Below are 72,089 nucleotides of genomic sequence, written 5' to 3' on the forward strand. Positions count from 1 at the left end.
TGACTCCTTGCTGTCCCCAGTCCGCCTGGCCTTGCTGCTATTCCAGTTTCAACTGTTCTGCCTGCGGTTACGGAACCCCTACCTGTCCCAGACCTGCTGTTTTCAACTCTTAATGATCGGCTATGAAAAGCCAACTGACATTTATTCCTGATTATTATTTGACCATGCTTGTCATTTATGAACATTTTGAAAATCTTGGCTCTCTCTAATTTTCTCCTTCTCTCTTTCTTTCTCTCTCTCGGAGGACCTGAGCCCTAGGACCATACGTCAGGACTACCGGGCATGTTGACTCCTTGCTGTCCCCAGTCCACCTGGCCTTGCTGCTATTCCAGTTTCAACTGTTCTGCCTGCGGTTATGGAACCGCCACCTGTCCCAGACCTGCTGTTTTCAACTCTTAATGATCGGCTATGAAAAGCCAACTGAAAATTATTCATGATTATTATTTGACCATGCTTGTCACTTATGAACATTTTGAACATCTTGGCATAGTTCTGTTATAATCTCCACCCGGCACAGCCAGAAGAGGACTGGCCACCCCTCATAGCCTGGTTCCTCTCTAGGTTTCTTCCTAGGTTTTGGCCTTTCTAGGGAGTTTTTCCTAGCCACCGTGCTTCTACACCTGCATTGCTTGCTGTTTGGGGTTTTAGGCTGGGTTTCTGTACAGCACTTCGAGATATTAACTGATGTACGAAGGGCTATATAAAATAAACTTGATTGATTGATTGATTGTAGTTGTAGTGGGGTCAGGACCAAACATGCTGGGGCGAGGGTGGATCACCATGTTGGATGTGGACTGGCATACCATGAATAAGATGCCTGACAGCAAAGAGGCTCTACAGGAAGTGTTCAAGAAAAACGAGGAAGTGTTCAAGGATGAGTTGGGCACGTTGAAAGGATTCACAGCAAAGATACACGTATCAAGTGATGCCACACCCCGTTTCTTCAAACCAAGGTCAGCAGCGTTTGCAATGAAAACTAAGATAGAGGCTGAGTTAGATCGTTGCCAGGACAACAAAATCATGGAACCAGTGAAGTTCCCAGACTGGGCAGCACCCACAGTTACAGAACTGAAATCGTATCTGGGCCTATTAAACTACTATAAGAGTGTCCTACCGAATCTGTCGACACTATTGGCTCCTATGCACAAGCTGCTGAGGAAGGACAAGCCATTGTGTTGGGGATCAGAACAACAAAAGGCCTTCAAACTGTCAAAAGAACTGTAGCAGTCGAGCAGAGTGTTAGTGCATTATGATGAAGGAAAAGAACTGATACTTTCCTGTGATGCCTCGCCCTACGGGGTAGGGGCGGTGTTGTCTCATCGCATGCCAGATGGGGGAGAGAAGCCAATAGGGTTTGTATCACACACTCTCTCACCTGCAGAGAATAACTATTCACAACTTGATAAGGAGGGGTGAGCTATCATATTTGGCGTGCAGAAGTTTCATAAGTATCTATATGGGAGAAAGTTTGAAATCTGTACAGACCATAAGCAGTGCCACAGATGGCTTCTCCTAGAATATTGAGATGAGCAGCAACACTACGAGCATATGAGTATGTTTTTACTTACAGAGCAGGCAAGGACAATGGTATTGCAGATGCTCTCAGCTGCCTCCCTCTCCCAGAGTGTCCAAGCAGTCTGCCACCGGAGGAACGAGTGCTGATGTTGGACCAGGAGAACAGCCCACTGATGACCTCCCAGCAAATCCAGAGCTGGACAGCGAAAGATCCAGTCCTGTCGAGGGTCTGTGAGTACACACTGAGGAGGTGGCCAGATCAGATCTGAGTTTGCGTCATACAAACAGAGACAGCACAAGCTCAGTGTCCAGGACGGCTGTGTGCTGTGGGGAGCCCATGTCATTGTTCCAGACAGAGGACACAGCGATGATGGAGCAGCTACATCAGAGTCATCCCGGCATGACGAGAATGAAAGGTTTGGTCAGGAGCTACATGTGGTGGCCTAATATGGACATTGAAAGGAAGGTAAAGTCATGCACCACATGTCAAGAGCAAAGGAAAGCACCTGCTAGTGCACCACTACATCCATGGGAGTGGCCCAGTAAGCCCTGGAGAAGGCTACACATAGACTATGCAGTTCCTTTCACGGGGAAGATGTTTTTGGTGATTGTAGACGCTCACTCAAAATGGCTGGGTGTATATCCAGTGAGCTCAGCTACATCTGCTGCTACCATGGAGTGCCTCAGGAACAGTTTCAGTCTTCATGGCATTCCAGAGATGATTGTTTCAGACAACTCTCAGTGTTTTGTGTGTGAGAACAGTAAGGAGTTCAAGGCAAAGATTGGAATCACACGTCACTGCGGCACCACACCACCCTCCCTCGAATGGTTTGGTAGAGAGAGCCATTCAGACGATCAAAGAGCTAATGAAAAACAGTGCAGGCGACTCGTTGGAGACAAGTGAGTAGAGCGTTATTTAGCTATCGTGTCACGCCACAGTCAACCACCGGACTTTCACCGGCTGAGATGATGATGGGGAGGAAGTTGAGGTGCACGTTAGACTTGATACATCCAGACCTAAAGAGTAAGGTGCAGGCTAAGCAAGCAGGACAGAAAACTTACCATGACAAACATGCAAAAGCTCACAGTTTTGTAGTTGGAGACTCAGTGTATACCAAGCAGAGGTGGGACCAGGTCATTGTTTTACAAGTCACAAGTAAGTCTCAAGTCTTAGCACTCAAGTCCCAAGTCATGTCCCAAGTCAAGACAGTGTTATAGAATTTTGTAATCAAATGTTCATAAATTTCAATTATCTTAATCCGTCTGCAACCCAGAGGTTGTAAAGTTCTGGTTTTAAATGAAAGGGGTCTTTGGCCTGGTTTGCTAACTACCTCTCTCAAAGAGTGCAGTGTATAAAGTCAGAACATCTGCTGTCTCAGCCACTGCCTGGCACCAAGGGAGTACCCCAAGGCTCGATCCTAGGCCCCACGCTCTTCTCAATTTACATCAACATCATAGCTCAGGCAGTAGGAAGCTCTCTCATCCATTTATATGCAGATGATACAGTCTTATACTCAGCTGGCCCCTCCCCAGATCACTGTACTCTATACTCCTCTGTAAACTGGTCATCTCTGTATACCCGTCACAAGACCCACTGGTTGATGCTTATTTATAAAACCCTCTTAGGCCTCACTCCCCCCTATCTGAGATATCTACTGCAGCCCTCATCCTCCACATACAACACCCGTTCTGCCAGTCACATTCTGTTAAAGGTCCCCAAAGCACACCTTCCTGGGTCGCTCGTCTTTTCAGTTCACTGCAGCTAGCGACTGGAACGAGCTGCAACAAACACTCAAATTGGACAGTTTTATCTCAATGTCTTAATTCAAAGACTCAATCATGGACACTTACTGACAGTTGTGGCTGCTTTGCATGATGTATTGTTGTCTCTACCTTCTTGCCCTTTGTGCTGTTGTCGGTACATTTTTGTAAGGGTATGCCATACCTGTCAGGTGGATGGATTATCTTGGGAAAGGAGAAATTCCCACTAACAGGGTTCTGCTTTTGTGTGTATGGAAAATTGGTCTCAAACACTGAGCGGAAGCATTCATATATAAAATATCTCATCTAGTATAGGCATAAATGTAGCTGAAACTAGCCTCCTTCTGGCTTCAAAATACATTTTCAACAATTTACCAAAAAATTAAGCTGAAGTTGGGATTTTGTTTTAGGAATAAGGTCTGTTTCTCTTCTCTACCGCCATAAGAGCGAGATGAATAAAACCACTGATCTAGGAGGATGAGAACAGCGAGAGAGAGTCAGTTCACTCTGGCAGAGCGGCGAGCCTCTGTGACACAAAGACATTCAAGAATTCAAGCCAATTACCTTCACTTTGTTGTATGCATTTCTTGTATTCATAATGGAGGATTGACTGTGCTGCATTGGAAAGACAAGAACACTGATGTGTCACAATATGTTCCATCACACTGATCTCTTTACTTGTTTTCAATCGTGGTAGAATGAAGACCAGCCATGGAATGTCAGTTTGGCAGAATGTATGTGTCAGCGTGTTTGTCTGTGTATGTGTGTGTGTGTGTGTGTGTGTTCATTTGTGCACACAAACGCAGGGACGTGTTTTAGTTTGTTTTTAAATTCGCCAACAGGCATGTAGATGGGTTAGCTGACAACGTCACAAAAATGATGCACATTCTTCAATGGGGCAGATGTCCGTGTGTTGTTGTGATTCTGGATGGCCAGATAGCTAGCAATAATGACAAGAAACTGCCACGTGGGGAATCATAAGTGGCTCGTTTCAGCTAGTTTTATATTGTTCTTGATACAGTACCATGTCTTATTTGAGCTTTTGGCTGATTTCATGTTAATGCTAATATGGCTAAAATTTGCTGGCTAGCTAACCAAACTGTAACGATGTATTTGAGACAACAAGTGCTCATTGTCCAAATGTATTTATGTTTTCAATGAACATTGGAGATGAAATATAGTTTATATGTAGTCAACAATCTAAGCCAACCCCGTCTGTTTTACCCCATAGTTGCACACGTGTTGGTTTTGTTGCTAAACAACCAACCCTTTCTATGGGCTAGTGATTATAAGGGCGGTACTGAATTGGTCTTCTATATGAAAAAACTCCAAGAACCAAGTTATAGCTTACACGAATCAATCCACCCACACTGCTGCTATTAAAAGTTTGACACTTCTGGAGATGGAAGGAAGGATTCGGGTTGATAAAGAAAGGGTGGTTTATGCATATGTTGCTCTGCATTTCCATGACAACAAGCATAGGGGTCATAACCCCGGTCTCCAACTTGGTGCAATAGGCCTCCCTCACACACATAGGAGCAACATTCTGCAGTTACATGTTTGAGCTAATGTGAGACACACAGTCTTGCAATAAATTAATTATGCACACACACTGTACCCTGACAGTCAATCATCATAAACACTCACTTATGCAAGCAAGCACACAAGCACGCTCTCATGCACACACTCACTCACACACACACACACACACACACACACACACACACACACACACACACACACACACACACACACACACACACACACACACACACACACACACACACACACACACACACACACACACACACACACACACACACACACACACAGACACACACCTATACACACGCAGAAAGAGCTGTGAGATTCCTCAGAGCCTGCTGAGTTCGTTGGGGTAGAGGCCAAGGCTGTTCAGTCTGTGTACGGTGTACAGGATAGGCTACCCCACATGGTAAACAACACATTACTGTAACATTATATTTCGAATTGACAACATTTGAGACCAAGACACATTACTGTTAACCTTTTAGAAGAGCTCATGCCTAGTGGTGAAGATGGAATGTCTTCATATTATCTTGATATTATCTTTAACCAATAATGCAAAACAGGTATTGGGTGAACAATAGGTAAGTAAAGAAATAAAAACAACAGTAAAAAGACAGTGGAAAACAGTAGCGAGGCAATATACAGACACCAGACACCATCAGAACCCAAAATATAAGCTTGTTTTACTCCAACACTTTGTAAACAAAGAAAATGTTAACAAACACTATAAAGCATTTAAAACATGGTTAAAACTATCGTTTTGATATCATGGATGGCCAGTCCTTGCATCCATAGCTTTGTCTATGAATTTGAGAGAGTTTACATTTCTCCAGCCGCATCCCTCAGCTTTGTACTGAACCAGGGGCAGGGAAACGCTTTGTTATTGTTTCTACTGCTGAGTGCCGCTTTAAAGATACTGTAAGATGATAAGATGGAAATAGTTATAACTCATTCTTTATTGTGCTGATTAAAATCAGTAAGATTGACTTTCAGGTTCTCTCTACCAGTGACAGAGTGCTGTCAAACTTGTTTTTCCTGTGGACACCACCCATTGTCTTGGATGAGGGATCTGCATATTGTTAGTGTCTAGGCATGTGTTACAGTGATAAAAGTATTTACCAAACTAGGTAACACTTTACTTGACACCCAGTGCCTTAACACATTATGACATGTTCATAACCATGTCATAATATGTCATAACAGCTGACATAACGTGTCATAACGTGTCATAACACTGTCGTGACCCATATATTAAAACCTGTTGTGACATATATTCCGTTACTTTATGGCTGGTTATGACCTACATGAGTTTGAGTTCGTTTTTTTCCCTGCCAAGAAGTTCCCTTTCGTTTGAAAGTTTGTTTCTCACATCCTTTGTCATAAAGTGTACTTTCTACAAGTTATTTAAACTATGATGAAAACAAATGACTGTAAAGAATTCATTACAACTACAACACTGTCATGAAGCATTATGACCATCCTGTGTCACTTTACTTGAACTAAGAAAATACACTTTATGACACTGTCAAGAAGCATTATGACCATCATAATCATATATGCCAGATAGGCCTATTATGTACCCTTATATCAGTCATCAGCCACAAAGAGGGTGTCTTGTCCTGCTCCTGAAATCTGCTCCTGCACTCATCCCAGTCACCAGCAACAGAGCATTGGGGTAGGTGCATGTCTGACATCAATGTGTGCACAATTACAAGGACAATTAATAATATATATATATTTTTTTAAACATAAACATACTGTTGACATGTAGGCTATGGTGTAATGGAATGTTTTGCCTTGTGTGGTAGGTTTTGTGCGTTTTGACACTCTTGTGTAGGTGTCATAACCAGCCATAAATAACTACCGTAGTAGGTTTTGTGGGTTTTAACACTCTTATGTAGGTGTCATAACCAGCCATAAAATAACGCAATATATGTCACACAGGTCTAAATATGTGTCATGACAGTGTTATGACTATATTATAACAGGTTATGACAAGTTATGTCAGTTGTTACGACATAGTTATATCTGTGTCATAACATGTTATGATGCTGGGTATCAAGTAAAGTGTTACCAAAAACTATTATTATGAAAACTGTTCTGAATGAGGTTGCGATGAATGTTGTAATGAATATCTCATTAGAGATGAACTGTCACAATTGTCTGCAACATACATAACTGTTTTTTTAAAGATGACCAATATTGGATTGCCTTCGATATGTTTATTAGCCAGGGGGCCTTTCCTTTTCTGATAGTCTCTTACTCCATTAATTTCATCAATAGTGATCTGTTGGAAAGAAACAGTAAACATTTCAGTGTCAAGACTTCTTCAGTTTGACCTTCAACAACAGACTGAAACACTGAGAGATAATTAGCCTACCCTCCCACAGAAAACACAGGCATGTACGCACACACACACACACACACACGTTTTGTTCTTCTATCCTCGTGGGGACATTCAAAATCGTATTTCCCTAACCCCTAAACCTAACCCTTACCCTAACCTTAACTCTAACCCTAACCCATAAAACCCCTTACCCTAACCCTAATGCTAACCCTAACCCTAATTGTAACCCTAACCCATAAACTTAAAATATCCTTTGTCCTCATTGTCCCCACAAGGTAGATTTTTCCTTGTTTTTACTATCCTTGTGGGGACTTTGGGGGATTTTAGGTGCCCACAAGGATAGAAGAACCAAACCAAACACACACACCACTTCTCCACCTAGGCTACGAAACGTACATATCATACTAAATGGAGGACGACAGATTTACGTTTACTATGATACATCTACCCCTGAGTACAGGTTGAGATAGAGGAGGGCTGGGGACGTGGAAAGGAAAAAACGTTAAATTAAAATATTTTTCTAGGCAAGTAGGTTGATGAAAGGTGTGGTCTGTTTTGTTTTGCCAAAAATGATACTTTTCCGTGTTGCAGATCAAGTCGGTGCAGCCTAGGGACGCTGCTCCGCAGACAGGTGCAGGAGGGCTCACCAACCGCTTCACACAGTCCCCTCTGACAGCTTTTGCAGACAGGATTACAAACTCTTCATCCACCATTTTTCTCCAGCGGAGTTTTATAACTTTTTGGATCCAGAGATGAGTCTATACGGGTCCCAGAGGGGGTTTCATGTCAGCCGCAGTATCGGGTCCAGGTCCGACCTGAGCGTCGGAACTGGACAATATGCCCAGACCGAAGTGCACGGTGGTAATAGATACGGACAGGAGTACATGGACGATAATAATTACAGCTACTCAAATACTTCCATGCGAGGTGGTGGAGGAGAACAGGGGTAAGACATTTTTTTTCTTCTTCAAAAGGCCCCTATTCTGCTGTAGGGTACTGTGTCACACAATTGCGTTCACTTGCCCGTATACATTTTAACTAGGCTACAACTCCATTGCCACTGAAGATAAATACAATGCACTATATAACCGTGTCATCTAACACATTATTTCAATCTAGTTCATTCTTTTTTAATGTCAAGGTCTTGGTTTTGTCGGGGGGATAATTATAGGCCTATGTGTCGTTGTCGTATATATATAGCCTAGGCTATGGCAGGGGCGAATATTATCTATCTGTGAGTGCCGACCCAGTTAATAATTTATTAGGCATCATTGAGAGGTCTTTGTTTCCAAGAATAACGACCTGCTGTCTTAAACCTTGTGACAACTCCCCCCCCACAGGCAAAATCCTGGAGGAAAACTTGGTTGTCTGCTTTCCAACAGACAGTGGGAGACAAATTCACATTTTAGCAGGGCAATAACCTTAAACTCAAGGCCAAATAAACACTGAGTTGCTTACCAAGACAACACTGAATGTTCCTGAGTGGCCTAGTTACAGTTTTGACTTAAATCGGCTTAAATCTATGGCAAGATCTGAAAATGTCTGTCTAGCAATGATAAACTATCAACTTGACAGAGCTTGAAGAATTTAAAAAAGAACGAAGTGCAAATATTGTACAATCCAGGTGTACAAAGCTCTTAGAGACTTACCAGAAAGACTCACAGCTGTAATCGCTGCAAGGTGATTCTAACATGTATTGACTCGGGGGTGTGAATACTTACAGTACCAGTCAAAAGTTTGGACACCTACTCATTCTAGGGTTTTTCTTTATTTTCACTATTTTCTACATTGTAGAATAATAGTGAAGAAGTCAAAACTATGAAATAAAAAACTATGGAATCATGTAGTAACCAAAAAAGTTTAATATATTTTATATTTGAGATTCTTCAAAGAAGCCACCCTTTGCCCTGATGACAGCTTTGCACACTCTTGGCATTCTCTTAACCAGCTTCATGAGGTAGTCACCTGGAATGCATTTAAAGGAACATGTTGCCTTGTAAAATGTACATTTCTGGAATTTCTTTCCTTTTTAATGCGTTTGAGCCAATCAGTTGTGTTGTGACAAGGTAGGGGTGTTATACAGCAGATAGCCCTATTTGGTAAAAGACCAAGTCCATATTATGGCAAGAACAGCTCAAATAAGCAAAGAGCTACAACAGTCCATCATTACGCTAAGACATGAGGGTCAGTCAATACAGACATTTCAAAAACGTTGAATGTTTCTTCAAGTGCGGTCGCAAAAACCATCAAGCGCTATGATGAAACTGGCTCTCATGAGGACCGCCACAGGAAAGGAAGACCCAGAGTTACCTCTGCTGCAGAGGATAAGTTCATTAGAGTTACCAGCCTCAGAATATTGCAGCCCAAATAAATGCTTCACAGAGTTCAAGTAACAGACACATCTCAACATCAACTGTTCAGAGGAGACTGCGTGAATCAGGCCTTCATGGTCGAATTGCTGCAAAGAAACCTCTACTAAAGGACACCAATAAGAAGAAGAGACTTGTTTTGGCCAAGATACACGCGCAATGGACATTAGACCCGGTGGAAATCTGTCCTTTGGTTTGATGAGTCCAAATTAGAGATTTTTGGTTCCAACCACCATGTCTTTGTGAGATGCAGAGTAGGGTTCCCACCGTGAAGCATGGAGGAGGAGATGTGATTGTGTGGGGGTGCTTTGCTGGTAACACTGTCGGTGATGTATTTAGAATTCAAGGCACACTTAAGAAGCATGGCTACCACAACATTTTGCAGCGATACGCCATCCCATCTAGTTTGGGCTTAGTGGGACTATCATTTGTTTTTCAACAGGACAATGACCCAACGCACCTCCAACGCACCTCCTTACCAAGAAGGAGAGTGATGGAGTGATGCATCAGATGACCTGGCCTCCACAATCACCTGACCACCCAATTGAGATGGTTTGGGAAGAGTTGGACCGCAGAGTGAAGGAAAAGCAGCCAACAAGTGCTCAGCATGTGGGAACTCCTTCAAGACTGTTGGAAATGCATTCCAGGTGAAGCTGGTTGGGAGAATGTGAGCAGTGTCCAAAGCTGTCATCAAGGCAATGGGTGGCTGCTTTAAAGAATCTCAAATATAAAACATATTTTGATTTGTTCAACACTTTTTTGGTTACTAATTGATTCCATATGTGTTATTTCATAATTGTGATGTCTTAGTAAAAACAAAGAAAAACCCATGAACGAGTAGGTGTGTCTAAACTTTTGACTGCTACTGTATGTAAATTAGATACCTCTGTACTTCATTTTGAATAAATGAGCAAACATTTCTAAAAACATGTTTTCACTTTGTCATTATGGGGCACTGTGTGAAAGATGGGTGAGACAAAAATACATTTATTCAATTTTTTTATTCAGGCTGTAACACAACAAAATGTGGTCTGTATCTCTTGACAAGGTCACTTGTGTTGGATTAAGGACATTACAATAATGTTTACGAGTCTTTAGTGCCACATGCTCTTATATAAGCATGTACAAAGACTTCAGAACTGGTAGCAGACATGCTCAAACTTTCATTAACATAACCAAAGAGCACTTCAACTGCTACAACACTTCCACTCACATGTGGCCAAAAACAATGAATTGAAAGCCACATCCCCACCAAGCCACGGCTCCAATATAATTTCCCCGGTGTGCCTTGCCTTTTCGAGTGAATTGTTGAGTTACCACCCATGACTGTATTTGTTAGTGACAGAGACATGCTTGTTGAATTCATACATTTTCAGTCCTATGGACTGAATTTTCGCCCATGAAAGAAATATACATGTCATATAATGTTAGAACTAATGCATAAATATTGCATGTTAAATTGGCCAACAAGCTAATAACAGGTCAGGTCAATATGGCTAGTTAACGGGCTATGATCATAAACAGCTTGCAGTTACTAGCTAAATGTGGAATAATCGGTTATGTGTTTCTGACTATGCTCTTCAAGAGGTGATGATATTAAAACCAAGTAGTTGTCAATGGTTTTAGTGGACCTGGGGGTCGTCTCCTTGCTCCCCCAGCAGCCAAATTGAACCCTCTGCATCGTATTGTGACGCTTAATTGATATCAACCTATACAATTCTATAGAGTCTACAGTATGGAGGTCAGGGTTACAGTTGAATATGTTTGTGATTACACAGGCAGCCCAATTCTGATGTTTTTTCCACACTAATTGGTCTTTTTGACAATCACATCAGCTCTTTTCACATCAGATCTTTTTCAGAGCTGATCTGATTGGTCAAAAGACCAATTACTGGGGGAAAAAATATCAGAATTGGGCTCCCTGTGTAAATGCAGCCTCTGTGTTGTTGTGTTGCAAATGGCATAGGGAAAATGTGACAGTTCTCTTGACTCACATTTCCCCTTTGTCTATCCCTGCACTCATGCTCAATTCAACTAGGGCATAGTGGAATCATCCTCGGATAACTAAAGACTAGCTAATTGCTACACTAAGATAATAACTCATTACAGTAAACCTTTGGGATCATTGATGTACAATAGCAGAAAGTGTAATTGATGATGGGGATATTGATGATGGTGCTGATTACAAAGTTGTTGTTTGATGATGATTATGATAATGATGTTTATATTATCGATGATGTTGACATATATACTGATAACAATAATGATAATCATGAAACTACTTTAAATGCCAAGATAACAAGTAACAGTTAACAAAGTTTTTGTTTTAAAAACACTTAAGTGGACCAGTATCTTGAGAATGCAACAGAAACGGCCATACTTGATATGCGTCTACCTCTGACTTAAACTGCTCCAGGCGAACCCCTGTTCCATGCAGGTCCTAGGCCTCAGGTAGCCTATAGCGCAACGCAACCACGCAACTTGTTTGCAAAATATTCTTCGATAGATTTTGGTGGAAGCCTGTTGAATGTGAACTCTGCATGGACTGGTACCCTAACATTGACCGGTTGGATTACGGTAAGATGTTGATTATAACCCTCCCCTCCATGTCTCCTACAGACAGTTCCCCCTCAGTGGCCTCCACCAGAAGGCCTACATCCTGCAGGGCCAGTGTCAGGACTACCTGAGGAACGCAGAACACTACCTACAGGTTGTAAGTCACTACCTTACCGTAGATATGTAACAACAGTGTTCTATTTAATTCTGTGCTACCTACAGTCTGTGAGTCACTTCATGTCCTGTCTGCTTTGAGATACTGGCTTTGGTCATGATGTTAGTCTAAGTACAGTCTGTCTCATGTCTGGCAACAGTACATGTAATCAGACACTCTGACTAAGACATGTACTGCACCTGTAGACTGCGGTATGAAAGCTGAGATTACAATACCAATCCTGCAACCAAGCCCCCCTGACTTGCTTTAGTGGAATTGTGGTGTGTTAGTACAAGTAGGCCTATGCATTTAATCAGCAGAGGAACATGACTGTTAGGTTTCTTAAAGGGATACTGCGAGATTTTCACCTGAGGCATTTACCTGGTTACCCAGAATCAGATGAACTCAAGGATGTCATTTGCATGTCTCTACATGCAGTATGAAAGAAGTTACAGGTTGTTTTGTGAGCTAAAGCTAACCGGAGTTAGCAAGATGACTGGAAGTCTACCAGTACAGTGAGTATGACCAAAGTCTCGCACTATCCCTTTAAATGTCAGGTCTATTATATTATAATAATGAGATGATCCATAACAGGTCATTAGACTGGACACACTCACTCTGATGATGAGTCTTCACAACTGTGTGTCTGTGGTTGGCTGAGGCATTTGTGAAATATGCTCTGTCAGGTGTGACTCCGCCCTTCCGCTTCATGTGCGCAAAAGATCTTAAAACAGCTTTTAAATACTTTCAGCCTGTCAAGCCACGTCTTATCAGAATCATGTCAGATTATATTTCTCATCTGTCTCTGCCATATTTGGCATGTTCAGCATGTTCGTACAGGCATTGTCGACTCAACATGTGTGTGCGTTTTGGTCACGCATGAAGTGAAAATAAGAAGTGCGTCTCAGCGTGTGTCTGGACACACAGTCCGCAGTAAACCCAGGGATTATCTTTAAACACACGCCAACAATGAAAACAAACCCAGGGAAAGTGTTCATTTGGCCGTGACCTGTCACAGAATGTACTCTTTTAACTATTAAAGTACACTACTGTGCCATCAGTCAGTTAGCCTACAGATAGACGCTATCTGGACAGAAAGATTATGCATTGCGTCCTCATGATCTATACATCATGGTCCTATCTTTAACTGGGTCTTGAACTGAAGGATTTACCTGACTGAATATAGTCTACCGTATTCTCGTTTGAGAAACCCAGAACGGCAAGTTGAGCCTAGACCGAACGTAACGTACAAAGCCATAATGTGTGTCTGACATTTCCCCGTGTGTCCTGCAGGGCGGCGATTCTGGGCGCGGCACAGTGGAGGCAGATCACTACATGGCCATGGCCAGAGAGACCATAGAGCAGCTGAAGGCATGTGCTCTGGACCTCAGACAGATGGGACAACCGTATGACAGCGTGGTCCGAAGGTTAGACACGCTATGAGACGACCGCCACTACCGCATACAGATAAACCAATATCCATTCTCCTTGTTTCTCTCTCTATTCCCCGTTCCCTCTCACTGTTTGAGGTCAGATACGCCAACAGATGACTAATATTGCTCAGCACAATATACCTTTCCTTTACTTATTTTTCTTTCCCTTTTTCCTCTACACTGTTAGGGTTACGCAGGTGTTCATGTGTTTCTTTTATTATTTACGTCATCTTATTCTACCAGGTAAGTTGACTGAGGACCAATTATATTTTACAGCAACGGCTTGGGGAAGAGTTTCAGGAAGAGTTTAACATTGACATTCGCTACCGCTCCCCCTTCTCTCCCCGCTCCCCCCCCCCCCCCCCTCCATAGTGTGGAGATGTGTAGGGACCAGTTGACGGGGGTCCACATGGCCATAAAAGGAACCATGCAGAGGCGGAGCTGGGGGAGCAGAGGGAGTAGCGCTTGGGAGGAAGCTGGGTGGAGCTTCAACGAGGCCATGGCCTGGATTGGACACCAGAAGGTAAGGAGAACCACACCCGACAGGACAGATGTGTAATGCCCGTGTAGGAAGGCATATGCTACAGGATTGCATAATATTATTGCTACCACCTGTTCCCCTTCAGATGAACTGCATGCGGTCATATGTGTAATGCCAGTGCAGGAAAGCATATGATACATATGAGTTACATAGGATTGCACAACGTCAATGTTGTATACCTGCAAACCTGCCAGGAAGATGTAATATATTTATTTTTAATATTTTTCAATACTCTATATGGACATTAACATATTACATGTTGCACTTACCGGTAGATATATTTTTTAGTGTGAGCCAAAAATGGTTCTGACAACGTGTTGCAAAACAACGCCCAGTTCATATAGTATTAAAGTCATCATTGTGAAGCACTTGACCGTTTGAAACTTTTGGGAATTTTCTCCATTCCCCCACACATACAGTGGCAAGAAAAAGTATGTGAACCCTTTGGAATTACCTGGACTTCTACATAAGTTGGTCATAGAATTTGTTCTGATCGTCATTTAAGTCACAACAATAGACAAACACAGTCTGCTTAAACTAATAACACACAAACAGTTATACGTTGTCATGTCTTTATTGAACACACCATGTAAACATTCATAGTGCAGGGTGGAAAAAGTATGTGAACCCTTGGATTTAATAACTGGTTGACCCTCCTTTGGCAGCAATAACCTCAACCAAATGTTTTCTGTAGTTGCGGACCAGACCTGCACAATGGTCAGGAGGAATTGTGGACCATTACTCTTCACAAAACTGTTTCAGTTCAGCAATATTCTTGGGATGTCTGGTGTGAACCGCTCTCTTGAGGTCTAGCCACAGCATCTCAATCGGGCTGAGGTCAGGAATCTGACTGGGCCACTCCAGAAGGCGTATTTTCTTCTGTTGAAGCCATTCTGTTGTTGATTTGTGTGTTTTAGGTCGTTGTCCTGTTGCATCACCCAACTTCTGTTTAAATGATGTAGTCAATATAGACAATAAAAATACAATCATTTGTGAGTTATTAGTTTAAGCAGACTGTGTTTGTCTATTGTTGTGACTTAGATGAAGATCAGATCTACTTTTATGACCAATTTATTGCAGATAATTCCAAAGGGTTCACATACTTTTTCTTGCCACTGTACATTAACCGGTTAGTCCTGAAGGGCAGGTGTGTGTCTGAGAGGTCAGTGCAGATAACACACGGACACTCAAACTTAATTTAGAATTCACCTGAAATGGCACACACACAATCACACGCAGTACTGTAATTGTCTTAACGTAACCTTAACCCTCCCACTGCAACGTACAGTTATCACCACCACAGGTGATGTACGTGATCCTTGCTATTGAACACCTTCCACTGCCAACTTTTTGCAAACTGGAGAATGAACAGAGAGGATAGTGCAGGTTATGTTGGCGGTTATGCCTGCTTTGACACTTGCACACACATGCAGAAGACACGCTCGAGGCTAGATGTAGTGTATGTTAAGCATCGTACCAAGTTGAATACTGTGTACACACACACACACTCATATTATGCACCCCCCTCTGCACAAACCAAGGTAAAAGCTAGGCTATGTTCTGGTCTTAGTGGCTCAGACTCCCTGTCTATTGGTGAATTCCTGACATACCATATTTTCTTCTTGGTTGGTTTTTAGTGTTAGGCTTACAGAGGGTAAGTTTACCGTACTTCAAACTTCTCTATCACCACCTAGTGGCAGTGTTCTAGCATGGGAGCCTTCTCCCTATGGTTGAGCTCTGTGTGAGTGTGTGTTGTGGTTGAGGGTGTATTTGTGTTATGGTTAAGGTGTGTGCTATGTGTGTGTGTGTGTGTGTGTGTGTGTGTGTGTGTGTGTGTGTGTGTGTGTGTGTGTGTGTGTGTGTGTGTGTGTGTGTGTGTGTGTGTGTGTGTTGTGGTGAAGATGTGTATTTGTGTTATGGTTAAGGTGTGTGTTGTGGTTGTGAGATTACAATGTATTTGACATGTAGTTATAATGTATTTGAGATGTAGTTATAATGTATTTGAGGTGTAGTTCTTATGTATTTGACATGTAGTTATAATGTATTTGAGATGTAGTTATAATGTATTTGACATGTAGTTATAATGTATTTGACATGTAGTTATAATGTATTTGACATGTAGTTATAATGTATTTGAGGTGTAGTTATAATGTATTTGACATGTAGTTATAATGTATCTGACATGTAGTTATAATGTATTTGACATGTAGTTATAATGTATTTGACATGTAGTTATAATGTATTTGACATGTAGTTATAATGTATTTGACATGTAGTTATAATGTATTTGACATGTAGTTATAATGTATTTGACATGTAGTTATAATGTATTTGACATGTAGTTATAATGTGTTTGACATGTAGTTATAATGTATTTGACATTTAGTTATAATGTATTTGACATGTAGTTATAATGTATTTGACATTTAGTTATAATGTATTTGACATGTAGTTATAATGTATTTGACATGTAGTTATAATGTATTTGACATGTAGTTATAATGTATTTGACATGTAGTTATAATGTGTTTGAGATGTAGTTATAATGTGTTTGAGATGTAGTTATAATGTATTTGACATGTAGTTATAATGTATTTGACATGTAGTTATAATGTGTTTGAGATGTAGTTATAATGTGTTTGAGATGTAGTTATAATGTATTTGACATGTAGTTATAATGTATTTGACATGTAGTTATAATGTATTTGAGATGTAGTTATACCGTTTTTGACATGTAGTTATAATGTATTTGAGATGTAGTTATAATGTATTTGACATGTAGTTATAATGTATTTCACATGTAGTTATAATGTGTTTGAGATGTAGTTATAATGTATTTGACATGTAGTTATAATGTGTTTGAGATGTAGTTATAATGTATTTGACATGCAGTTATAATGTATTTGAGATGTAGTTATAATGTATTTGACATGTAGTTATAATGTATTTGACATGTAGTTATAATGTATTTGACATGTAGTTATAATGTATTTGACATGTAGTTATAATGTATTTGACATGTAGTTATAATGTGTTTGAGATGTAGTTATAATGTATTTGACATGTAGTTATAATGTATTTGACATGTAGTTATAATGTATTTGACATGTAGTTATAATGTATTTGACATGTAGTTATAACGTATTTGACATGTAGTTATAATGTATTTTAGATGTAGTTATAATGTATTTGACCTGTAGTTATAACGTATTTGACATGTAGTTATAATGTATTTGACATGTAGTTATAATGTATTTGACATGTAGTTATAATGTATTTGAGATGTAGTTATAATGTGATCGTAATGTGTTTGTATTCCAGCATCTGATAGAGACCTCTCAGTGGGGAGATACCTCTGCAGACATTGAGCAGCAGCTGATCAGCCACAGCAAGTTCCACAGCTCGATACAGAGAAGCCCCGAGGTGGACAAGGCCAAGGTTGAACTGGTGGGTACGCACATAAACAAACACACACGCACGCACGCACGCACGCACGCACGCACGCACGCACGCACGCACGCACGCACACACACACACACACACACACACACACACACACACACACACACACATACACCTGTCACAAACACAGACACAGTTACTTTCACACTGTCTCTCATACACATTCTATTTCTGGGAGTGTGTTTGTGTGTGATTCTGACTGAGTGTGTGTGATTCTCTCTCAGTGTTTGTGTGTTCTTCCTTACAGATTAAGAAAGGAGACAAGGCCAACCAGTATGCTCTGGATCAGGAATGGGACACGCTGCAGGTGACAGAGGCTCTGGGGAAAACACACATACACACCCCTGCATTACTGTATAATACGTTTGTTGTACCATTATATTATCTTTCTTTAGGTTTGTGTTGTACTGAACATCTTTGTTTTCATTTGTCTGTCTATGTTAGTCATGCCACAATGGATTTGTGACTTTATTGATTGTACCTAACGATTCATGAGTCTCACCATGTTTTTCACAGAAAATGTCTCATGGTCGTAGCAACCAGCTGAGGGAGATGCAGCAGATCATTGAGGCGATCAGTAGACAGATCATGTGGGTGAACGTGAGAGAGGAGGAGGAGCTGGTGTTTGACTGGGGGGACAAGAACATCGACCTCTACATCCCCAAGAAGCAGGAGAGCTACTCGGTAAGGACTGGGTCAAGGGTTAAAGGTCAAGGGTCAGAGGGGGAAGTGTCACAGTGGGAGGGCGGAGAGGCTAATTGATGATTCCCATAGAGGCCATACAGGCTGCTTGCATCCCAAATGGAACCCTATTCCCTATATAGTGCACTACTTTTGACCAGGGCTCTGCACTAATGTAGGGAATAGGGTGACATTTGGGACGCAAACTAGCTGTAATTGTTCCTGTTCATTGGTAATGTTTGGTAGTCTCTAGTCCCGTGACTGGCACGTCTAGTGTATTGTGTGTCTGTATATCATTATGTGTTGTTAATCTGTTTTGCATTATGTACCCTAGGGAAGTATAATGCCAATTGCCAAACCTCTGAGACTTGTGCAATGAAACCACATATCATTCTTCCAGTCCCAATGGTTCCCCAGGGCCTAACAGTAACTCTACCTCTCCAGTTCTGCTCTAACTGTGTTGTTGGTAAACTGTGTTGTTTTTCTCTGTCAGAAACTGATGAGTGCCTTGGAGGAGAAGGATAAGGACCTGAATAAACTGAAGCTGAAAGTGGACAGCCTTCTGAAGAACCCCCACCCTGCCTCTGAGAAGATCGAGGTTAGGAGATGTCTGTCTAGAAGAATATCTATTTGATTATTTGGATCGCCATTCGCTGTTCCAGTCGCAAAAGCTACTCTTCCTGGGGCCCGTGATATCTAGCCATGTCTAGCTATCTAATTTGCTGTGATGGTTATTTTGATATGAGTTCTCATCTTCCTTTCCATCCCCCTTTTATTCGTTCTTTAATCCCTCTATCCTTCTTTTTTGATTTCTTCCAGGCCTACATGGACACTCTGCAGACCCAGTGGAGCTGGCTCCTCCAGATCACCAAGTGTATCCATGTCCACCTGAAGGAGAACGCTGCCTACAGCGAGTTCTTCAAGGAGGCCAATGAGATGTACAATAAGCTGCAGAAGGCGCATGAGAACATCCGTAAGAAGTTCACCAGCGACAGAAACATGCCCCTTGAAAACTTGCTGGAACTACTCAAAGGCCTGGAGGTAAGACATGTAAATCTTTGAAGGTACCACAGATATAATGTACAAGGTTATATCTCAAACTCCCAATTTCGCATATAGTGCACTACTTTTGACTGTACACCCTTGGAAAAAAGGGTTCCAAAAGGGTTCTTTGGCTGTCCCCATAAGATAACCATTTTTGGTTCCAGGTAGAACAATTTTTGGGTTCCCTCTGTAGAAAGGGTTCTACATGGAATCCAAAGGGGTTCTTCCTGGAACAAAGGGTTCTACATGCAACCAAAAACGGTTCTTCAAAGAGTTCTCCAATTGGGACAGCTAAAGAACCCTTTAAGGTTCTAAATATCACATATTTCTTCTAAGAGTGTAGTCACTCTGGTGAACAACTAGTTCACTACGTGTGGAATAGGAAGTCATTTGTGAAGATAGAATACAATTTCTCCCCCTTTCCTCTGATAGGGATATTGACCTCTGACCCTTAACCTCCAACAGAAAGAGAAGGAGCGAATCATGGAGAATAAGAGCCAGGTGCAGCACCTAGTCAACAAGTCCAAGAGCATCGTGAGGCTCAGACCACGTAACCCTGAAGAGGAGAAGAGCAGTTGTCCTGTTATGGTACAGGCCCTGTGTGACTTCAAACAAGACCAGGTCCGAGACATGAATGTACACACAAGCTCTCTCTCTCTCTCTCTCTCTCTCTCTCTCTCTCTCTCTCTCTCTCTCTCTCTCTCTCTCTCTCTCTCTCTCTCTCTCTCTCTCTCTCTCTCTCTCTCTCTCTCTCTCTCTCTCTCTCTCTCTCTCTTTCTCTCTCTCTCTTACATGCATGCACACACACACACTCCTGTCTAACATTGTGCATGTCCCTCTATAGAAGGTGATTCTAAAGGGCAACGAGGGCATACTGAAAGACAACTCCCAGCGCAGTAAGTGGCAGGTGACAGGACCAGGAGGACTGGACATGCTGGTGCCCTCTGTCTGTCTGCTGGTGCCACCACCCAACTCCCTTGGCATCAACCTGGCCAACAAGTAAGAACACACACATGCAGGCACGCAGTGCACACACGCACGCACGCATACACACTCACACTCACACTCACACTCACACTCACACTCACACACAAACACAAACACACAATGTGAGAATTAAATCACCATCTGTGTTATGTGGTCCATCAGGAATGAGCAGTACTATGAGGCCATCCAGGCAGTGTGGAATCAACTCTACATCAACATCAAGAGTCTCATCTCCTGGCAGTACTATGTCCAGGACCTCACACGTATCAACTCACTCACCATCACCATGGTAAGTCTATAAGTCACTGCGGTAACCACTATCATTGTCACCACCATAATCTCCGTAAACACATCCTTGTAACTACTTAGAAGACCACAACTAGCTCAAGTGTCAGGGTTGCGCTTTGCTATACAGCCCACTATTTACTTATACTAGGATTACAAAAAAAGACCTAAAAATGGTAATAACAGAATATATAACCTAAATAAGTATGCCCTTTGTCATACTTAATAATATTTTTTAAAAATTAACGAGAACTTCATTATTGTGTCCTACCAGCTGTCCCGTATGCGTTCCGAGGAGTACCGCAGCATCCTGAAGAGTCTGGAGACACACTACTCAGAGTTCACCCACTGTTGCCATGGCTCCGAGATGTTCAAGGACGAGGACAAGAGGAGCATCGAGAGCCAGTACACTGGAGCCCATGCTCACTACGACCACCTGCTGGTCCAGCTACCTGTTTACAGTGAGAAGATATACACCTGTCTACTCTGAGTACATGTCAATAACCTAAATTGGATCTGTACCTTACAGTAAATGACACCAGCATTTCATCTCTCTGTCCCTAGCGGCACAACAGACCGCCAACGAGGAGAAGATCAAAGCACAGGAGGAAGTCAGGATACTGGCGGCCAAGCAAGAGGAGACCAAGGTAGTGGCGACTAAGCAAGATCATGTGAAGAAGGTAGTGGTGAAGAAGAAGGTGGCGTCGGTGACATCACAGAGCCTGACGGAGCTGCACGAGCTCAGACTGAGACTGGAGGGGGCAGAGGCGGGGCTTACTCAGCACATCCACATCTGTCTGGCAGAGGACGGAGCACATGACTGTGGCCTGAGGATCACACAGCTAGAGGTACACACACACACACACACATACACACACACACACACACACACACACACACACACACACACACACACACACACACACACACACACACACACACACACACACACACACACACAGAGAGATAGAATATACCTAGGAGTATACTTTACTAGGAGTACTACTGGGTATGTAGGTTTGGGTTTGTGCATGTGACTAAATGTGTGTGTTTTCCCCAGTCTGTACAGCGGGACGTGGACTCTGTCCGTGAGGAGTACCTGCGTCTAAAGGAGCGTGTTCTGAAGGAACTGGAGAACATGACTGACTCTGACAAAGCCACGTACCTACACAGCCAACTCGGCCTCATCAACGAGAGACTGGGCAGTCTGGACGAGTGCTCCGCAGCATACCTACAGAGGTAAACATTATACAGTAGTGTATGAGCATACACCCACAGCCTGAAAGAGTTCTCTTGCAGCATACCCATAGCGGTACTCTATATACAGACACTCACCACTCATTGCTCAAGTGTAACTCATTTGTTTTGACAAATTCTCTCACCATCTCTCTCTCGTTCTTTGCGACTCTCTCCCCCTTCTTCTCTCTCTCTTCTCTGTCCTCCCCCTCTCCCATCCCAGGCTGCGGGCTCTAAGGGCCCTCCTGCAAAGTGTGTCCAGGGCTGAGGACATCATTAAGGTCCATGAGGCCAGACTGACAGAGAAGGAGACCACATCCTTGAATCCTGCAGAGGTGGGGGACTACAGTTCCACTCTGAAGGTAACACTTACTGTATGACACACAAGCCCAAAGAATGTGGTAATGGCAGTGTCTGTCACACCAATTATTCAGCCTGTCAGTTAGCTGTATGTGGTACTTCTAGGATAAAATGGTCTGTTTGTAAATTAGGGCCCAATAAAATCTGTGATGTGGAAGGAAGGAATACAGACATTAAAACAGAATTCAACAATCATTTTTTTATTTATTGATGTAGCCCTAAGCGATGAAGCTAATGACAACCGTCTTCTGGTAGATGGAAAGGCTTTCCAAAAAATTATCTGAATTAAATGTAAATTACAAAGTAGTCTATGCCTATCTGGCAGAATGATATCATGATTATTTGCATCAATCCAGTGGTGATTTGTTTAGCAAACTCTGCAACCACATGTGTGCTACAGAAACACTGCTAACCTAGCAAGTCTCTTGCTGGTGTGCACTTGAATTAAAGGGTATCTACACCCAAAAAAGAGCATTTCTTAGATTTTTCCCACACCTCAAAAGTGCTCTCCTGATGTGGTTTAAGCACTGTTGTGGACTTAGAACATCCAATTTTGTTGTTTTTCTGTTAAAAAAAGTGATTATTTGTTGTATTTTTTTAATTAGATGAGTTTATTAGTCACATGCACAAGGTCGCAGATGTAATCTCAGACTTAAGTGAAATGTTTATGCTCTGAGCTCCAACAGTGTAGGACAAAAAAAAGAAGTGATGAGTCAATAATAACAAATAATAATAATATACTGTTTACACATTTACAATTGTAGCAATGATAAATGTCCATTGGGGATGGGGGCAGGGTAAGTGTCCATTTTGAGAGTGAAAACATGAAAAGGGGAAAAATCTGAAACCTGGAAAAACAAAACGGAATTTGGGAAAAAACTAAACGGAATTTGCCAAAAAATAAAATTTATTTCATAGGGCCTTAGTAAATGTTTTGAAGTCTGTGAGTTTTGTGGTTATTTGGGTTCTCGGTATGTACTCTAAAAGGGACAGTTAACTTTCTGATTAAAATCTAAGATGCTCTGTTGTGTGTGTGTGTGTGTGTGTGTGTGTGTGTGTGTGTGTGTGTGTGTGTGTGTGTGTGTGTGTGTGTGTGTGTGTGTGTGTGTGTGTGTGTGTGTGTGTGTGTGTGTGTGTGTGTGCGTATGTAGAGTATGAGGGCGGAGCTGGAGGGGAAGAGGGCCGTCCTGGTCTCCATGGAGACGGAGCTGGGGAAGGCGGTCCACTGGAATGGCCAGGTGCGCGGAGCCTTCCACAGGTGTGACGTGGACCTGTCCAGATACAGCGAACAGGTCAACCAGCTGTCTGACCGCTGGACACGCATCCAGAGCCAGATAGACTCTAGGTATGGACCTATCTTTACCTTATCTATATACACCTTTTCAGGTTCCTTATCTCATTCTCACTACAATAGACATATCCTACATAATCAAAATTATGTGGACACCTGGTTGTTGAACATCTCATTCCAAAATCATGGTCATTAATATGGAGTTGGTCCCCCCTTTGCCGCTATCACAGCCTCTACTCTTCTGGGAAGGCTTTCCACTAGATGTTGGAACATTGCTGCGGGGACTTGCTTCCATTCAGCCACAAGAGCATTAGTGTGGTCGGGCACTGATGTTGGGGTATTAAGCCTGGTTCCAATTCATCCCAAAGGTTTTCGATGGGCTTGAAGTCAGGGCTCTGTGCAGGCCAGTCAAGTTCTTCCACACCGATCTCGACAAACCATTTCTGTGTAGACCTCGCTTTGTGCATGGGGGCATTGTCATGCTGAAACAGGAAAGGACCTTCCCCAAACTGTTGCCACAAAGTTGGAAGCACAGAATCGTTTAGAATGTCATTGTATGCTGTAGAATTAAGATTTCCCTTCACTGGAACTAAGGGGCCTAGCCCGAACCATGAAAAACAGCCCCAGATCGTTATTCCTCCTCCACCAAACTTTACAGTTGGCACAGTGCATTGGATGAAGGTAGCGTTCTCCTGGCATTCGCCAAACCCAGATTCGTCCGTCAGACTGCCAGATGGTGAAGCAGGATTCATCACTCCAGAGACCGCGATTCCACTGCTCCAGAGTCCAATGGCGGCGAGCTTTACACCACTCCAGCCAACACTTGGCATTGCACATGGTGACCTTAGGATTGTGTGAGGCTGCTCAGCCATGGACACCCATTTCATGAAGCTCTTGACGAACAGTTTTTCGTGCTGTTTGTCTATGTAGATTGCATGGCTGTGTGCTCGATTTCATACACCTGTCAGCAACGGGTGTGGCTGAAATAGCCGAATCCACTAATTTAAAGGGGTGTCCACATACCTTTGTAAATATAGTGTATATCTCACTCCCTAGCTTGATCTGTTTTGTTGTGTGTCATCCCTCTGATTCTTGTTTACAGACTTTCTGTTCTCCACACCAATACACCTTTTTGACCCGCCCTTCCTTTACATCTCGATTACTTCAAAAAAACGTACTTTTAAATCATCTATTTACAATAACTGTGTCTTGCTCCTTCTCTCGCTCAGACTGAGGGACCTGGAGGGGTACCCCCATCTGCTCCAGCAGTACACAACCACGAGCTCAGTCCTGAGTGAGTGGATTGGTGCTACTCGTCAGAAACATGACGCGCTGCAGGCCACCAAGATAGGCAGCATCACAGCCCTGGACGAACACCTCAACCAGCAGAAGGTCACTCAATCAAACAAAAACAAGAAAACAGTCCAGTTCAATGTCTATTGGAGTCAATTTAACCCAACGTATAAATCTACGTGTACGTCTAGGTGCTGAACTCTGAGATCAAGGGGAAGAGGGAGAGTGTAGCGAGTGTTCTTGGAGACACTGACGCCTGCGTCAACTCCATCAAGGTACAGACCATTTCTGACACGTTATATCTAACAGTACTTGTCTGTCCTAACATTTCTGTGATGTAATAAAATATGTTCGCATTGTACATTTGTTTTAATGTGACTGTATGTTTTTAGGACTATGAGCTGGAGTTGGCTTCATACAGTGCTGGTCTAGAGACTCTACTAAACATCCATATGAAGAGGACCATGCTACAATCTCCTTCTACTAAACTCACTGAGGAGGTAACAGTAATCACGACATCCAGTCAACAAAGATACTTTAAAATGTGTGTCGAAACTCAGCAAAAAAAGAAACGTCCTCTCACTGTCAACTGCGTTTATTTTCAGCAAACTTAACATGTGTAAATATTTGTATGAACATAACAAGATTCAACAACTGAGACATGTACTGAACAAGTTCCACAGACATGTGACTGACAGAAATTGAATAATGTGTCCCTGAACAAAGGGGGGGTCAAAATCAAAAGTAACAGTCAGTATCTGGTGTGGCCACCAGCTGCATTAAGTACTGCAGTGCATCTCCTCCTCATGGACTGCACCAGATTTGCCAGTTCTTGCTGTGAGATGTTACCTCACTCTTCCACCAAGGCACCTGCAAGTTCCCGGACATTTCTGGGGGGGGAATGGCCCTAGCACTCACGCTCCAATCCAAAAGGGCCCAGACTTCGCTGGCCATGGCAGAACACTGACATTCCTGTCTTGCAGGAAATCACACACAGAACGAGCAGTATGGCAGGTGGCATTGTCATGCTGGAGGGTCATGTCAGGATGAGCCTGCAGGAAGGGTACCACATGAGGGAGGAGGATGTCTTGCCTGTAATGCACAGCTTTGAGATTGCCTGCAATGACAACAAGCTCAGTCCAATGATGCTGTGACACACCGCCCCAGACCATGACGCACCCTCCACCTCCAGATCGATCCCGCTCCAGAGTACAGGCCTTGGTGTAACACTCATTCCTTCGACGATAAACACGAATCCGACCATCACGCCTGGTGAGACAAAACCGCGAATCGTCAGTGAAGAGCACTTTTTGCCTGTCCTGTCTGGTCCAGCGACGGTGGGTTTGTGCCCATAGGCGACGTTGTTGCCGGTGATGTTTGGTGAGGACCTGCCTTACAACAGGCCTACAAGCCCTGAGTCCAGCCTCTCTCAGCCTATTGCGGACAGTCTGAGCACTGATGGAGGGATTGTGCGTTCCTGGTGCAACTCGGGCAGTTGTTGTTGCCATCTGGTACCTGTCCCTCAGGTGTGATGTTCGGATGTACCGATCCTGTGCAGGTGTTATTACACGTGGTCTGCCACTGCGAGGATGATCAGCTGTCCGTCCTGTCTCCCTGTAGCGCTGTCTTAGGCGTCTCACAGTACGGACATTGCAATTTATTGCCCTGGCCCCATCTGCAGTCCTCATGCCTCCTTGCAGCATGCCTAAGGCACGTTCACACAGATGAGCAGGGACCCTGGGCATCTTTCTTTTGGAGTCAATAGAAAGGCCTCTTTAGTGTCCTAAGTTTTCATAACTGTGACCTTAATTGCCTACCATCTGTAAGCTGTTAGTGTCTTAATGACCGTTCCACAGGTGCATGTTCTTTAATTGTTTATGGTTCATTGAACAAGCATGGGAAACAGTGTTTAAACCCTTTACAATGAAGATCTGTGAAGTTATTTGTATTTTTACGAATTATCTTTGAAAGACAGGTTCCTGAAAAAGGACGTTTCTTTTTTTGCTGAGTTTATATCTCTGTTACACAACCACACACAGCCCACTCAGTATCTACAGTGACTTCAGAAAGTATTCACACCCCTTGACTTTTTACACATTTTGTTGTGTTACAAGGTGGGATTAAAATGGATTTTATTGTCATTTTTTGTTAACAATCTAAACAAAATACTCTGTAACATCAAAGTGGAAGAAAAATTCTAACTTTTGTAAATAAATAAATAATCTAATCATGAAAAATAAAACACCAATATATCTTGATTACATAAGTATTCAACCTTCTAAGTCAATACATGTTAGAATCACCTTTGGCAGCGATTACAGCTGTAAGTGTACAATATTTGCACATTATTCTTAAAAACATTATTCCAGTTCTGTCAAGTTGGTTGTTGATCATTGATCATTGCCATAGATTTTCATGACAATTTAAGTCAAAACTGAAACTAGGCCACTCGGAAACATTCCATGTCAAATCAAATCAAACTTTATTTGTCACGTGCGCCGAATACGACAAGTGTAGACCTCACCGTGAAATGCTCACTTACAAGCCCTTAACCAACAGTGCAGTTCAAGAAAATAAACAAAAATAAAAAATAGTAACACAATAACATAACAATAACGAGGCCATATACAGGGGATACCGGTATCGAGTCAGTGGGTGAGGGTACAGGTTAGTTGAGGTAATTTGTACATGTAGGTAGGGGTGAAGTGACTATGCATAGATAATAAACAGCGAGTAGCAGCAGTGTACAAAACAACTGGGGGGGGGGGGGGGGGGGGGGGTCAATGTAATAGTCCGGTGGCCATTTGATTAATTGTTCAGCAGTCTTATGGCTTTGGAGTAGAAGCTGTTAAGGAGCCTTTTGGTCCTAGACTTGGCTCTCCGGTACTGCTTACTTACTTACTGACTTTATTGTCCCCATGGGGAAATTTTTATGCAGTGTCATGTACACGTTTAAAGTGGCGTTTAAATACAAAACAAAATTGACAATACAACTTTCATAACAGTCACATACCATTTCATATTTTTTTTTAAGACTAACCTGCTGTTCTTACTGAGTCCTTAGGAAATTTAGCCCGAGCTATTTAGGAGGGATATCACACCTGGCACAAATGATTGTCTCGTTCTGTTTTTCCTGCCGAGGGGTGCCCTATACCTGCGCCCTGAGGGGAGTAGTTCAAAGTCTGGGTACAGGGGGTGGCTTGGGTCTAAAATGATTTTGTGAGCCTTGCGGAGGGCCCTGACCTTAAAGATCTCATCCAGGCCTGTCTGTTTGACTCCAAGTACCTTACTTGCTGTGGTGATAATCCTTCTCTCTCGTGCGGTAGCAGAGAGAACAGTCTATGACTTGGGTGACATGAGTCTCTGACAATTTTATGGGCTTTCCTCTGACACCACCTATTATATAGGTCCTGGATGGCAGGAAGCTTGGCCCCAGTGATGTACTGGGCCATACGCACTACCCTCTGTAGCGCCTTACGCTCAGATGCCGAACAGTTGCCATACCAGGCGGTGATGCAACCAATGTCATCTTGGTAAGCAACTCCAGTGTATATTTGGCCTTGTGTTTTAGGTAATTGTCCTGCTGACAGGGGAATTTGTCTCCCAGTGTCTGTTAAAAAGCAGACTGAACTGATTTTCCTGTGTTTAGTTCTATTCAGTTTATTTTTATCCCCAAAAAATCCTTAGTCCTTGCCAATGACAAGCATACCCATGGCATGATGTAGCCACCACCATGCTTGAAAATATGACGTGTGGTACTCAGTGATGTGTTGTGTTGGATTTGCCCCAAACATAACCCTTTGAGAAAAATAACCGAAAAACAATTCCACTTTGACATAATGGGGTATTGTGTGTAGGGTGTCAAGTAAAAATCTTCCCAGAGTGAAATAGTGACTTCATGTTGTAAAATCTCCACAGCGTGAAAATGTTCCCTGTTCAATAATTGCACGTGCGACTCTTTATGTGGATGGCTGAGCTCATGCGGATGTTTCTCTCACACCCTCCCTCGGCCCTGATTTAGCTATCTAACTAACAAATATATGCACTGTCAATTGAAAAAGTAGCGCCCAAGTCTTTGCAATCGCAAAATATCTCTTCTCACATCAACCCTCAACACTTTGATGCACAAATCTGGGTATTTATATGCTGACCTTATGCCTCAACAAGCTTCTGATTGGTCAGTGTCAATACTCCTGGCCAACATTGATTGGCAGATGTGTGAAGCGTATGCGCTTGCCCACAGAATAGTTTTTTTTGAGGTCGAGGGAGTGTGAGAGGGATTCATCTGCACGAGCTCAGCCATCCACATAAAGAGATGCATGTCCAATTACTGAACCGGGAACATTTTCACGCTGGGAGAAATATTTCAGCATGACGTCACGATCAGAACGATTGGGAACGATTTGTTATATTACAGTGACACAAAATCTCAATCTAATCCATTTGAAGTTCAAGGGGTGTGAATACGGTATGTCTCTGTCTCTTTGTGGTTTGTGTCATTGTGTCTCTATTATTTAACTGTGCATTGTTGACTTTCTTTCCCAGACTACGTTGCTGCAGACTCGTTACATAGAGCTGCTCACCCTGTCTGGTGACTACAACAAATACCTGGGAGAACTACACAATAACATGGAGACGCTCAAGGTACTGAGAGGAACCACACCGAACCACAAGGAACTGGAGATTCAATCTGTTCCGCTGTGTTTTTACAACAATGAGCTTTTAGACCACATGTGTCAAACACAAAGCCCGCGGGCCAAATACGTCCTGTGACACGGGTCTTATCCGGCCCGCACAATGATTTGGGTTGTCAATTCATTTTGGCCCGCTTCCATACAGCCCGCGACGCGCTGCACTACTAAGTCACAGCAACAGCTGCCAACATCCTGCATGCCAAATGGCATTGCCATACACACACCCCTCCTCCCAAACCCACCTACACACAAGCCAGCCAGTGCACTGTATCTTATCATCACATAATGGCACTGACCGAGTTTTCTACCGGACCGAAAGTTTAAAGGTGTTATAGGCTAAATGACCATGCCAGGTTTCGGTTCCGACGGGTCATTGCTGTAGCCTACAGAAAATGTGATGTTGGGTGTCAAAAAGTAATAAGATGAAGGATTTACACAAGCGAGTTTTTAGTAGTATAAATTACTACTAAAGGACAATAGGACACACAAGCGAGTATAAATGAGTCAACAGTTGAGTGATCTACTTCATGAAAGTACAGCCTGCTGTGCTCCCATTGGTGAATTCAAGGTCAATTGTGCTGCTTTAGTGTGTCCCGTTTACCGCGCGCAGCGGAGGCAACATTACAGCAATGTTTGAGCAGTTGCCTAGGCTGGCTACTCAGCTACAAGACATTTTGAGTGGCCATACAGCAGTACTGCAATACTGCATTCAACCGCACCAGTGATCCATGCAGTGCAAAAAAAAATGAAAAACCGTGTTTTGAGTTTAAATGTTACAACAACCTGGCTATGTTTTTGTTATTTGGAGCTATTAAATACTTTTTTGGTTAGGGTCGCAGCATATTATGCACATCTGCACGGATAGCAGCAAAGGCTGGACAAATATAATGTATCTCTTTTGTTTTAATATGTTAAAAATGCTATTTACAGGATCCTATGTACAGTCATGGCCAAAACTATGGGCACCCTTGTGCTTTTCTGTAATAATGCACCATTTCTTCCAGAAAACGGTTGAATTAATACATATTTTGGTATCCACAACTGTATGTATTTGGTTTGCAGTTGAACAACACAAAAGAAATCTGAATAATTTACTAAATGTTAGCTTATTCCGCAAAGAAATCCTAAAATGGCCTGGGAAATATTATTGGCACCTTCTAGAAGTATTTAGAAATAATTAGATTTCAAGCAAGTGATTCTTCTTTACTTTGGAATTGAACTCACCTGTGGTGAGTTGCAGGTGCCGCCAATATAAAAATCACTCATTCAACCAGTTCAAATAGAGAAAAGGACTCATTCTCCCGTTTTGTGTCACTGTGTGTACCGCAATGAGCATGGAGAAAAGAAAGAAAACCAGAGAATTATCTGAGGAGGTCAGACACAAGATTGTAGCCAAGCATGGACAATCTCAAGGCTACAAGTCCATCTCCAGAGACCTTGATGTTCCTGTTTCCACCGTATGTAATGTTATCAAGAAGTTTAAGGCCCATGCCACTGTTAAACCTCACTGGACGTGGCCTCAAGAGAAAAACTGATGGAATATTGCAGCGAAGGATTGTTTGAATGGTGGAGAAAACACCTTGATCAACAGCCACACAGATTCAAGCTGACCTTCAGACACAAGGTACGACAGTTTCAACTCGCACCATCAGTCACCAACTCAATGAAAGGGGGTTATATGGTAGGAGACCCAGGAGGACCCCACTGCTGAGTAAGAGACATAATAAATCCCAATTTGCCAAAACACACCTGAACATGCCAAAATCCTTCTGGGAGAATGTCCTGTGGACAGATGAGACCAAATTAGAGCTTTTTGGTAAAGCACACCATCTCTGTTTACAGAAAACAAAATGAAGCCTTCAAAGAAAATAACACCTTCCCCACAGTCAAACGTGGAGGAGGTTTAGTGATGTTTTGGGGTTGCTTTGCTGCCTCTGGCACCGGGTGCCTTGAACGTGTGCATGGCATCATGAAATCAGGAGAATACCAAGGCATTTTAGAGCGTGATGTCGGACCCAATTTCAGAAAACTGGGTTTCCATTGAAGGTCATGGGTCTTCCAGCAGGACAATGACCCCAAACACACTTCAAAAAGCACCCAGGAATGGTTCCAGATAAAACACTGGACTGTTCTGAAGTGGCCAGCAATGAGTCCAGATCTAAATCCCATTGAAAACTTGTGGAGAGATCTGAAAACAGCAGTTGGGAGAAGGCACCCTTCAAATCTGGGAAAACTGGAGCAGTTTGCACAAGAAGAATGGGCCAAACTGCCAGTACAGAGGTGCAGGAAGCTCATTGAAGGCTATATATAGGAAGCAGTTGATTGCAATTATTTTGACCAAAGGATGTGCTACCAAATATTAAGTCTAGGGTGTCAATAATTTTATCAATGCCATTTCTGTTTATTTTCTGATTTAAATTGATATATTAAGTTCTGTAAAAAAGGGTTCTGTGATATTAACAGGGAAATAAAGAATTGTGGAGACCAAATATTTTGGTCAATTTCAACATATTTTTCGGGAAAATTGTGAGTTACTTGAAAAAATAGGCCATAGGCCATGTCTGACCCGCAAATGTGTTGTGTTTTTTAAATATGGCCCTTGTGTTGATTGAGTTTGACACCCCTGTTTTAGACCTTGTAGTAGGGGTTTCATTATAGTTTCAAGTTTATTTGCCAAGTTGCAATTAATACACTGGAAATATTATTATCCACTCTACCTGACCCTAATCCTTCCTTCTCCACCTGTAGATGCGTAACACCAGGATCGACCTGTTGGAGGAGGAGCTACGGCTGCTCAAAGAGGACATTGAGGACCACAACGCTAAGAACAGTTCTCTGGAGGAGGCGTTAGTCCGCTACCGGCTGGAGATGTCCCAGTCACAGGAGCAGCTCCTCTCTGTGGAGGAGGTGAAGAGGAGCACGACCCTGCAGTGCAGCGCCACCCAGGACTCCCTTGCCTCCACCCGCGGCCAACTGAAGGAGCTGCAGGAGCAGGTGACCCGCCTCACCTCCCTCAACGAGGAGGAGAAGAGGAAGAGGAGGATGGCGGATGAGCGCTACGGGGAGCAGCAGGATGAGCACGAGGAGGTGCTGAGGAGGAGGCAGAAGGAGTTGGAGCAGGCCAACTGGGCAAAGATGGAGGTGGAGAAGAGCGTGGGGGCCAGGGAGATGGAGGCAGAGCAGTTAAGGAAGCAGCTGGAGGAGGAGGTGCAACGCTTCAAAGAGCTGGAGCAAGAGCTATCCAAGGTAAGGAGACAATGCAGTGTTGAGATCAGTAACCTAAAGCTCAGCTACGAGTCCCAGATCACCATCTGCAGGACGGACATCCAGCACCTGTCTTCCCAGAGGGAGGAGGTGGACCAGGGCATCAAGTTGCAGTGTGACCGGCTAGAGGCTGATAGGAGGGACCAGGAGGACCAGCTCAGGAGGCTGAACGTGTCTCTGAGTCAGGCCGAGGAGCAGAGGAAGACGGCGGAAGATGAGGCCCATTCTCAGAGATCTGTGGTCACAGAGGAGGCGCGGAGGAGAAGGGAGCTGGAGGCGCAGGTGGAGATATTAGTCAGGCAGAGAGGGGAGGACAGTAGTCAGTATAGAGAGGAGGTGTCAGAGCTCACCAAGGCCCTGCAGGACAGTAGCGGCCAGCTGGTCCTCCTCACACACAGCCTGGACGAGGAGCAGAGGAGGAGGAGAGCATTGGAGGAGGAGAGGACCAGGATGAAGCTGCTCCTGGGGGAGATTCAGGGCAAGCAGACCTCCTCCTCCCAGGCCGTGACCCGGCTGAGGGAGGTGGAGGAGGAGCTAGTTAGTATCTGTACAGAGTTTAAGAAGGTGAGCGGTGAGAAGAACAAGGCAGAGCAGAGTGTAGCCAGGTTACAGGGACGCGTCAAGGAGCTGCAGGCTACTCTTGAAAGGCAAGATGGGGAGGTGGAGGCTTTGAGGAGAACCAGCCAGGAGGAGGTGATCAAGAGGAGGCACATGGAGACAGAGCTCCAGAAAACCAACCACACCATGCAGGAGTACACCAGTACCATCACCACCCTGCATCGCAGTCAGGAGGAGGCCAAAATCGTGGGGAGGAGGGGAGAACAGGAGCACAGGAAACTCCAGGAGGAGCTAGAGAGGAGGTTGAAGGAGTTCAAAGCCTCCACGGAGTGTCTGGCGTCTCTGAGCTCCGAGCTGAAGTCACTCCAACAGCATCTCCTCCAGGAGCAGGCCAAGGTCCGCGAGGCTAATATCCGTAACGAAACACTCTACAAGACCATCGAGGAGAAGAGCCGAGTGCTCAACGAGAGCTCGGTAGAACACGAGCGTCTCCAGACCCTGACCCAGACCCTGACCAAAGAGCGACTGCGGCTCGAGGAGGAGTTGAGGGGGGTGAAACATGAGAGGGAGGAGCTGCTGAGCACCAGACAGGGGGCTGATGACGAGCTGGTGGCCCAGATCACTGGCCTGGAGCTGCAGCTGAAGAGCAGCTCGAGAAGCAGCCTGGATACCCAGATCCTGGTGGCAGAGCTCTCTTCAGAGAGGGAGAAACTCATGATGGAGATAGGGCAACTCCAGAGTCAGGTCTTTGAGGTACTTGTCTTGAACCTCAGAGGTTCATGTCGGACTGTTTTGTGTTTCTTCAAATCTGACTATACTGATTTAGTTAGTTGGTGGAATAGCTTTAGCTGGCTGCAGACAATCGTTTAATCTTGCATGCTGGCAAACCTCATGTAGATGCCTGCCTTTGCGTGTTTATTGTGAAACACATACAAGGCATGCATCCTTGTATGTGTTGACATTTGCATTTTCAATTGTAATATTGAAGAAAAAAAACGAATGCAAATGCAATCTGTGCATCCTATATGGTTGCCCTCACCATACTGCTGTCACACACCCCTGCCCACAACTAGATACTTCCTCTGTTGATTTACCAATCATCATGCTTTTTTGCCTTTGCTTGTTTTGTCTCCAATGATCCACAGTGTCTACATCACTGATCTTGTCCTCTGGTCTTAATTGTGTCTCTGTTTTTGTAATTATTGTCGTGTTCATGTATCTAGTAATATTAGTAGATAGATTCTCCTTTGTCTAGTAAACTGGTAATCAGTCCTAGTCAACAGTATCTGTCTATTTCCTTTGAATGTACAGGAAACCAATTGCACTCTTTATATCTGTGTGAATTGTTTCCATGTTGGGGAATTCTGGTAATCTATTCCTTTAGTCATATAATTTGAATTGACCAATGATAACTGCTTATTGTCAATGTGTGGGTAAGTTATTGGAGCTGTGTTTTTTTTTTCAACAACAGCATGCTGTTCTTATTGTAAATGCCAAATCATCTGTGACATTTTTTAACAAAATAATTCATTATTATTCTAAAACTAATCACTCAACTAATATTTTGCAGGTGGACATTTATTGTCATGAATCTTGTCCTGGAGGCAGAACTGAGCGATTTTGCCCGCTTAGATAGGCCAGCTGCAAAATCAAAATTGGCTATATGGTAAATATTTATGAAAACTAAGCTTCATTCAAGGCTAGGGGAACCATTAGGCATTCGGGTTAGCAGTGTGGTTAAGGTTAGGGTTGAGGTTAGGTTTAAAGAAAACTGTGCCAGTTAGTGACCACCCTGCAGAGCTGCCTCAAGAACAAGATTCATGACGAAAAACGCTAACCTGCTAATATTCTGCCCATTTGTCTGTCTATCTGTCTATCTCTCCTTCACCCTTCTGTCCCTCTCTCTCCTTCTCTTCCTCTCTCTCTCCCTTGACCCTTCTCCCCCTGCCCCCCCCATCTCTCCACATCCAGACATCCTGTCTGATTCAGTCCACCCAGACCCAGTACAACGAGATAGTGATGGAGAGAGATGCTCTGCTGTTGAAGCTAAAGCAGACAAACCAGGACAGAGCTCATTCTCAGAAGCTAGAGGAAGAGCTGAACCACATGAAAGTCTCTCTTGAGTCCGAGTTACGCATCAAGCTGTGCCTGCAGGAGGAGAACGAGAAGGTGTGTATTGTTGATTTCACTTTGCTGTCTAGGGTCAATCTTATATACATGTATGCATTTTAAATTTGATTAGTTCATTCTTTCCTTCATTTATCCATCCATCCATCCATCCATTGATTCATTAATTTATTATTCATATTAAATGAATTTGTATTATTATCATATTTATTATTATTTATATTCATCCATCAATTAATACATTTATTCATCCATTTAGGTCAAGAAGGACTTCCTGTACTGGAAGGGGCAGTACGAGTCCAAGGAGGGCGAGGTGAGGCAGTTTAACTCAGAGAAGGAGAAGCTGGAGCGGGAGAAGAGCTCTCTGAAGACTGAGATAGAGCGGTTGATGAGAGAGCTGAGGGAGGTGGAGGAGCGTAATAAGGGCAGGCTGCTGATCACCCAGACCGAGTTCTCTGAACTCACCTCCGTCAGAGAGTCCCTGGAGGCAGAGTTGAGGAAACTCGGGGAGCGGCCCTACGCCTTCGCCAAACACACCCAGACGGACGAGAGCGGAAAGAAAGACCTGGACCCCGCCACGCTGGTCTTCGATGGTGTGCGCAAAATGGTGACGGCCAAGCAGCTGCTGGACTGTGGGGTCATCAACAAAGTGACTTACGGACAGCTCCTGAACGGTCAGAAGACCGTCCGCGAGGTGTCTGTGGACATCAAACTCAATCTTAAGGGGACTGGTAGTATCTCTGGTGTGGCTGTGGGACCTCAAGGTAAAATGTCCCTCACAAAGGCCAAGACAGACAACATCCTCTCTGAAGACAGCGCCATCTTACTGCTAGAGGCCCAAGCTGCCACAGGCCACATAGTGGATCCCAGAACCAACGAGAAGATGACGGTGCAGGAGGCGTGCAAGAGAGGAGTGGTATACGAGGAGGACAGAGAGAGGCTGCTGATTGCTGAGGCTGCATGTCTGGGGTACCGTGACCCCAACACCACCAAGCTCCTGTCAGCAGGCCAGGCTATGAGGAAGGGCCTGATCGATAGAGACACAGCTCTACGGATGCTCCAGGCACAAGAATCAGTAGGGGGAATCATAGACCCTGTTCTCAGTGTCTTCCTCCCTAAAGATGCAGCCATGGACCGGGACCTGATCGACGAGGATCTGTACCGGGCCTTGAACCAACAACCTGAGTGTTACTTGGACCCAGACACCCAGATGGGAGCCAGCTACGTATCCCTGAAGAGGAGATGCAAGGCCGAACCCACCACAGGTCTCCTGATCCTCCCCGCTCCAGAGAAGCCCATGACAGTGAAGGGTCTCAGGGGAGAGGTGTCTGTCACAGACCTGATGAATGCTAACCTCTTGGAGAAATCTGACATGGACCAACTGAAGGAAGGCAAACTGACTAGCCAGGACATCGAGGACCGGTTGAGGTCGTACCTCTGTGGCTCCACCTGTATTGCGGGGGTCTACAACGAGGCAAACGACAAGACCGTGTCCATCTACCAGGCCATGAAGGAAGGGTTACTGAAGCCCGGCACCACCCTGGAGCTCCTCGAAGCCCAGGCTGCCTCCGGATTCATGATCGACCCCGTCAGCAACCTCTGTCTGAACGTGGCCGATGCCTACAAGAGGGGACTGGCTGGGCCGGAGTTCAAAGACAAACTGTTGTTTGCAGAGAGGGCCGTCACCGGGTATAAAGACCCAGGCACGGACAAGATCATCTCCCTGTTCCAGGCCATAGAGAAGGGGCTGATCGAGAAGGGACATGGGATCCGTCTACTGGAGGCTCAGATCGCCAGCGGGGGCATCATAGACCCCAGACACAGCCACCGCATCGAGGTGGTGACTGCCTATAAGAAGGGCTACTTCAGCAAGGAAATGAACCAGATCCTGACAGACGAAGGGGACGACTCCAAGGGCTTCTTCGATCCAAACAACCAGGACAACCTAACTTATCTCCAGCTAAAGAAACGCTGCATCATAGACCAGAAGACTGGCCTGGTTCTCCTCTCCATCAAGAAGAAGAAGGAACAGCCTCAGCCCACCACCCAGAAGAACACTCTAAGAAAGAGGAGGGTGGTGATTGTAGACCCAGACACCAATAAGGATATGTCGGTGAAGGAAGCGTACGACAAGGGGCTGATCGACTACGAGATGTTCCTGGAGCTGTCGCAGCAAGAGTGTGAGTGGGAGGAAATCACTATCACCACCCAGGATGGATCCAAGAGATTGGTCATCTTCGACAGAAAGACGGAGATCCAGTATGACATCAGAGAGCTGCTGGAGAAGAATGTGATCAACCAATCATTGTACGACCAGTACAGATCGCAGATGATTACTCTCACACAGTTTGCTGACATCGTCACCAGCAAGACCAAAGCAAACAGATCCTCTGCCTCGTCGTCCTCCTCCTCATCAACATCATCATCCAAACCAAGAGCAGCAGCAACATCAGCAGCAGCATACTCATCCCTGCTGTCTTCATCAACCACCTACTCACCACGGATCACTTCAACATCATCTACATCCATCAAGGCTGAGAAGACGAGCTCCATCATTGGCAGCTCTACCATTGGACCCTCTTCCATTGGAACCTCCATTGGCGACTGCTCCACCATCACCAGATCCACCACCAGCTGCTCCTTTACCCAGCCCGATGGCCCTTCCTCTCCCAGCTCTCTGAAGCATATCGCCAGTATCTCTGTCTCCCTGGCTTGCCCTGCTGAAGCTGTGGTCTTGGATGGGGAGCAGAGCCCTGTGGGCGCCATCTTTGACATGGAGGCCCTGGAGAAGATCTCCATCTCCGAGGCTCACAAACGTGGGCTGGTGGACAGCATTTCTGCCCAGAGACTACTGGAGGCCCAGGCTTGCACCGGAGGCATTGTAAACCCTTCCGATGGACGCCGCCTGTCCATCCAGGAGGCCTCCAGCCAGGGGATCATCGAGAACGACATGGCTACCAGGCTGAAGCCCGCCCAGAAGGCCTACATCGGGTTTGAAGACATCAAGTGTAAACACAAGATGTCCGCTGCTGAGGCCATGAGGGAGAATTGGCTTCCCTATGAGGCGGGCCACCGCTTCCTGGAGTTCCAGTTTGTTACCGGAGGCCTGTATGACCCAGAGCTGGGCCGCAGGAGGACCATCAAAGAGGCTCTCAAAGAGGGCTGGCTGGATGGAAGAGGGGCCCAGAAGCTCCAGGACATGAGGCACCATGCCAAGAACCTGACCTGCCCCAAGACCAAGCTGAAGATCTCTTATAAAGAAGCGATGGATAACTGCTTGGTGGATGAGAATACAGGAGTCAAGATGCTCCAGGCTGCCTCTGCCTCCTCCAGAGGGATCAGTAGTCCGTACAACTTCTCCGCTCCCGGGTCCACATCGGGCTCCAGGACCGGGTCGAGGGCGGGCTCTCGGAGAGGCAGCGTGGACCTGGGGTCATCTGGCTCCTCCAGACGATACAGCATCGTCAGCAGCACCACCTACAGCCGCACCTCCTTCAGTTCCAGCTCCATGTCATAGGGTGATGGAGAAGAGGGAAAAATAGGGAAAACTATTAATTAGTTACATTCACTTAGTCTTTGTCTTAACCTCTGCATACTTTTAGTTTTTTTTATATATTACCTTTTGCTTTACTTATGGAAGGAAACCCTGCTTATTGGTCAGTTAGAAATGTGTCTGTCCTAAATAAAGAAGTCCCATCAAATGTTGTATCTTCTGTTTAAAGTGGCTGCAGACTGATAACAATGAAACAAACATTCCTGGGTGTTTGAATGGAAGAAAAATACTTAATGTAAACTGTATTTGTTCTCTCTGACAGCATGATACGACCACTTTGCTGCCAGAATATATTTTTTCTAAACTGTTGTACTACAGTACAAATTTATCATTTTGATGACAATAATGTAACAAATTTACAAATGTATAAAAAGTTGGATGGGAGAGGGTTAGTGTCTTATGTGTGTTTTGGGGAACATTAATAGGTGTGAGGTCCAGTACTGTTTCTTGCATGGGATATGAGGAGGTGTCATAATAACATTGCTTAGTGTTTATACTGTTAGTGTAATATGGGGCCGGCTTCTTTTAACACAATGTAACTATTTTTCTATTTCTCAAAATAAAATGTTACATCCTTGCTCTTTGGTTTCTGTGTGAAATAGCCTATATATGGTCAGTAAAATGATGTAATGATTTTTGTACGAATACATAAAAAATACCACACTAAGCCTAAAATAGGCCCGTGTCCTTAGAGCATCGAGACATGTATTCATAGTCATAAATATTGTGTGAAATAAACACAGAAATCATCAATGATCATTTAGAATGTGCCAGATGGCCCTCACATAAAGCCTAAACTAATCTGCAGGTCAGAGAGAACGGTTTCTAGATCTGGTTTAGAGAATATAACTACATAACATAATCAAATCATGAATAGTTTATTCTTCCAATGTTCAACTATACAAGTGAGCCAAACTATACTGAACAAAAATATAAACGCAACATGCTACAATTTCAAAGATTTTAATGAGTTACAGTTCATATAAGGAAATCAGTCAATTTAAATCAATTCATTAGGCCCTAATCTATGGATTTCACATGACTGGGAATACAGATATGCATCTGTTGGTCACAGATACCTTAAAAAAGAGATAGGAGCGCGGATCAGAAAACCAGTCAGTATCTGGTGTGACCACCATTTGTATCATGCAGCGCGACACATCTCCTTCTCATGGATCTCATGGATTTGATCAGGCTGTTGATTGAGGCCTGTGGAATGTTGTCCCACTCCTCTTCAATGGCTGTGGGAAGTTTCTGGATATTGGCGAGAACTGGAACATGCTGTCGTACACGTCAATCCAGAGCATCCCAAACATGCTCAATGGTTGACATGTCTGGTGAGCATGCAGGCCATGGAAGAACTGGGACATTTTCAACTTCCAGAATTTGTGTACAGATCCTTGCAACATGGGGCCGTGCATTATCATGCTGAAACATGAGGTGTTGGCGGCGGTTGAACGGCACGACAAAGGGCCTCGGGACCTCGTCATGGTATCTCTGTGCATTCAAATTGCTATTGATAAAATGCAATTGTGTTCATTGTCCATAGCTTATGCCTGCCCACACCATAACCCCTCCGCCACCACGGGGAACTCTGTTCACAACGTTCAAATCAGAAAACCGCTCGCCCACACACCGCCATACACATGGTCTGCGGTTGTGAGGCTGGTTGGACATACTGCCAAATTCTCTAAAATGACGTTGGAGGCGACTTATGGTAGAGAAATAAACATTCAATTATCTGGCAACAGCTCTGGTGGACATTCCTGCAGTCAGCCAATTGAACGCTCCCACAAAACTGCACATTTTAGAGTGACTTTTATTTTCCCTAGCACCAGGTGCACCTGTGTAATGATCATGCGGTTTAATCATTATCTTGATATGCCACATCTGTCAGGTGGAAAGATTATATTGGCAAAGGAGAAATGTTCACTATCATGTATGTAAACAAATTTGTGCACAAAATTTGAGAGAAATACAGTTGTTGTGCGTATGGAACATTTCTGGGATATTTTATTTTAGCTCATGAAACATGGGATCAACACTACATGTAGCGTTTATATTTTTTTTCAGTGTAGAATGGCAGTAGACCGTAGTGTATGCCGTCATTGTAAATAACAATGTGTTCTTAACTGACTTGCCTAGTTAAATAAAGGTTAAATAAAAGTAAACATTGAATGTTTGTTACCCAGCTACAGTACACCTTCTATTGGAAGATATCTGTAACTACAGCAAATAATATAATGTTCATTGCCATCTGCTGGTTGCACGTGCTGTCGATGAGGAAATGGTCAACATGTTATGAATGGATCAATAGCCTGCGTTTCACTTTCTCATTGCTGGGCATGTAATTTGTGTTATTCAAACATCTTTGGTATTGCTAGCTTGGGTTTCATTGCTTGCATAGTGACGTTGATTTCATAGTGACGTTGATTTAAGCATATGAGAAGAAGATGTACCAATAGTGGTTACAGTATCTAGCTAGAGAGATAGCTAGCTGGTTGCAGACAGTCGTGTAGGTCGCGCCCGGGTTCAGAGCTCCTTCCCCGGTGACTGCAAGCTGGAAAGGGCGTGGATGTGGTGAGGCCCACGGGTACAAGGTAGGAGGCAAAATAAGCTTGACATAAAGCACATTTTAACAGTAAACTATACTTCTGTTACGTTATTCATCCAACAGTTTAATGGTTTTCAGTAAAGTGTAATTTTAACACTGTCACAGAAAATACTAGAAACTCAAGTTTAGGGATATCATGGATGCTTGGGACGTCCATAACATAAGCCTAACCTTAACTATAAACCTTACCTAAAACGAACCTTAACCCATAAAGGTCCCGGACAGTCATCCTATTTCCCAAGTAAAAATAGCCTTTGAATGACCAACACATCACCCATAATATTTTTAAGCTATTAAAATGCTCAGAATTGAAGAAATTGTATACTTTCTTGCGTCTTTAACTATCAGGAAGCCTTAAGAAAATGCTGAGTGGGGTGGCAGCTTATATTCATGAGATCGCCTTGACTGACAGTTATTGGAATTGCCCATGTGGTCTTTTCCAGGTACCAAGATAAACAATGGGCCACATGTCATTGATGACAAGTGAAACAATGGGCCACGTCATCCCGATCTTAATTGGCATGACTCAACCCATTTTCTCTTAAAAATGCTCTCTCACATGGTCAACAGAGATAATCATGGACTGTTGGATAGCAGACAAACAGCAGCAATACACAATTGCATTTCTATTGTTTTGTAATTACACTGAACAAAAAACAAGATAATCACTGCTGCTACTCGCTGTTTATTATCTATTATCTATACATAGTCACTTTGCCCCAACCTACATGTATAGTACCAGTCAAAAGTTTGGATACCTACACATTCCAGGGTTTTTCTTTATTTTTACTATTTTCTACATTGTAGAATAATAGTGAAGACATCAACTTTTGACTGGTACTGTACATATTACCTCAATTACCTCAACTAACCTGTACCACCGCACATTGACTCGGTACCTATAGCCTCGTTACTGTTATTTTATTGTTGCTCATTTATTTTTTTACTTTATTCAGTAAATATTTTTCTTAACTGCATCGTTGGTTAAGGGCTTGTAAGTAAGCGTTTCGCGGTAAGGTCTACTACACCTGTTGTGTTCGGCGCATGTGACAAATAACATTTTGATTTGAAATATAAACGCAACATGCGACAATTTCAAAGATTTAACTGGGTGACAGTTCATATAAGGAAGTCAGTCAAATGAAATGAATTCATTAGGCCCTAATCTATGGATTTTACATGACTGGGAATACAGATATGCAACTATCTTATTAGTGTATGCAACATGATGGACTGACTGGTTTACATGTGTATGATGTAAGAATGTAGGTGTGTGTAATTATTTTAATGGAAGGTGGTGCCGAAGAAAAATGGCCATCCTGGATGGACAATCAAGTTGTATTCTATTCTATCTGCTGGTCACAGATACAGTACCTTTTAAAAGAAAGGTAGGCGTGTTGATCAGAAAACCAGTCTGTATCTGGTGTGACCACCATTTGCCTCATGCGGTGCTGCAAATCTCCCTTTGCATAGAGTTGATCAGGCTGTTGATTGTGGCCTGTGAAATGTTGTCCCTCTCCTCTTCCATGGCTGTGCGAAGTTGCTGAATTTTGGCAGGAACTGGAACATGCTGTTTTTCAATCCAGAGCTGCCCAAACATGCTCAATGGTTGTCATGTCTGGTGAGCATGCAGGCCATGGAAGAACTGGGATATTTTCACCTTCCAGGAATTGTGTACAGATCCTTGCGACATGGGGCCGTGCAGTATTATGCTGAAACATGAGGTGATGGCGGCGGATGAATGGCACGACAGGATCTCGTCACAGTATCTCTGTGCATTAAAATTGCCATTGATAAAATGTAATTGTGTTCATTGTCTGTAGCTTATGCCTGCCCATACCATGACAGTTTGGGCAGAAATTCTTCGGTTTTGCAAACCAGCTGTCTGGATGGCTGGTCTCAGACGATCCCGCAGGTGAAGAAGCCACATGAGGAGGTCCTGGGGTGGTGTGGTTACACATAGTCTGTGGTTGTGAGGCAGATTGGACTTACTGCCAAATTCTCGAAAACAACGTTAGAAGTGGCATATGGTAGAGAAATTAACATTCAATTGTCTGGCAACAGCTCTGGTGGACATTCCTGCAGTCAGCATGCAAATTGCATACTCCTTCAAATTGAGACATCTGTGGCGTTGTGTGACAAAACTGCATCATTTAGTGTCCTTTTATTGTTCCCAGCACAAGATGCACCTGTGTAATGATCATGCTGTTTAATCAGCTTCTTGATATGCCACACTTGTCAGGTGGATTGATTATCTTGGCAAAGGCGAAATGCTTACTAAAAGGGATGTAAACAAATGTGTGCACAAAATTTGAGAGAAATAAGCTTTTTGTGCATATAAAACATTTCTGGGATTTTTTTATTTCAGCACATGATACATGAGACCAACACTTTACATTTGCGTTTATATTTTTGTTCAGTGTAATTATAGAATACAGTTGACTGATAGACTTCTTCGCAATATTTTGTAAAGCAGAAGTTACCTTAGAAGCTTAGACATACAGTGCCTTCGGAAAGTATTCAGACCCCTTAACCTTTTCCACATTTTGTTACGTTACAGCCTTTTTCTAAAATGGTTTAACTAAAATAAAAAATATTCAGCAATCTACACACAGTACCCCATAATGTCAAAGCGAAAACAGGTTTTTAGAATTTCTTGCAAATGTATATATATATAAAAAAACATACCTTATTTACAAAATTATTCAGACCCTTTGCTATGACACTCGAAATTGAGCTCAGGTGCATCCTGTTTCCATTCATCATCCTTAAGATGTTTCTACAACTTGATTGGACTCCACTCCACATTTTTGCCCATTCGTCAAGGCAAAAGTGCTCCAGCTCCTTCAAGTTGGATGGGTTCCACTGATGTACAGCAATCTTTAAGTCATACCACAGATTCTCAATTGGATTGAGGTCTGGGCTTTGACTAGGCCATTCAAAGACATTTAAATGTTTCCTCCTAAACCACTCGAGTGTTTGAAACAAGTCATTCTTTTCATTTCACTTCACCAATTTGGACTATTTTGTGTATGTCCATTACTTGAAATCCAAATAAATATCAATTTAAATTACAGGTTGCAACAAAGTAGGAAAAATGCCAAGGGGGTGAATACTTTTGCAAGGCACTGTACAGATCTGGGGAAGGGTACCAACACATGTCTGCAGCATTGGAGGTCCCCAAGAACACAGTGGCCTCCATCATTCTTAAATGGAAGAAGTTTGGAACCACCAAGATCCTTTCTAGAGCTGGCCGCCCGGCCAAACTGAGCAATCGGGGGGGGAAGGGCCTTGGTGAGGGAGGTGACCGAGAACCTGATAGTCACTCTGACAGAGCTCTAGAGTTTCTCTGTGGAGATGGGAGAACCTTCCAGAAGGAAACCATCTTTACAGCACTCCACCAATCAGGCCTTAATGGTAGAGTGGCCAGACGGAAGCCACTCCTCAGCAAAAGGCATACGACAGCCCGCTTGGAGTTTGCCAAAAGACTCTCAGACCATGAGAAACAAGAATGCCAAGCGTCATGTCTAGAGGAAACCTGTCACCATCCCTATGATGAAGCATGGTGTTGGCAGCATCATGTTGTGGGATGTTTTTCAGTGGCAGGGACTGGGAGACTAGTCAGGATTGAGGGAAAGATGAACAGAGCAAAGTAGAGAGAGATCCTTGATGAAAACCTGCTCCAGGGCACTCAGGACCTCAGTCTGCGGCAAAGGTTCACCTTCCAACAGGACAATGACCCTAAGCACACAGCCAATAATAAAACGCAACTTCCAAATATAATATAATTTGCGAACGACCTGTCCTTTTAGGCTATTTGTATGAACATTTTCATTAATAAATAACAAAACAGCATTTTTTCTAATATCATCTAGGCCTCTAATCTAATTTAGCCTAGGCGTGAACATTTTAATTAGGCCTAATAAATAATAAAACATGGCTGTCTACAAACACCAGGGCAGGCTGGTCATGGCTAGAAGTGTTCCAGCTTTTGTCAAATTGATGTCAGATTTGCCTTTTCGTAGCTGATTAGGAGAAGTTACGCCGCAGGTTAGGAGAATTAGCTAAAATGCAAAAAAAAAAAAATCTACTTTTGACGTTGATTTGACAAAAGCTGGATCCTGTCTAGCCATCACCGGGCCTGCCCTCCCCACTCCCCATCCCGCTGCGATTCGGCATCACAGCAGTGGAAAATTGTAAAACTGATATTGGACAATCAAATTCGATATGTACACTACCATTCAAAAGTTTGGGGTCACTTAGTAATGTCCTTGTTTTGAAAGAAAAGCAATTTTTTTTGTCCATTTTTAAAATAACATCAAATTGATCAGAAATACATTGTCAATGTTGTAAATTAAATGTCTACAGAGGCCCATTGTCAGCAACCATCACTCCTGTGTTTCTATGGCACGTTGTGTTAGCTAATCCAAGTTTATAATTTTAAAAGGCTAATTGATCATTAGAAAACCCTTTTGCAATTATGTTAGCACAGCTGAAAACTGTTGTGCTGGTTAAAGAAGCAATACAACTGGCCTTCTTTAGACAAGTTGAGTATCTGGAGCATCAGCATTTGTGGGTTCGATTACAGGCTCAAAAAACTTTCTTCTGAAACTCGTGAATCTATTCTGTTCTGAGAAATAAATGCACACACACAGAAAATTACTGGTCCCCTCCCCTCGTGTCAAACACTTGGCTTTAGGAGGCAGGCATTACCAAGGATTTACTGCTGTCCTCCCAATCCACACAGAAATGCATACAAAGCTCTCCCCCGCGATGCAGTGCCATAGACCGCTACGCCACTCGGGAGGCCCTGGGGACCAATAACTTTTTGATCAAATTTGATCAATATACCAGCTACAGTCATTTCTCATATTTGGGTCACCCAACTTTGAACTGGTTTCATCCAAATATCATCCAATTTGATTAAAAGCATGATTTTCACTGTTCGGGACCTTTTAAACGTTCTGTGAACAGAAGTGAAAATGTTGTCTTTTCTGGGAACGTAAATATTTAGGTTTCAGGGAGGTTCTGACAACATTTTAGTTCCCTGAAAGTTATTTAATTACCTTCAATAGCCTATAATTTCTCTTCTCGGTGCGTTAATAAAACCTCCCAGGAGAACTTTCAGGGAACCAGAGTAAAATGTTCTCAACCTTGCTGCAACCTAAAAATGAAGAGGTGTTGTCTCACAATCTATATCACTTTTCAATGTAGATCATGTAGTGTTTTATCAGTGTTCTATTATAATCTAGCTAACCTGCCATGGAATTCCATAGTAATGTTACAGTGAATCACTTTAAAAAGTATACCAAACAAAAACCAGTGATTTCAAAGGTTAACAAACCATAGAACTATTTGCATAAGGGCTACTTTGAACATTTTCAAAAAACACATTTACAGGAAGAACTGTGCGGATACAAAGTTTGGTAACAGAATACAATGGTGAGACTTTACTGGAATTCTGTTACTAAACTTTGCATCTGCAATAAATGTTTTTATATTTTTGATTTACTGTGTAAGTTGTTCAAAGTAGTCATTGAGTTGTATGATTTGTTAAACTTTGAAATCAATGGTTTTTGTTTGGTATACATATATTTTATTTTACCTCAATTTTCGTGGTATCCAATTGTTAGTAGTTACTGTCTTGTCTCATCGCTACAACTCCCGTACCGGATCGGGAGAGACGAAGGTCGAGAGCCATGCGTCCTCCGAAACACAACCCAACCAAGCCGCACTGCTTCTTAACACAGTGCGCATCCAACCCGGAAGCCAGCCGTATCAATGTGTCGGAGGAAACACGGTACACCTAGCGACCTGGTCAGCACGCACTGCGCCCGGCCCGACACAGGAGTCGCTAGTGCGCGATGAGACAATGACATCCCTACCGGCCAAACCCTCCCTAACCTGGACGACGCAGGGCCAATTGTGCGTCGCCCCATGGACCTCCCGGTCGCGGCCGGCTGCGACAGAGCCTGGGCTCGAACTCAGAGTCTCTGGTGCCACAGCTAGCACACCACTGCGCCACTCGGGAGACAGTTGGTATACATTTTTAAGCGAAAAATCGGAGTCTTAGCGTAATTCCATTATTGTGGAGTTGCCCTTAATGTTAACTCCAGTGTCCATAGAGATGATAGAGTTAGGCTAAGTATCTTTAGCGATCTAAGCCTGCCAGTGCCTGACAAAGTAAGTTTACTGTGGTTTTGATGTCATTTTCAGGAAACACTATCATTAAATGACCCTTCTTTAAAACTGTGCTTTTCCAGGTGACAGTATGGCTGAGGACCCTCAGAGGAACTTCCGTTCTGCCTATTATGAGAAGGTGGGCTTCAGAGGGGTGGAGGAGAAGAAATCACTGGAGATATTACTGAAGGACAACCCACTGGGTATGTACATTACAATACTACTACTGTTACAACAGGTACATCATTGTTATTATCACTGCTGCTCTGCTTCTACCTCCAAGTCTGTTCATATGCCTTTTTTGTGTTCCTTTGTCAGACGTGGAGAAGCTGAGCACTTTCAGTCAGAGATTCCCTCTGCCCTCAATGTACAGGATCCATGTATGGAAAGTGCTGTTGGGTAAGTCTTTTAACACAGACTACCCACAGGATTCAGAGTATATTTCACATACCAGCACACCTCTCAGGCCATAGAAAACCCTATTTCTCACCAGACACACATACACTAGACTGATCCATCTGACAGACCAACCCACTGGCATGACTTGCTGATGTGACCCACCCTGTGTCTGTCTCTAGGTATCCTTCCTCCCCACAGTGACTCCCACTTCCTGGTGGCAGGGTACAGGCGGGAACAGTACCAGGATGTGTTGGAGGCCCTGAAGGTGATGAGGTTTGTCCACATGGCCACTCCCCAGACGCTGGTGTACCTACGCATGTTCCAGCTGGAGAGCCAAGTGCTGCCCAGACGCTCTGATACCTCAGCCCCGGTAAGAGGAGAGAGAGAATAAGAGGGGCCTTTAAAAAAAACAAAAAATGATGTAAAGGTCCAATACAGCTGTTTTTTTTAATCGCGATATCAAATCATGAATAGTGAATAATGAGAAAGTCGTGCGTCTGCAACTATCATACCCACCCCAAAAAATGGTAACCTCCCCCTGTTATTGTAATGGTGAGAGGTTAGCATGTCTTGGGGGTATGATATTTGTGCGTCTAACTTTCTCACTCATCATTATTCACGATTCATTTAGGATTATCCGTAATCATGGTAACATCCACATTCATGTAGAAGTGTTATGAAACGTATTCCATTCTTATTTACTGTAAAAGTGACTCCAAAATGAGACGATGCATTATTTACCATTAATTAATATTGGGCACAATATCATCTGCAACACAACCAAAACAAAGAGCAAATGCATCTAACACATTTGTGGAGTCACAAGCTTGATGTAGTCATTGCGTGCCAAATACTTACCTTTTTACTACTTTAATACACATGTAAGTTAATTTGTCCCAATACGTTTGCTCCCCTTAAATGGGGCGACAATTTACAGAAAGTGTTGTAATTTCTAAACGGTTCACCCAAAATGGATAAACACACCCTCAAATGAAAGCTGACGGTCTGCACTTTAACCCCCTAGTCATTGTTTGATTTCAAATCCAAACTCTTGGAGTATAGAGCCAAAATAACAAAAAATGCTTCACTGTCACAATACTTATTGTGGGCGCTGTATATATACGACAGGAAAATCACGTTGCACGACTGCACTGGGCCTTTCTTTGCATATTGTAAAGTAAACAGAACGTAAACAGTTGGAGAGGGGAGATGAAATGAAATCAGACCCTTGTTCTGAACGTGCAACTTACCTCTGCCAGTATCCCTACACATTGTAAATATTGTATTGGAGCTGACCCTGTATCCAGCTTACTTACTTCTCGTGTTCTTCTTATTTTTATTACTTGTGTGTTTTTGTCCTACCTTAGGTTATTTTTTAGTACTACATTGACATTGATTACTCCGTTGTTGGGTTTAAAGCTTGCAAGAAAGTAATTTCACTGTACTTGTGCACGTGACATTAGTACTTGAAACTTGCCTGGTCCTACTCAGGAACTTGATTTCACTTGATTCTTTGTTCTCAGTAGAATCAGTAGGTTAGGCTTTTTATGTGTGAGACTGACGGGTGTGTCTCTGTTTCAGGACGAGGAGGATGAGGACTTCCTGTCCATAGCTCGAGCCATGGAGGAGATTGTAGAAGACCCTATGGATTGTTATTGGCTGATCAAGAGCTTTGTCAACCAGTTCAACAATAAGTTTGGAGACTCCATTCCCCACCTGGTGAGTTGTGGATTGGAGGGTGGTTGGGTAAGGGGATGAAAGGGGTGGTCTGGACTACACTTGTTGTGTGGTGCTGCCTTGCTCATTGTTGTTGTTGTCGTTACTGCTACTGTTGTTTTTGTTGTTTTGATTAGTCAAATATCCAACATAAAAAATGTACATGTAGCAGATGTGTACACTGCAGCAATCTCTCAACACATCTAACCCTGTGTCCTCAACACATCTAACCCCCCCCTTATCTGTGTCCGGTTGGTTTAGCCCAAGAGTCTGGAGCACTACCTGAGTGTCGAGGAGCCCCGGCTACTGAACCATCTGAAGAATACTGGGGCCCTCGCCATGCTGCCATACAGCCTGTGGTTCAGACGCTGCTTTGCTGGCTGCCTGCCTGAGTCCAGCCTGCAGAGGTTAGGCACACTGAGGCTTGTTTATCTCAACAACCCAGCCACACAGGCGTGAGAGGTGTAATCTTTGCATCAACAAATCACATTTGTTACATGAAGCACTTTGCTGTTATGTGAGTGGCGTGGGTCTGGGACTTGGTTAGAGAAGTCATGTACCATGTTAGCTATGAAGCTTTCAGGACACCCATCGCTCTTCTATTATGCTGGCATTCTGACTCATGTCATGTGTTCTGCTCTTTCAGGGTGTGGGACAAGGTGATCAGCGGGTCCTGTAAGATCCTGGTCTTTGTTGCCATGGAGATCCTTCTCAGCTACAAGATCGTGGTGATGGGGACCAGCAAACCGGAGGGAGTGGTCAGCATCCTGTGCAACGTGAGTGACGTCATCATCATAGGATCCGCTGGAGGTTTGAGACTTTTCTCTCCTTTCTGTCTGCCAATCACATTGATTTGTTTTTCTCCTCCAGATGCCCCAGGAGAACACTGACGCAATAGTGACTAAAGCCATTGACCTGTGGCACAAGTACTGTGGCACCCCCATGCACTCTGTATAGGATCACAGATCTCCTGCCAGACCCTCTTGATGGGGTCATTGACATTGGGATACGCTTGGACTCAAATCAATCACGTTTATTTGTCACATACTTCGTAAAACAACAGATGTAGACTAGCAGTGCAATGCTTTCTTACGGGCCCTTCCCAACAATGCAGAGAGAAAGAGCATAGAGAAATAATATAAAAGTAATATTAACATGGCTATATACACAGACGGTGCCAGTACCAAGTAGATGTGCAGGGGTACAAGGTAATTGAGGTAGATATGTTCATATAACTAGGAATAAAGTGACTAGACAACATTATAGATGATAAACAGTAGCAGCAGTGTATGTGATGAGTGCCTGGTATAGAGGTCCTGGATGGCAGGGAGCTCAGCCCCAGTGATGTACTGAGCTGTGTTTCTGTAGAGCCTTGCGCTTGAATGCCAAGAAATTGACGTACCAAGCGGTGATGCAGCCGGTCAAGATGCTCTGGTGCAGCTGTAGAACTTTTTGAGGATCTGAGGGCCCATGCCATATCTTTTCAGCCTCTGACTGGAAGTTCCCCTGAGGAACCACAATGTTGAGGGTCAGCGTGGCGGATGTGTTGATGCCTACCCTCAGCACCTGGGAGCAGCCTGTCAGGAAATCCAGGATCCGGTTGCAGTCCCAGGGTCCTTAGCTTAGTGTTGAGCTTGGAGGGCACTATGATGTTGAAAGCTGAACTATAGTCAATGAACAACATTCTCACATAGCTGTTCCCGTTGTCCAGGTGGGAAAGGGCAGTACCCCGTAGCAGGAAAATGGCAGATTTGGGCAATGTTAACGCCTAAATTGGAAACGCAATGGCTGTACAGTAACATGATGTTAGAGCTTTGGCTCTGCGCTTCGCAGCGCTGTATGGGTTTTGACTGACAGTGGTTCTGAACTTGAGCACCTCGCGTGACAAGAAGTTGCCCCCATCCCTCCCGCTAATTGGGCAACTTTTGCAAATGTTTTGTTATCTGAGTGAGGGAAATGCTGTAAATTTAAGAGGCTCCTATGTATACTGAACAAAAATATAAATGCAACATGAAACAATTTAAAATATTTTACTGGGTTACAGTTCATATAAGGAAATCAGTCAATTGAAATACATTTAATTAGGCCCTAATCTATGGGTTTCACATGACTGGGCAGGGGTGCAGTCTTGGGTGGGCCTGGGAGGGCATAGTCCCACCCACTTGGAAGCCAGGCCCAGTCAATCAAAATTAGTTTTCCCCCACAAAAGAGCTTTATTACAGACAGAAATACTCCTCAGTTTCATCAGCTGTCCAGGTGGCTGGTCTCAGACGATCCCGCAGGTGAAGAAGCCGATTGTGGAGGTCCTGGGCTGGCGTAGTTACATGTGGTCTGCGGAATTGTGTTCATTGTCCATAGCTTATGCCTGCCCTCACCATAACCCCACCGCCACCATGGGGCACTCTGTTCACAACTTTCAAATCAGCAAACTGCTCGCCCACACAACGCCATACACGTGGTCAGCGGTTGTGAGGCCTATTGGACGTACTGCCAAATTCTCTAAAACGACGTAAGCGGCAGCTTATGGTTGAGAAATTAACATTAAATTCTCTAACAGCTCTGGTGGTCATTCTTGCTGTCAGCATGCCAATTGCACACTCCCTCAAAACTTGAGGCATCTGTGGCATTATGTTGTGTGACAAAACTGCACATTTTAGTGTGACCTTTTATTGTCCTCCGCACAACTTGCACCTGTGTAATGATCATGCTGCTTAATCAGCTTCTTGATATGCCACACCTGTCAAGTGGCAGGATTATCTTGGCAAAGATAAATGCTCACTAGCAGGGATGTAAACAAAGTTCTGCCCAAAATTGAGGAGAAATAAGCTTTTTGTGCATATGGAAAATTTTGGGGATCTTCTAATTCCGCTTATCAAACATGGGACCAACACTTTACATGTTGCGTTTATATTTTTGTTCAGTATATTTTGAAAGATGAAACTTTGAGGATTTATAATGAATACCAAATTGATGTCATACAAGCAAGCCAAACAAACACCCTTGAGTCCAGAATGTACACTTCACATTTCCATGTCATAAAACTTGTCTTGTACAGTGTCAAAGTTTATGATCACTATGTTTGATGTACAGTTACAAGATGACATGCCGTCATACCCTGGGTTATTCTGAACAGAATGATCCTCGGTTTCTCTATTATGAAGAGAATTTGCCATGGCGCACGCACCTGAATGCACTCATGACTCCTTTCTATGCCCACCAAAATGATCTGTTTCCCTGAATTGCATTGTGAAAGCCTTTTATAATGTCTTTGTCTAACACTGTAATATCGTATTTTATAACTTTTCTAGTCATGTTGACAATGGAACAGGCTTTGAAATGATGCCCACCTGACCCAGATTGCGATTTATAATTGACCATTTTGGATTGAGTAAGTAACAGTAATTGTGTGATTGCGGGGATGCAGTGTTCCAAACAAAATAACTACAAGTGTGCTTGCTCTAGTTCCTGAATGGCACAGCTAGGAGAGCTCACCTTATAGTTCAAGACTCTTCTTTAAATGATAAAAGTGCATTGAAATTACTTAGAAACTGTGCACACTTTAGAAAAGTGTGGCCACTTGGAGACACCAGTTAGTCCTCTCACTCAAACCCTTGTAATTTATTTGTCTTATGTTGTACCTACCCCACATCTTCCAGGAATATTCTTACTGTGTTACTGAATGTATCAAGAGTATTTTCAGATTTAGTTTTCAACAAATGTGACGCAAAGGACAGCATACAGTACTAGTAAAAAGTTTGGACACACCTACTCATTCAAGGGTTTTTCTTTATTTTTACAATTTTTTTCATTGTAGAATAATAGTGAAGACATAAACTATGAAATAATGCATATGGAATCATGTAGTAACCAAAAAAGTGTTAAACAAATCAAAATATATTTTAGATTCTTCAAAGTAGCCACCCTTTGCCTTGATGACAGCTTTGCACACTCTTGGCATTCTCTCAACCAACTTCATGAGGAATGCTTTTCCAACAGTCTTGAAGGAGTTCTCACATATGCTGAGCACTTGTTGGCTGCTTTTCCTTCACTCTGCGGTCCAACTAATCCCAAACCATCTCAATTGGGTTGAGGTCGTGTGATTGTGGAGGCCAGGTCATCTGATGCAGCACTCCATCACTCTCCTTCTTGGTCAAATAGCCCTTACACAGCCTGAAGGTGTGTTGGGTCATGGTCCTGTTGAAAAACAAATGATAGTCACACTAACCGCAAACCAGATGGGATGGCGTATCGCTGCAGAATGCTGTAGTAGCCATGCTGGTTAAGTGTGCTTTGAATTCTAAATACATCACTGACAGGGTCACCAGCGAAGCACAACCCCCCGCCCCCCCACACACACATCACACTTCCTCCATGCTCCTCCTCCATGCTTCACTGTGGAAACCACACATGCAGAGATCAACCGTTCACCTACTTTGCGTCTCATAAAGACACAGCGTTTGGAACCAAAAATCTCAGATTTGGACTTATCAGACGAAAGGACAGATTTCCACCGGTCTAATGTCCATTGCTCATGTTTCTTCTCTTATTATTGGTGTCCTTTTAGTCGTGGTTTCTTTGCAGAAATTTGACCATGAAGACCTGATTTCACACACTCCTCTGAACAGTTGATTTTGAGATGAGTCTGTTACTTGAACTCTGGGAAGCATTTATTTAGGCTGCTATCTGAGGTGCAGTTAACTCTAATTAACTTGTCCTCTGCAGCAGAGGTAACTCTGGGTTTTCCATTTATGTGGTGGTCCTCATGAGAGCCAGTTTCATCATAGCGCTTGATGGTTTTTGCGACTGCACTTGAAACTTTCAAAGTTCTTGAAATGTTCTGCGTTGACTGACCTTCATGTCTTAAAGTAATGATGGACTGTCGTTTCTCTTTGCTTATTTGAACTGTTCTTGCTATAATATGGACCTGGTCTTTTACAAAATACGGCTATCTGCTGTATACCACCCCTACCTTGTCACAACACAACTGATTGGCTCAAACGCATTAAGAAGGAAATCAATTCCACAAATGAACTTTAAGCAAGGCACACCTGTTATTTGAAATGCATTACAGGTGACTACCTCATGAAGCTGGTTGAGAGAATGCCAAGAGTGTGCAAAGCTTTCATCAAGGCAAAGGATGGCTACTTTGAAGAATCTAAAATATATACTTTGATTTGTTTAACACTTTTTTGGTTACTACATGATTCCGTATATGTGTTATTTCATAGTTTTGATGTCTTCATTATTATTCTACGATGTAGAAAATAGTAAAAATACAGAAAAACCCTGGAATGAGTAGGTGTGTCCAAACTTTTGACTGGTACTATATGTAAAATGCACATAAAATCAAAAGTGTTATATTTGGATTCAGTATTGTGTCAGGTGAACTGTTGTCCTCACTTTGGTCTAATACTTTTTCCATAATCTCCAAACTGTTCCTGTTCAATTGCTACCATTTTCATATTTATTCTGTAAGAAACATTTCAATTTAGGCCAATTCCCACGAGTGTAAAGGGTTAACAGGAGAACATCCAGACCTCTGCCACTAACACAACATACATTGAGTTTGGACTCATGAATAGAATTAATGACTGTACAGTACAAAGGGCTGTTCCAGGGCCTGTCATGGTTGAGGTTACTATGGTTGTTTATATGGGGGTTTACTAAGTAGACAGGTTTTGGATCATAGCAGCAATCCACTATATTTATGGCCTGGTCTCAGATCTGTTTGTCTTGTCTTGTCAATTCCAAACATGCTTGTCAACTCCTCCAACCTACTCAATTCAGACTCCTTGAAATGAAGCCCATTCCTTGAACGTGTCCTAAAGGAAGGAGGTTGGAGGTGGCTTTGCTTGACATGTGAACATCTAGCAGAAGATCACAGCTGAATCATGTATTTATATGTCAATAAACATGCATTTAATGACAGAGAAAGTTGAGTGATTTCAAACCAGATATATAATACTCTTCTATTTCTATTATGAAAACAGTTTGGTTTCAGTTAGTGAAGTGAAGTTCAGTTCTCACTGTTGGTGATGTTATATACGGTGGGATCTGAAATTGACAAAAATAACTGCATAAAATAAATAATTCAATTACTGAGCTATATTGTATGCAAAACAAATTTGTACACATACAATTGCTCAGAGGAAGATATTTTGTTTAACAAGTAATACTTTGAGAGAAAAAAGAGACAATTATTGACACCCCTGTTTTCAATAGGATAATGACACTGAGCCTTTTCTAAAGTGTTTTAAGTGTTGGAGAACATATTGGGAGGGATCTTAGACAGAATCCTTCCAGATCCTTGATATCCTATGTGCTTATGGGCTGCCCTCTTCAATTCAAACCATATGTTTTAAATTAGTTTTAAGTCCAGAGACTGAGATGACCTTTATTTGGTTCATCGCACTCTAGCGACTCCTTGTGCCGGGCCAGGCACCTGCAGGCTGACCTCGGTCATCAGTTGAACAGTGTTTCCTCTGACACATTGGTGTAGCTGGCTTCCGGGTCATTTCGACGCCAAACCCACCACTGCTGTAACAGCTGACATAACTTGTCATAATTTGGTCATAACACTGTCAAGACACATCTAGATAGATCTGTTGTGACATGCCGCGTTCAAGTGCTAGTCGGAATGAGGAAACTCAAATGTCTGATTTGCTATCTGGTTTCCTAGTTCCGACTAGCATGTGAACGCGGCAATATATTGCATTATTTTTTGGGCTGGTTATGACACCTACCAAAGTATCAAAACCCACAAAAACTCCCACACAAGGCGAACCAATCCATTACACCATAGCCTGCTTGTAAACTGTATGTTTATGTTATAAATAACATTTTCAAAAATGTTACATATTAAAATATCATTGTAATTGCACACACATTGATGTCAAACATGCACCTACCCCAATACCATGTTGATGATGACTGGTATAAATGCAGGAGCAGGACAAGACACCCTCTTTGTGGCTGATGACTGACATAAGGGCATGTATGTGATAGGCCTATCTGGCTTATATGAAATAAAAAATAAAATAAAAAAATTATTATAACAGTCATAATGCTTCTTGACGGTGTCAAAGCGTATTTTCTTAGTCCAAGTAAAGTGACACAGGATGTCATAATGCTTCTTGACAGTGTCATAGTGTATTTTCTACAAGTTATTCAAAATACAATGAAGAAAAACATGATTGTAAAAAAAATCTTTCCAACAATATCAAAGGATCGTATTCATTCCAACGTGTTTTTTTCCCTGCCTAGAAGTTTCCTTTAGTTAGTTTCTGCAGCCTCCCTTAAGGTCTTCACCTACAACTCGTGATGCAGCAGATATATTACTTTCTCTGAAAAGTAAAGAACAGAAATCAGAATAGAGTATTTTACAATGCAGTGACAGCTCTAAAGAAAGCTGAAAAATAAAACATACCAAATACATTATGGCAATAGCAAACACTTTCTCAAATACTTTACAATACTGTTTTCTCAATGTTTTCATTAAAACAGCTCTTAATGTAGGTAGCTAACAGTGTTTGTTTAGCTAACATTAGCATCACTATCAGTAAGGGGCGCAAGTCTGGTTTTAGAAGTGTGGGGGGGTATAATGTGGCTGTGGTCTGTTTAAATGTGATTTTTTATTTATTTATTGGGGGGCAGCTAATTTCCTGCATTTCTACACAATCTAATATGACCCATGGCCCTATAGCTGTCTCTATTTAGAACAAAAAGTAAGCAAAAATGCCAACAATCATCAAGCTAGGTAAGAGCAGTGGTGTAAAGTACTAAGTAAAAATACTTTAAAGTACTACTTAAGTCGTTTTTTGGGGTATCTGTAATTTACTTTACTATTTATATTTTTGCCAACTTTTACTTCACTGCATTCCTAAAGAAAACAATGTACTTTTTACTTTTACTACATTTTCCCTGACACCCAAAAGTACTCGTTACATTTTGACAGGAAAATTGTTCAATTCGCGCACTTATCAAGAGAACATCCCTACTGCCTCTGATCTGGCGGACTCACTAAACACAAATGCTTTGTTTGTAAATTATGTCTGAGTGTTGGCATGTGCCCCTGGCTATCCATCAGGAATTTGAAATGATTTACTTAATATACTTAAGTACATTTTAGCAATTCTATTTACTTTTGATACTTCAGTATATTTAAAACCAAATACTTTTAGACTTTTACTCAAGAAGTATTTTACTGGGTGACTTTCACTTTTACTCAAGTCATTTTCTATTAAGGTATCTTTACTTTTACTCAAGTAGGACAATTGAGTACTTTTTCCACCACTGGGTAAGAGATCATTATTAAATATGTTTAAGTGATTTTAAGACTGAACTAGATCAATGATAATTCAAATCAATATTGTGTTGCACCTTTAACCAATAGCCTAACAACTCTTACAAATAAAGTACAAAGATGTAACTTTTGATTGTCCATATTAAGACATCCTCTATATCAAATTGTAGCCAGACCACCCAGCCAGCCCGAGCCGCCTGCACGCCTGACCCCCCCCCCCCCCACCAGTCTAGTCAATAACTCAACTCTCTCCCCAACAACTTCCTTCCCATCTTTTTTTTATGTCTCAAGGGAAAAGTTTGAAAAACCAAAGTTGAATAAAAACACACATTAACACACACAAACAGTACATCCTCCATATAATATCATAGACCTAATAATTCTGTAGAGCTCTTTTTGCACAAAATAAATCTCGGTCACCCCGTCCTGCCCGTAGGGGTCCACGGCCCTGCAGCGCCCCAACCCAACACACCCCACTTATCTTTAGGATATTAGTGAAACATTCATTATTGGTTTCAGGTGTGTTAGGCCATGGCCAGAGTGACAACAGACCACCATGGCCAGGACTGAGCAGCCCAGCAGCTAGGGATGGTCTAAATAGGTATCTCCCCTGATGTGGGCATGTATTCAATACAGACTCCTTTTGACTAACTGCTGCTGGCAACAATTGAATTACGTTCTTTTGCCAACGTTTACTGACACCAGTCATATTCAACAGGTGATGCACGTTTGTAAACTCCTCAGTTATTCTGCGCTCTGGCACACTCAGAGGAATGTTTTGAAATCGGAGTAGATGGCCTGAGTGAATTTACAAACGCTGAGGCTTTTTCTAAAATATTTTATACACATGGGTGTATGTGTATAAAGGGCTCCAATTTTTGGAGCATACAATATATCTTAATATTTGAAATATTTATTTTATACAGTCATTTTGCTCATCTTTATCCACGGTGTCAATCATTTCGTACACCACTGTATGTATGGAATAGAGAAGGTTGAAGAAAAAAGCAGTTATGAACGTTTTTAAAAGTTTTTTTTATATATTTCCTTTAGATAAGAAACTGCATACATCACAAGCCCCGTTTATACCTGGTGCTTTCATAGGTTCGATGTCCTGATCTTGTCTACATTCTGATTGTGCCCACATGTCCAGAAATATGCCTACACAGGCTATTAAAATGTCTGTTATCTGTCCACTATGTCTTTGTTGTGACCAGATTTCCTTCCTTTATGCAAATTATTTCACAGTTATTCTTTCAAAATAATATTTATTTATTGTAAGATATGTTGATGTAATCAGTCAATGGTGCCACCTGGCAATGATTTCTCTGTCCAAATGGTTTCTCTGTCCAGATCTGTCTACACAATGCATGCCTGACTACCTCCGGAAGTGGGCAGAATGATCTGATCACAATCAGATCACAATGTGTCTTTTGATTTTCTACACCTGCCTAAAAATGTGGGCATAACCAGAATTTGGACAAGATCCGGACAAAGGACCCAAGTTAGAACCAGGTATAAACAGGGCTATAGAAGATGAACACATAGTTAACAATCATCACATGCAGTTTCCTTCTGTACAAAAAAGAAAAACATATTTAAATATTTAAGTTTCTTTTGTATAATGTACATATATTATACAAAGAGTGTCCTCTTTTGTTAGTTTGGATACAGGAGAGAGGCACAGGGAGACAACACTGAGTCCTGGGTCGTGTTAAGCACTCCGTTGTAAAACATTTTCCTGTTTTGTGCCTAATGAACATGTACGCGCACACACACACACACACACACAACCAGGATACACCACAAGTCAAAGGGTTCTCAGACTAAACAATCAAGACCAACTCATCAACTGCATGTGTTCATTGTAAAAAAACAAGAATAATGTTTTTCCTTGTATTTTGAGGTGTCTGGCTTTTTGTGAGCAAAAGGTGGTACTGTACTTTCATTCACAGCCAAAGGGTGGTCTAATGTAGCTTCTCCACTATGAGGCCAAACCAGGCGGAACCATACAATTCCTGTTTTGAGAACAGTGAGAAATTGAACAATTCCATTCCATTCATAACTGATACTTACCAGTCTATGGAGCACCCTACTGAAACATTATATTGACAACATACTTGATCAAATGTCATTCAAACAAAGTACATTTGGCAATGTTTTCATCCCTGTAAAGAATACAACAGGCACAGTGACACTATACAGAGGGTTGCAGAACTCTCAACAGTAATAATGATGATCTGGGTTGCATTCAAGGCCACAACAGCATTTCAAAGTGTATTTGGTATTGAGCGGGTAGCTCTCTGAAATGTTCCCAGTACTTGTTCACCTGAATGCAGCCCAGAAAGAGACAGATGGAGGAAAGAAAAGTTCAATTATTGCTTGGTTCACATTTCTATATCCCAACATGAACACAACATGGACAGGAGAGTTTTGCGTTGTATTCCAACGTTTTTAGAGGTAAATATTCCGATCATATTCTCCTACTACAGTTTCCTTCAGAATAGCACATACCGTGTACGGTATTGTAAGTAGTACTTTAACCACAACACACTTATTACAGAATCCTATTCTGCAGTACTATCAGATTAAAAAGGTTTGGTTCCTCTGTTTTGGAAACAGCAGCCCACAATGGAAAATAGTCAAACTAATAATGTACCAGAAAGTATTAAAAAGGCAGGAACAACAACCCTTGGAGGATAATCCTTTTTTAACCAATCAGATGTAGGATGTCTCTCTGTATTCCTTACGGATGCCCTCCCAAACTCAATCTCCCACAATCCCAAAGTCTTGTTGGCACAGATATAGGAATAAAGTTCCATAACCCCTCCGTAGAGTACCGTCAAAAACTAAAGTGCAGTAAAGTAAACACATTAACTATCTTCAGAATTAAAAAGGATAATAAAAGGCTGTTAAAAACAATACATTTTAGTCCATATAATCTCCATTTAGAGGAGAACCCAGTCAGTCAGTCCGTCCAGTGCTTTCCATCAATCTCTCTCCATGTGTACGATGCTCCCTCTCCGCAACCCCAACATGACCACAGGACCAAGATACTGTTGTGATTGGTCCAGTCTGCCCTCTCCAGTTATTGGCACATATTTTGGGTCAACACTGGAGCCTGGAGTAGTGTCAGCTGCCCAGTTCTGTACACACACCCCTCCAGGTTCAGATTACTTTCCGGTCAGTTTCAGTACATGTTCTACTCTGGTTCTAGTGTGGTTCTGGTCCAGTTCTGGTCTTGTTGTGTTCTGGTCTGGAAGCGAAGGGGTGTGGTACACAAAGGCAGTAGTTTGCGATCCAGCACTTGAGGTTCTTGTAAAAGATGGCAGATGAAGAACTACGGTCGATGAAACCTACAGGACAGAGAAAGACAGGGAGAGAGACAGAGAGAGAGAGAGAGAGACAGAGAGACAGAGAGAGAGACAGAGAGACAGAGACAGAGAGAGACAGAGAGAGAGACAGAGAGAGACAGACAGAGAGAGACAGAGACAGAGAGAGAGACAGAGACAGAGAGAGACAGAGAGACAGAGAGAGAGACAGAGAGAGAGACAGAGAGAGACAGACAGAGAGAGAGAGAGACAGAGAGAGAGACAGAGAGAAAGACAGGGAGAGCGACAGAGAGAGCTAATTGAAGAGTTTATTTCCAAAACACTATATCCACCAATTTTAAACATTTGTGTTTTCTCATCAGAAATGATTGCTTATGGGTACCTTCATGTGTGTGTAAAATATTACTGTTCTCAGATGTTTTATTAATAGATTTTAGATATGTATGAAAATGTGCTTTTTTTTTTGCTAAATGCTATTTTCATTGTTTAGATGGAATGGAATGTTCGTATCCTGTATATTTGACAGTGATATGTGGTTGTCTCACCTAGCTATCTTAAGATGAATGCACTTACTGTAAGCCGCTCTGGCATCTGCTAAATGACAAATGTTTTACATACAGATCTCATATTACTGTATTGAATTATTATTATTTATTACATTTGACTGTGTAAAACCTAGCAGGACTATTTATTGTGGATATATAGCATTTAGCAAAAAAACTAAAATGTCTCTGAAATGAAACCACCAAGTTATACATTTTAAACAAATACATATCTGTCATTGAACAACCCCATGCCATGATTAGGTAGTGAAAAAGCACACCAATCTCTTTCAGAATTTCTTTAAACAATAAAAGCTAATTTGTCAACATTTCTGAAAATTGATATATAGCGTTTTGGAATTAAACTCTTCAAATAGTTACTGTATACAGCTTGAGGTATGGGCTAGTGTCTTTGTGTTGTCTTGCAGCTTGTAGCATGGCTGTGACATACAGTACATACCTGGTGAGATGGCGACTACCCTCATGCACTTCCATTTCTGTGTTTTTAAATTCATTGAGTTCTTTACGTATGGCAGCCTACGAGGGACAAACAGAGCCAGAGATCAGTCTGAGAAAACAGTATCTGCATGACTGTGCATTTGTGTATGCGCACACATGCATGTGAGTGTTATTACCTTATCAGCAGCTGTGAGTCGTGTCCAGGGTTTGTCTGCCCTCCTGTCGTAGTCCTGAGCGTCAGCAACCTCTACGTAGTCACTGAAGCGGGTCAGGATCTTAGCTTCCCTCAACTCCTCCACCGTGGGCCTCTGACTCAACTGGGTACAAAGGAAAAAGGGTTATCAGAGTGTGCGTGTGCAGGGCCGGCCCTAGTCTTTTGGGGGCTCTAAGCAAAATGTTGTTGGTGTCTGGCAATGACTGACATAACAAGAGAAACACTGCTGACGCACAACCAAATTTCTAAATTGCACCTTGTGTATTCTACTATTGTAACTCTCAACAGTAAGTTGAGACAGAGAGGAAGAGGCAAAGTGAGAGGGATAACTGGGCCCAAAATCTGTCTTCTCCAGCAGGTGTCGTTTTTGGTTAAAAAAAAATGGATTGGCTTATTTGCTACGTGTGGCTTATTTGATCGAATAGAAGTTTTGGAATTCTTAGGTTGTTACGAGTGTACTGATATAAGTAGGACACGTGACATCCTGGCAACTTTGAGAATAAAACCTATATATCGGCATTGTGCCAGTTGTTCAAAAGCGTATAGCCCTCTCATTGGCTAGAATGGTTCCACCTGAACTTGCCTCATCCCCACTGCTTTCCATTTTTTAAGACATTTATGTTCATCTTTAGAGTGGCCACTAGACTATCTGGTCAATATAATGGATAGTCTGTCGAAGAGAACACAACTGCATTCCAATTTTTTTTGTATAAAAATAACTGTATTTTGGGTCTGGGGCCCCCTAGCGGCCGCAGGGACCTAAGCAGTCGCTTATGTCGTTTATGCCTTGGACATGCCAGCTGTGTTTGTGTGGTGATTGAGGGTCACCACACACACACACACACACACTCATATTTCCAATGGTCTGTCACGTAATGGAAATTGATACCCAATTCCCCTCTCTTAGCCTTTTCCTCCCCTCTCTCACCCTCCCCTCTCTCACCTTTCTCGACAGGCGTTTCTTGAGCTCTCTCATCTCCTCCTGCTCCTCCAGCTCATTGTGGCCTGAGATAGGGGAGAGAGGGAGAGACCGGTTAGAATAGAACAGAATAGAATAGACACTTTGTCAATTTCGTAAGAAATGGAAGTGTGTCTTCTGCCTATCTAGTCTGTGCTACTTACGCTTGAGTATGTTTCTCTGTTCCAGCTCTTCTGTAGTTGGCCGTTGACTCAACCTCCTGAGGAAATAGAACTAGAGTCAGTCTGGACCATTTCCTAATGTGTTTTATTGTGTTATGTTTTATTGTGTTTTATTTGCTGATGTCAGAGCAGGTTTTCTATGAGCCGTGACTGCCTCAGACTTACATGTATGTATTTACCACCTCAACAGTCTGACACAATGATTCATACAGCAACGAGAGGGAGGGAAGGAGATGGAGAAAAATGGAGAGAGGGGAGGGAGGAAGGAGTAGGGGGAAGCAGAGAGATGGAGACAGAGATAAATGGAGAAAGGGAGGGAAGGAGGGAAGGAAGAGAGGGAGAAGGCAAGTTGTAGTGAGTGTGACAAATGAGAGTGGGAGGCAATAGAAGGAAGGAAATGATTTGTGAATTCTGTTTTCGTCCTGTATTGCGCCCAATGATTTATATATACATTAGATGACTGATAGGGGGCGCTGGGTTAAAGCCACCGTGTCTCCACCTTGGCCAAAAATATTTTGGAAGCTTAGAAATGCATTTATGAGTGTCTACATTAGTTTTTGCTACATTTATTATTATATTACAGACACCTTAATGCATACTTTTAAATGATATTATGTGCACTAAACATAAACAAAAACTATATAAACATTTTCAAGATTACTAATGTTACTGTCCCCACTACAACAACAAAGAAATACATGTAATTTTAGGGCCTCCCGAGTGGCGCAGTGGTCTAAGGCATCACTACAGATCCTGGTTCGATTCCAGGCTGTGTCACAGCCGTCCGCGACCGGGAGATCCATGAGGCTGCACAATTGGCCCAGCGGCGACCGGGTTAGGGGAGGGTTTGGTCGGGTTGTCCTTGTCCCATCGCGCTCTAGCGACTCCTGTGGCGGGCCGGGTGCAATGTACGCTGACACGGTCGCCAGGTGTACAGTGTTTCCTCCGACATATTGGTGCGGCTGGCTTCCGGGTTAAGCGAGCATTGCGTCAAGAAGCAGTGCGGCTTGGCGGGGGTCGTGTTTAGGAGGACGCACGGCTCTCGACCTTCGCCTCTCCCGAGTCCGTACGGGAGTTGCAGTGAAGGGACAATTGGATATCACAAAATTAGGGAGGAAAAAGTGTAAAAAAATATATGTATTTCATTTTATTGAAATACTGTAGAATTAAATGTATTCATATGGAGGACCGCTCCTACTGGGCAGTGCCAATATGGCCAACCGGTGGCTTCAAAGCCTCTCAATGCATCAGCAATCCAGGGTTAATATACATGATCGATATTGCCACAACCCTCCTGTATTCATGTTCTGTCCTTTGTGAGGGTAAAATCCCACTTGAAGATGTCTGCCCTCTCACTGGCATATTCAAGATAAAAAATGTAACAGGCTCTCTGCTACTCTCCCTCCATCCTCTACCTCTCATCAATTTCCTTCCATCCTCCGTCCCTCTACCTTTTCTCACTTCCACTTCCTCTCACTTCCAGCTCAGTTTCCTCTCTCCATTATGAGGTGTCATCTATCATGCTGTCTTAAGTAGCCAGGTCACATCTCAACCAGGCCACAGCAGGATGTACAGGCGCTGACTGGGAGATGAGGTGTGTGTGTGTGTGTGTGTGTGTGTGTGTGTGTGTGTGTGTGTGTGTGTGTGTGTGTGTGTGTGTGTGTCTGTGTGTGTGTTTGTGATTTCAAGCACACGTGAGTTCATCTCTCACCATAATAGCTTGTTGCTTGGCAATCGTTTTGACTGTATGCAATGTGTAAGAGCAGATGAGCCTGCGTGTGTTTGTATGCGTGAATATGACTCTCTCCATGCGAGCTTGGTGCCTATATGATAACGTGACTCAAGTCTCTCCGTTGCTATAGGGAGGGTGTGCATCTGTATGTGTGTGTGTGCGTGTCTCTCACCGTGTGAGCTTGGTGCCTATCTGCTGCCTGAACTCCAGTTTCTCCAGGTCTGACTGTGTGGGCAGTATGTTCTTCTCCTCCAGCTCTCTCTGTGACGGACGGTTACTGATCTTAATGGCCAGGGAGTCCTTCCTCAACACCTTCAGAGCCAGGGTACCTATACACACGTACACATGTACACACACACAAAATAGTTTTTTTTAGAGAGGCCAGAATAAGATCAGCAAACTTTGTCCATAACATTTTGATAAAATTGGAATTACTAGCACCACAGCTAACTCATGCACTAGCAATTCAACTGTCACAACAGTTACCCTATCCAGTGAGAGCTACAGGATGGGAGTGTGTTCACTGTTTCCAACCCACTCTTCTGTTTACATCACCCTATTACAGAGAGGAGAGGTGTGTATAAATACCTCATAGACATAACGGGCCTCAAATCAATCATTCAGACAACTGCTTATGAGAAAGAGTGAAGGGAACTACTGGAACAAGGGATCTGAGGACCAGCCATGGTGCATGTGTGTGTTTCATGACATAACAGACAGGTTACGCAACACCTCTCATTCACACGCCACTGTCACCTCGGCGCTTTGATTGGTCACACTCAACACTCAAATCAGGGACGTGAACCATAGCTCTGAATGGAGGGGTCCAATGAAAGAAGAGCTCTTAAACCACATATCCCAGCAGCCATTGAGGCTGTTACCAGGAAGCAGGGGCACCAAGCAGAGACCAAACGGCCACCACGGTCCCAAACCAATTATGTATAAACAAACACCTACTTGTAAAGAGTGTTTCATCTTCATCATCTTCTTCTTCCTCGTCATCATCATCTTCTTCTTCTTCTTCATCATCCTCGTCACTGTACGAACCAGGTAGTTCTTGATAGTCTTCCTCGTTGGGGAGGTTCTCTTTGTTGTAGTCACATGCTATCATCACCGTGGGAACCGCATGGTGCAGTGAGCTGAGGTCAGTGTGAAAGGTAAAAGGTTAGCAAGAGATGGTGGCATGTGTGGGCGTTTGTGTGTCTGTCCATCCGTGTGTGTGTGGTGTTAGACAGGGGAGTAGTTAGGTAATGTCAGGTTGTTTCCACCATCAGTTACTATGAAAGGAGCTATGACCTATAACCTCTGGAACTCATGTAAACGGCACCTCAACTCAACTGAGAAAACAAGACTGAAACACTGTAGAAAAACAAGCCAGAGCTCTCTTAATTGTCACAGTAAGTGGCTCCTAAAATAATGTTGGTACCTCACTCTGCCGGGAAGCATTGCATGACTTATCCTGACTGGATGTAACGGAGATGTAAGGGAGGAATGTAACAGACATGGTAGGCTTTAGAGACTCACATTACCACACCTAAATCACACAGCCTGTCTCAACTATAGGGGAGACAAGATGCACAGCAAAAACAAACTGCAAACCAATCACAAATTAACCTTGAGGCAGCATCACCAATCAGCAAGCAAGCAACTGTGGAGCTCCCATAATGGAGAATAATGATCTCTGTTGCTTTTACAAACTCAGTTTGGGTGTGCCTTACATAACATTTAGACAGCAAATGAGTAAATCAAAAAGGGCTACAAAAGGAATAGGATGCCTACATCTATTATGTGCTTGAGTCCATAACCACCTCCCGGCCCACCAATTAGAGTGATGGATCATGGCAGGCCAATCTGGCGCTGGCACATCAGTCACAGAGTGTGTGGGTCGATCGCAGAGTGTTCTCCACGTGTGTGATGTGTCTCTGGACAGATGGAGATGGTGTGTGTGTGGTGCTCTAAAATGGTCTGAACTGGTTAGACACCAGCCAATGATAAACATACACCCAGAGGTAAAGCCAAGGCTCTGGGAATTTGTGCAGCTCTATATCTGAAGCTGAAGTCAACACCAGCCATGCTGCTCTCCAGGGAAGGTTTAGATTAAATGGTCTCTGTACTGAGATGTGATTGACCAGACGTTTCAAAATGCTGCCTAGTGCAGATGTAGGTGAGCCAGTTTGCTACAGCAGGAAAATAATCCTGCAGCAATAGGACATGTGAATTATTATGTGGATTGTAATTTATGGACATTTTTTGTAGGGGTTGATTCATTTTCCGTAAGGGAACATCATGTCAGAAGCCTTTTAAAACCTCAAATACACCAAGTTTTAAATGTCCTGTTGCAGGAAAGTTCTCCTGCAAAAGTGTGATCAAATTAAGATCCTACATCTGTATTGTGGTAACTCCCAATTTAACCCTACTGATTGGAAACCCTTAGTCACATGATAAACAAGCTCCTTAACGACCCCATCCAACTCACTGCTGTAGTGTAGACACAGGGCAGGACCAATGGGAATAGAGTACAAGGCAGACTGGATATGTGAACCATTGAATCCATCCACATGGAGGCATGGATACACACACACACAAACACACACTTCTCCTTAATCCTCACCTCTTGTATCGCTGCATAGTGAGGGCCAGGGTCTTGTTGAGTTCCTCGATGATGCGGCTGGGGGGGTGTAGGGGCACAGGGAGGGTCCCGTAGTGAAGGGAGTGTCCCCCCAGGGACCCCACGTGGTGGGAGGGAGGGGGGCACTTCTGAAAGGTGAGGGCCGAGGGCTCCATGCTCCCCCCCGCACCCACAGGCACACAGATCATCAGCTTCTTAGGAGGTAGAGGAGGCGACAGCTTCATGGACATACAGGGCAGCTTCACTGGCATACCGTCTAGAGGGAGAGAGAAGAGAAAAGAGAGAAGAGAGAGAAAAATTCAGAGTCAGATACACACATTGATACACCCACACAAGCGGCACGCTGGTGGGCTGGGGTACAGTAAAAACAGAAAGCAAAGTAAACGCAAAGAATGACACAGAGATACGCGCATAGACACAGAGGATTACAGGGCTAGACCTGTGATGTGGTTGGGCAGCCTGTTGAACGGTTTGGGGGGTAGCACTGGGGGTTGTTTTTTATGTTTTATGGTGTGATGTGATGACTCTGCCCCAGCCCCTTCGCCTGGATACACCATAACCTTCTTAGTGGGTGGAGGCTGGCTGGGATTCTGGGTGTGGTCTTGTGGACACGCCCCCTCTCCAGACATCTGGAACTCAACTGTATCTGGGCATAGGATAAATCAATCAGATGATATGTTAGAACAGGGTGAATGGAAATGAACCAATAGGTGAGCGTATTGGGAGAAGGCCTGAGATTTGAGAACAACATTGACCAATCAGATGTCATGTAACAGCACAGTGAGAGACTATGAACCATTGCTTGAGAGTGTTGATAGAAGGCCTGAGACGTACCTATGGCTGACCCTGCTCCATCCATCAGCTCAGCTCCATCACATGGCGATGGATCAGACCCTCCTAATGCTGGAGACCTCCCGTTCTCCATCTTCTCCTCCTCTCCTCTCATTAATACCGCCCCGTCTGCAGAGAGAGAGAGAGATATATATATAACATGTTCACAGTACATATCTGGCCTGGAGTCAATCCATGTGGATGCTGTGATGCCGACTGTATGACTTGACTTCATTTCCGCCAAAAGTATTTTTGATTACGCGACAAAGAACAACTATAACAGTTTTGCCAAAAGTCTCTGTGTTCCAACCTCCCTCTGCTGTTTTCTCCTCTATTCCCTCTGGCCCCTCACCTTTGTCATAGATGTCCTTCATCACTCCTCTCTTGATCAGATCCTCTCTGCTCTGACGGGTCGACATCTTCCTCTCCAGGACTGAGGGTACAGGATATGACATCACAACAACATTAACTGACATCATATGGTGCAGGATTCTACTCCATTCTACTTCATCACCAACTTCACTGTGCTTATAACTGGCCAGCAGAATCGCCACGATCTTTTTCTGATACATTGGTCTCTGTCTGAATCATAACCCAGTTATGGCTAGGGTCCTGTAAAAAAAATACTGCACGGTTAGTGTAACAGTCAACATACAGTATATTGGCTGGGAGAATATGTGTGACTGTTTGAATTATGCAAAAATGTATGCCATTATTTTAACATGCCACAATAAATCTGTTCAGAAAAAAAGCATAAACTGCACCGACAGCTGGGGGAGCAGCATGAGATTAGAAAGACAGCGCCCGACTGGTGTGTGTGTGTGTGTGTGTGTGTGTGTGTGTGTGTGTGTGTGTGTGTGTGTGTGTGTGTGTGTGTGTGGACTACCTTGCATAACAAACTATAACACTGTAATTCATTTTTGTAAATTTACTGCAATAAATGTACAGTTCTATATTACAGTACAGTAAAGAGCAACGCATTAAGGGGGCTCAACGGCATTCCGCTACACTGTTGTAAAATTGTACAATATAGTACAGTGCACCTGTTTTGCTGCCTGCACTGTAAATCTAACAGTTTACTAACTACTGTGCTTCGAGTAATGCAATGTAAATTCTAGAAATACAGCATGTTGCTGTAGTCAGCTGTTACAGTAATATGCTGGAAATGTGTGTTTCAGTAAAGGTCCTGTAAATCTACAGTAATTTACTGACTTCTGTGCTGCCAGTAATCTACTGTAAATTTACAGTAACCTACTGGCTACTGTGTTGCCAGTAATTTACTGTAAAAATTATTACAGGAAATGTTTTACAGTGTAGATATTATACCGTAACAATGGTATAACATTATATTAGATATCTTATTTAATTTTGGATCATTATTCAATTCAAGTGACATTGTTAGCTGGAACTCCAGTATCTGCCATCAAACTGAATCTGCAGGGAATTTTCACAATTTCACAGCTGTTCTCTACATTTTTGATGAACAAGACTGATCTTGTGTAAATGTTCTGTAGCAGTATTTGGTACTTTTAATTTCAAATCATTTATAAAAAGGCTTAAGGGGACTATTATGCTCTAAAGTCTGTCTGGTCTTGCTGATGTCTAACACGCATGCACATGCACGCACACACACTGTAATAATCCCACTGTTTAAACTTTAAAGAATAGCCTGGACGTAGCTCCAGTCTCCTGTGTTATTGTTGGCCCCACTGATCCGGTTGGCGATAATATACAGCTACAGCTGACCTACAGCATTCATGCTGATCCCCTGTTACATAACCATAATATAACTAGCATACACCCTGCACCTAGCTCTGATGCTTCATGGCACATATGTGCTATAACTGCTGATCCCCTGTTACATAATATAACCATCAATCAGTACAGCCCCTAGCTGCCCAACTCTGTACAGCCTACAACCATCATATACTGTAGCATATAGCCATCTAGCACTGCCTTCTGCCTCGTGCCTCATAGTACCTACATTTGTCAACATAATGGAGTCATACTGTTCCTGCTAGGGGGTGAGCTGGTGAGACAGTGATCTATTCTACAGCTAAAGGTTGTAGCTTTAGGACATAAGAATGCAGCTACTGTGGGGCAGGGGGAGTGCAAGCAGAGAGGTAGAATACAAGGGTTAAATCTAAGGGGTTAGATCTTAGGGCTTAGGGTGGTAGATTTTAGGGTTAGGGGAGAGGTAGAAAGCAAGGCCTAGGGCTTCGGGGTTAGGGTTTAGGGAACGTGCCAAACTCATTCCACGGGGGGCAGAGTGTCTGCGTGTTTTTGCTCCTCCCTTAGGCTTGATTGGCGAATTAGGGTCACTGATTAGGAAGGAACTCCCCTCACCTGGTTGTCTAGGTCTTAACTGAAAGGAAAAAACAAAAATCAGCTAACACTAGGCCCTCCATGGAATGAGTTTGACACCCCTGGTTTAGGGCTTAGGGTTAAAGGTTAGATATGGTTCTCACCAGAAGACGTCTGCTTGAACTTCTCGCTCTTCTTCTTCCTCCATTTCCACGGCTTGAAGAGACGCCCCAGGGTGGCAAACTTGCTCCGCCTCCGGATGGGAGGGGTGTGTGTGCCAGGGACCAGTGAATCAGATCGCATCGCCGCTATTCGCTCCACCTCCTCAACTGGAAGAGAGGAGAAAAGACGAGAGAAGAGGAGAGAAACCAGTCACATAATCCATAAAACAATACGATTCAAAGTATGTGGAACTCAGAGGAGCAATTGAAAGAATCATTCTAATTAATACATAAAGACACCATGGAAATAGACATCATTACACAAGGAATGATGAAGAGGGAATGTTTACAGATGAGGTTTACATTTTTTCTCAATATGATGTACATACACAGCCCAGTTTGGTGCCATTCAAACTTCTCAATCTCTCTATTTTTTTTTTTTTTTTTTTTTTTTTTACATCTCTCTTCACCCATC

General features: G+C 43.1%; 3 protein-coding genes across 4 annotated transcripts in view; 2 read left to right on the forward strand and 1 right to left on the reverse strand.

The window, feature by feature from the left end:
- Nucleotides 1-7,742: 7,742 nt before the first annotated feature.
- LOC120052636 (desmoplakin-like) lies at nt 7,743-39,639 on the forward strand. The gene is made up of 24 exons (XM_038999671.1): nt 7,743-8,117; nt 12,160-12,253; nt 13,544-13,677; nt 14,056-14,206; nt 17,546-17,671; nt 17,934-17,993; nt 18,203-18,370; nt 18,861-18,965; nt 19,187-19,408; nt 19,877-20,032; nt 20,256-20,410; nt 20,561-20,687; nt 20,958-21,144; nt 21,248-21,531; nt 21,744-21,922; nt 22,143-22,281; nt 23,431-23,624; nt 24,800-24,962; nt 25,055-25,138; nt 25,256-25,363; nt 29,409-29,507; nt 32,306-34,132; nt 35,351-35,548; nt 35,766-39,639. The coding sequence occupies exons 1-24, from the start codon at nt 7,924-7,926 to the stop codon at nt 39,021-39,023; spliced, it is 8,412 nt and encodes a 2,803-aa protein (XP_038855599.1). The 5' UTR covers nt 7,743-7,923; the 3' UTR covers nt 39,024-39,639.
- Nucleotides 39,640-41,347: 1,708 nt separating this feature from the next.
- Nucleotides 41,348-51,209, forward strand: tbc1d7 (TBC1 domain family, member 7). Its single transcript, XM_038998780.1, has 8 exons — nt 41,348-41,659; nt 47,937-48,056; nt 48,172-48,252; nt 48,432-48,622; nt 49,834-49,971; nt 50,230-50,375; nt 50,615-50,744; nt 50,839-51,209. Exons 2-8 carry the CDS (start codon nt 47,945-47,947, stop codon nt 50,923-50,925), a joined length of 885 nt encoding a protein of 294 aa, XP_038854708.1. The 5' UTR covers nt 41,348-41,659; nt 47,937-47,944; the 3' UTR covers nt 50,926-51,209.
- An 8,077-nt stretch (nt 51,210-59,286) lies between these two features.
- The window catches only part of phactr1 (phosphatase and actin regulator 1), a 14,347-nt gene continuing 1,544 nt past the window's right edge, over nt 59,287-72,089 (reverse strand). The window contains exons 2-13 of one of the 2 annotated variants that reach the window (XM_038999672.1): nt 71,618-71,782; nt 69,502-69,582; nt 69,153-69,278; nt 68,758-68,964; nt 68,301-68,574; nt 66,647-66,828; nt 65,862-66,018; nt 63,940-63,995; nt 63,761-63,822; nt 62,780-62,920; nt 62,605-62,681; nt 59,287-61,526 (exon numbers count right to left, since the gene is read on the reverse strand). In XM_038999672.1, coding sequence (XP_038855600.1) covers nt 61,484-61,526; nt 62,605-62,681; nt 62,780-62,920; nt 63,761-63,822; nt 63,940-63,995; nt 65,862-66,018; nt 66,647-66,828; nt 68,301-68,574; nt 68,758-68,964; nt 69,153-69,278; nt 69,502-69,582; nt 71,618-71,782 — 1,571 coding nt within the window. In that variant the 3' untranslated portion in view covers nt 59,287-61,483. Of the gene's footprint in view, nt 61,627-62,604; nt 62,682-62,779; nt 62,921-63,760; nt 63,823-63,939; nt 63,996-65,861; nt 66,019-66,646; nt 66,829-68,300; nt 68,575-68,757; nt 68,965-69,152; nt 69,279-69,501; nt 69,583-71,617; nt 71,783-72,089 lie in introns of both variants that reach the window. The other variant, XM_038999673.1, reaches the window with a different exon arrangement.

The sequence above is a fragment of the Salvelinus namaycush genome, chromosome 8, assembly GCF_016432855.1.
Source record: "Salvelinus namaycush isolate Seneca chromosome 8, SaNama_1.0, whole genome shotgun sequence".
In the NCBI taxonomy this organism is placed as follows: domain Eukaryota; kingdom Metazoa; phylum Chordata; class Actinopteri; order Salmoniformes; family Salmonidae; genus Salvelinus; species Salvelinus namaycush.

What these genes read in the sequence shown, in the direction of transcription:
- LOC120052636 (XM_038999671.1), top strand. Translation starts at nt 7,924, where the DNA reads ATGAGTCTATACGGGTCCCAGAGGGGGTTTCATGTCAGCCGCAGTATC. An exon ending in TGAGGATCACACAGCTAGAG is followed by an intron (nt 21,532 to 21,743) that starts GTACACACACAC and finishes TGTTTTCCCCAG; the next exon opens with TCTGTACAGCGGGACGTGGA. An exon ending in CTACTAAACTCACTGAGGAG is followed by an intron (nt 25,364 to 29,408) that starts GTAACAGTAATC and finishes TTTCTTTCCCAG; the next exon opens with ACTACGTTGCTGCAGACTCG.
- tbc1d7 (XM_038998780.1), top strand. Translation starts at nt 47,945, where the DNA reads ATGGCTGAGGACCCTCAGAGGAACTTCCGTTCTGCCTATTATGAGAAG. An exon ending in ACTGAAGGACAACCCACTGG is followed by an intron (nt 48,057 to 48,171) that starts GTATGTACATTA and finishes TTCCTTTGTCAG; the next exon opens with ACGTGGAGAAGCTGAGCACT. An exon ending in GAGACTCCATTCCCCACCTG is followed by an intron (nt 49,972 to 50,229) that starts GTGAGTTGTGGA and finishes CGGTTGGTTTAG; the next exon opens with CCCAAGAGTCTGGAGCACTA.